This window comes from Mchenga conophoros, linkage group LG8, assembly GCF_057382185.1.
Source record: "Mchenga conophoros isolate Kocher_MC1m ecotype Shallow Benthic linkage group LG8, M_conophoros_male_GT1.1, whole genome shotgun sequence".
Classification (NCBI taxonomy): domain Eukaryota; kingdom Metazoa; phylum Chordata; class Actinopteri; order Cichliformes; family Cichlidae; genus Mchenga; species Mchenga conophoros.
This window is the reverse complement of record NC_140533.1, coordinates 14249800-14318190: the sequence shown is the minus strand read 5'-3', so window position 1 is coordinate 14318190 and position 68391 is coordinate 14249800. Positions and strand designations below refer to the sequence as shown.

At 40.5% G+C, this 68391-nt stretch overlaps 5 protein-coding genes and 1 pseudogene across 5 annotated transcripts in view; 3 read left to right on the top strand and 3 right to left on the bottom strand.

The window, feature by feature from the left end:
- Positions 1-37, top strand: part of mapk7 (mitogen-activated protein kinase 7) — an 8899-nt gene extending 8862 nt beyond the window's left edge. Inside the window, exon 7 of the mRNA XM_085284386.1 lies at positions 1-37. This exon is cut by the window's left edge and continues 274 nt beyond it. The gene's annotated coding sequence lies outside the window, so the exon portion shown is untranslated.
- Positions 38-2237: 2200 nt separating this feature from the next.
- On the bottom strand, positions 2238-4855 carry LOC146568386 (serine protease 27-like). Its single transcript, XM_085284420.1, has 6 exons — positions 4512-4855; positions 4193-4305; positions 4013-4092; positions 3301-3572; positions 2905-3065; positions 2238-2707 (listed from the first exon to the last, which is right to left on the bottom strand). Exons 1-6 carry the CDS (start codon positions 4555-4557, stop codon positions 2450-2452), a joined length of 930 nt encoding a protein of 309 aa, XP_085140546.1. The 5' UTR covers positions 4558-4855; the 3' UTR covers positions 2238-2449.
- A 3008-nt stretch (positions 4856-7863) lies between these two features.
- pax10 (paired box 10) lies at positions 7864-20274 on the top strand. The gene is made up of 9 exons (XM_085284424.1): positions 7864-7993; positions 11818-11916; positions 12741-12968; positions 13154-13351; positions 14841-14923; positions 15059-15215; positions 15511-15584; positions 17045-17177; positions 17276-20274. The coding sequence occupies exons 3-9, from the start codon at positions 12863-12865 to the stop codon at positions 17374-17376; spliced, it is 852 nt and encodes a 283-aa protein (XP_085140550.1). The 5' UTR covers positions 7864-7993; positions 11818-11916; positions 12741-12862; the 3' UTR covers positions 17377-20274.
- Positions 20275-22858: 2584 nt separating this feature from the next.
- mmp25b (matrix metallopeptidase 25b) lies at positions 22859-36000 on the top strand. Its single transcript, XM_085284402.1, has 11 exons — positions 22859-22895; positions 23026-23117; positions 24361-24493; positions 28219-28363; positions 30032-30336; positions 30468-30647; positions 31928-32012; positions 32552-32634; positions 32764-32916; positions 33672-33965; positions 34820-36000. Exons 2-11 carry the CDS (start codon positions 23034-23036, stop codon positions 35083-35085), a joined length of 1728 nt encoding a protein of 575 aa, XP_085140528.1. The 5' UTR covers positions 22859-22895; positions 23026-23033; the 3' UTR covers positions 35086-36000.
- Positions 36001-36613: 613 nt separating this feature from the next.
- On the bottom strand, positions 36614-40382 carry LOC146568383 (carbonic anhydrase 4-like). The gene is made up of 9 exons (XM_085284412.1): positions 40266-40382; positions 39865-39940; positions 39723-39749; positions 39464-39634; positions 38353-38501; positions 38138-38233; positions 37898-37976; positions 37640-37803; positions 36614-37536 (listed from the first exon to the last, which is right to left on the bottom strand). The coding sequence occupies exons 1-9, from the start codon at positions 40380-40382 to the stop codon at positions 37351-37353; spliced, it is 1065 nt and encodes a 354-aa protein (XP_085140538.1). The 3' UTR covers positions 36614-37350.
- An 18910-nt stretch (positions 40383-59292) lies between these two features.
- Positions 59293-66605, bottom strand: LOC146568382 (putative carbonic anhydrase 5; annotated as a pseudogene).
- Between the last annotated feature and the right edge of the window lie 1786 nt (positions 66606-68391).

The window sequence follows — 68391 nt, the reverse complement described above, 5'->3', positions numbered from 1 at the left end:
CTGTGCTTTCTTAATAATAAAGAAAACTGTATCATCACCTCCATCTCAGCTCTGTGTGATCTACTATAAATATTGACAAGGCCATTTGAAAATTATTTTAATATCCTTTACAAAAATAATCTAATTAACGTGCCAACAATTTTTTTTCTTGATCAAGTTTAAAGTACTTACCAAAGAACAGTTGTGTATTGGAATTCGATATGGGGCCCTTGAGGTGTTAAAGAACTTTGGAAAGAACACAATTGAAGATTTAATCCATACACGCATCACCGGGCACATTGTTATGTTAAACCACTTGTTCATGTAGATATTTAATCAGCAAATTGCATGGCAGCAACTCAAATGCATTTAGGCATGTATGCGTGATAAAGACAACCTGCAGAAGTTTAAACCGAGAACCAGACTCGGGAAGAAAGGGGATTTAGGTGACTTTGAATGTGGCATGGCCGTCAAAAACTACTGTTCTACTGGGATTTTTCTTCAGTTTAGAGAAAATGGTCGGCAGAAGAGAAAATCCAGTGAGCAGCAGTTCTAAGGGTAGACAATGGCAAAGGAGAATGGCCTGATTGCTTCGAGTGAACAGAAAAGCAACAGGGCCCTATTTCAGGAAGCCGGTTTAGAAAACTCAGAGTAAAAAACAATACTCAGGGTTGAGTAACCCCGAACTGTCCAACTCGGAATATTCGGTTTCAGAAAGGCTGATAACAATTAGTTCAATCAACGCGGAGTTGCTTTAACCCCAAATTAACACACTTGGTGCACTTTAGTACTGAACTGCTGGTTGCTGTTGTTCCCTTCATGACCACAACATACCGTCTTCTGGTGGTTGCTTCCAGCAGAACAATCTGCCAAGTCACAAAGCTCAAATCCTACTGGTTTGTTGACCATGAGTTCACTGTACTCAAATTGCCTCAACAGTCATCAGATCATAATCCAAAAGAGCACCATTGTGCTGGAACAGAAGTTTCTCATTGCTGTGCAGCCGACAAATCTGAAGCAACTGTGATGCCATTCTGTCAGCATGGACCAAACTGAAGAATGTTTCCAAGACCTTGTTGAATCTGTGACCTGAAAAATGAAGGCAGTGCTGATGGAAAGATGAGGTCCAACCTTGTAACTTGTAACTAATAAACTGGCCAGTGATGAGGTTGGGCGATTGGACAAATATATCGACTATCGTCGATTGTTTTTACAAGACCAATTTATTTATTTATTTGCCCATGAGTAAGTTTGTTAATAATGTTGGTTGAAGCTAATAGAAGCAGTCAACAGAAAAAATAAAAATAAATAAATAATAGCGCTGTTTTAACAACACCCTCTTTTAGCTGCGAGCAAATGCACCCTCCTCAGAGTGCGCCCAAATGCAGCAGCGATTCATTTACTCAGACTCATAACAGAAAGAAAGAACGGCAGTAGTCTATGTTCAGAAAAAAAAAAACATTTAAATATAAAAAACAAAACAAAGGTGGGGAGGGAAACAAAGCGAAACTACCTTCTTTTTTGCACTACAACTGTGTTTACAGACTGTTCCAGTGTTTATCGGTCTTACACATTCGACCAAACAACAAATACAAAATTAAAAAGTTAAAAATCAAAATGTTTCTTCCAGCGAACATAAAAAGAAAATCTCTGTTGTTAAGTCCTTTGTGCGATCTGGCAAATTTCAAATAAATAATCCAAAAAGTAGCTATATTAACACTGAAACAAACAAGAAAAGAAGCTCAAACATTCCCTTCAAACAAAACTTAGAAATTCTTTGACAGGAAAACCATCATGTTTACCTTATCAGGTTTTAGCAGTGTGCACAGATGGTTTACAATATTACCAGCGGTGCTGAAGACACGTTCTGAAGGTGTACTTGTGGCTGGTATACACAGATATTTCCATGCCATGTGTGACATCAATGGATGAAATGTTTTTCATGCATTTTCTACCAAGTCAGTAGATCGTTTTCTCCATCTACAACGTCCTCGCTGAGGTAACAGTCCATTTCTATCTGTGCCTTCTCCTCCAGTCTGCAATTTGGCAAGTAGTTCATCCGTAATTCTGTTCTAAATGCGCATATCAGTCCATGATTACATTGCTCCACCCATCAAAAAGTATGGACATATACCACATCAGTCGTTGGTTATTGGACTGACGATTGTCAGTTGGAATATTTTTACATGTCGCCCAACCTTAGCCAGTGACTGTATAAACTGATGCAAACACAAAGATGAAGAGAGCACCAAGTTGGCTTCAGGTATCAAATCCACAATTTATTTCAAGTACAAAAGATAATGTTTACTCACTTGATTTAAAATACAACCTCAGCATATAGAAGAAATCAGTTTGTCATCATTTGCATGTCAGATACAAAGTAAAATATTGTGATTGTGAATAATCTGAACCACCTATACTCGTTACAATCAGTTTTGCGAATTCCGATTGCTTTACATCTTTCAGAGTCTTATTTCTGAAGTACCATCACTAGAGCGATCACACAGCTGAACAACACAACAAGAGCCCCTGCACACTTGTTTTGATTAGCATGGCCATAGAGTTGAATTTCTGGTATTGTGCTTCTAATGAAATCTGAGTAGCTGGTCAGCTTGGTATACACACCTGGCCTGTTTGCGTTAGCACAGCCAGTTCCAAAACTCACCACCCCAGCCTGAACCCAGGACCCGTTTACCATCTGACAAACAAGAGGTCCTCCTGAATCACCCTGAGAAGAGAGAGAGAGAGAGAGAGGGGGGGGGGATCCAAAAGATTAATTCAGTAGTGCTTAAACAGAAGATTGCTCAAATCAGAGATTAGCTGACTACAGGAAAAAAAAGAAAAAGGGGGTAATCCAAAATATTTTTAATGCCACTTGTTGTTTTGTTAATGTAAACACAGCACAAACAGCTGATCCAACAGTACCTGGCAGGAGTCCTTGCCGCCCTCCTGGTATCCTGCACAGATCATGTCATACAAGATGTCCACCTGCTCCTTCGGGTCTGTTTGGTACATCTCCTGACATGAACTCTGGGAGATGATTGGCACCTGCACTTTCTGCAGAGTCCCGACTCCTGGCAGAGGGACTGAGGGGAATACGAGGACAGAGGATGAAGAACAAAAAGGATGGCGAGTGTTTGTGTCCAGTATAAATATAAAGCCTCGATCACAAAAATGAGCAAGTGTATGCACGATGCACTAAGGCCATAGGGATGAAATGTTATACATTTCTAAAATAATAGGTATCTGGTGATAAAAATGCTGTCCAAAAGTCATATGTATGCATGCAACGAATAAAGTCATGAATTTAGAAAGCCTTACTATTATCCCTGATGTTCCCCCAGCCAGTGACAGTGCACATCATGCCACTTGGGAACAGGGTGTCAGAGGTGGGTAAGCATACAGGACTGACATAATCTGACCAAGTAACAGGGCTGGCCAGTTCCACCAGCGCCACATCCTTTCCATTGTAAGGGTCAGTATAACCATATGGCACCACGATCTGTTTCACTTTATGTGAGGACTCGTATGGATTGAAGCTATTCTGCTGGTAGCGACCAACATAGAGAGTGTAAGAACTAACATCAGATGGACTGGGGGGAAAAAAGACAAAGAGACAATGAATTAAAGGCTAAACATTTACTTTACAAGCAGGTGTTCCCTGAAATGAGGACTGGTGAAAACAGAAACTTTAAAAAGTAGCAGTTCTGGGTTTAGGTTTCACAATTTTTGTCTATAAGATGGTTTTTGTATGCAAGAATGCTACATGTGGGTGAAAAACAACAACAACAACAAATCAAGCATAATCTGTTTTTAACTCATTCACTGCCATTGACGTCTATAGCCGTCAATTGCAGTGAATGAGTCAATGGGTTTAACTCATTCACTGCCAATGGCTGGCAGTGAATGAGTTAATGTCATTCTTTTTCAACAAATGAGAGGACACAAGAAAGACTTCCAAAAAGAAGAAGAAGAAGAAGAAGAAGAAGAAAAAACAGAAACAGGCCCATTTCTAAGAGGAAAGTGTTCTTACTTGGGGAAACAATGTGCTGCAGATAGAACCCAGTTTTCCGTGATCAGAGAGCCTCCACAGATATGACCATCAGGGTGTTTCTGTAACCAATGAGGATTTAGTGAGTAGAGTAATTCAAATCTACACTTTACAATTTAATACATGAAAATCTACTAAAAATCTAAGTTCCCAAGGCTTCACCTGTACATCCACCTGCCACGGCCACTCGCCTACTAACGAATCCAGCCCGCCCACAATCCTGTCCTGCATTAATGGTGGTCGTCCACATTCTTGGGCGTTAGAAGCCAAAATACCTAGAGGAGGGAAAGTATAGGTACACCACGGTAGCTGGACTTTTTTTTTTACTTATTATTATTTTTTAAATTAATGTTACTTAAAAAAAAATAAGAAGAAGAAAGAAAGAAAATGAAAGACTTCCTCAGCCAAGAACAGACAGCAGATATTTTTCAGGTGGGGAAGAAAAAAAAATGGCGAGGGAAGCTAACGGGAACCTACTCACCTGTTACGAACCAGAAAACAGCAGAAAATCTCGGTATCACTAACATGATTCGATGTTTTCTATCACAAATGTAGTTCAACTACTACCGAGGCGGTTATCTCTCAATTATAAAACACTGTAAATATGTCCCAGCGTCCTCTATCATTAATCAAAGTCTCCAGCTGTGCAGTTAAGTCTTTAAAAAAAATTACATTTCTAATCGTCTAAGTCGCCCTCCCTGCTTAACGGCGTCAAAAAAAAACAATCATAGGTTTCGGGTTTGACCAGTATCGTTGAGATTCCGAGTATTCGCTTTGCGCCTAATCGTCTGTCTACCTGTGTGCTCACCTACAGCCAACCGAAAGTCTTGCTCCCCCCCCCCCCGAATCCGCCGGAACCAATAACGTTTACCGAATGGAAAACCCAACCAATCAGATTGTCCTCCCCTTATTTAGTTACAGGTATCAGGTTTTTTTTCTTCCGCTTATTAAAGGTGTTCTTTGCATACCAAGAAATTTTAGTTGTTTACATTTTGCCTGTTGATGAAAGCCTGTTTTTGATTTGAATGCACTTTTGTTTCACTTCTGTATTTACTGGTAAAGAGGAGCAAGACTACTCCACTACTTGGTAACTGTTTTATTTGAGTTAATGTCATGTGAGCTGTGCTTTAATGTTCTTGCTATATATCCAGCTGCATTAGTATGAGTTGATTGTGTACTGTTTAGTGAAAATAACCGGTTTAATCTCATTATAACGTTATAATATAATATTCTTTTTATTCATATAAATTTACAGTTTCATATTAATACCTCAAAACTTTTCAAGAACTCCGAACATCACCATTGAGGCACATTCTAAAACGTTATTAGACCACCTCTCAATAAAACATAAAAACACAAATATTGAAGAAATCTGTCAAAATCTAGTTTAAAACTATAAATTATATTGTTATTTATTAGGCTACTCATTCAAATTTGTAAATTTGTAAATTCATGGCTAAAAACAATAATCATAGTTTAGCACTAAAAATATAATTTTATTTAAAGAGCCTGTCGACACTGGTGCTCTTTTTCCATTAGAAAAAAATAGAAAAAATATTTTGGTAATGACCAGGGGCCCGTTCTTCGTACCTCGCTAAGTAAGTTAGCTGGATTAGATTGTTGACGATTTCGCGTGATCCTGGATCGTTCGGTTCCCCGAAGCTCATCCGGGACTTGCTGTCATAGCAACAGAGCCGTAAGCGTAAACCTGCTCGGGAGCAGGTTTACTTTATGTAAACAGGATTAGATCGCGGGCACGCAGGTATGTCCGCTTCATTTATACGAAAGCAACAGCGATATTCCACCACTGTTTCACCATAAATAAATAATATCAATGTAACTGAAGATAATGCAGCACTTGATCCTTTTATTGATTTCACACAGATACATACAGGTCATTTCCTAAAAAAGGGAAATCTACTATTAACATTCTATTACATGTATGTGATTATTACAGATGTAATTCATATTTCAGAGTAGTAATTGTAAATTACTTCGTGTAATCAAGATGAGAGACCACGGCTATAAAAGCGAAGGTGGATTTGGGAAGCCTGTCGCAGCCATGTCCTGTCCGTATACGCGAGCAGCCCATTGCGGAAGGTGCAAGATTGATAAGGAGAGTTTTCAGAATTCAGCGTATATTGCGGGACAGACAGGATCCTTTAGCTCAGCGCGACAGTGTGCTCATAGAGAGATATCGATTTTCCCGTGAGGGTATTATTTAGGCCTACTTAACCAACTTGTTGACGAGGGGGTGCAGGACCACCACCTGTCTTTGTTTGCTCTGCCCTTTTCTTGGTTGCTGTTATAAACAAACAAACAGATTATTCCAGGGTCTCTTTCCAAGAGACGAAAAGCAATATAAGTGATAAATATTACCATTCTGTAGAATATTCTTATATTTCACTTTTACTTGTTCCCATGTTCTAGTGGGTCCTGTTGTGGCTCTAATGTTAAAGGGGATGTAATATAACATATTATAATATAATATAATGTAATATAATATTGGATAATATAGTGTGATATGATAAATCTACCCTACCGCCTACTGGTGTTGGCCAGAGGGGCCGATGGCGCAATATGGCAGCCTGGCTTCTGTCAGTCTGCCCCAGGGCAGCTGTGGCTACAACCGTAGCTGCCTCCACCAGTGTGTGAATGTGAGAGTGACTGAATAGTGGCATTGTCATGCGCTTTGGGTGCCTTGAAAAGCGCTATATAAATCCACTCCATTATTATTGTTTTTATTAAATTACTTCCGAGTTTAATTTGTCAGCAACTTTCTGCCAGCCCTCTCTCCTTGCTTTTGCAGCCTTTGCAGTGTTCCCTTGCGTTCTGATTAAACTCTGAAACTCCTGAAATCCCTCACTCAAGAGTTCTTGCTCTGCTGCCGAAAAATACTGAGCGCGCTCCTTCGACATTTTCGCCGACCAATCAGAGGGTTGCCGATCAATGTTTCCACTATCGATGCGTAGCCCCTTTTACGACACCCAGTGATCTCACATTACTTCATCCAGCTGTACTGATCGTCAACAGCAGGTGTGTTCGGAGAACCGGATTAGCGAGCTCACGGTTAGCGCGATGATTTGGTCTTGGATGTGTCATTTGATCTTGGATGTAGTAAGCCACGTACGAAGAACGGGCCCCAGTACTATTAATTTAGGGCAGCAGTGGTATAAAAGTTGTGTTGGGCAGTGGTCTAATCTGCCTCTGCATTAACATTGCGCGTAGTAATTAATAAGCCTTTCATTTGAACCCAGTATTGTTATGCCTATAAACACTCCATGCGACTGTTAGCAAAGTTAACCATAAAATATTTTATTGACTAATTTTATAAAACTGACAATACTGCACACATTCTAAAAAGCCCCTGTGTGATTCAGCTGCACCTATATTGCCCTCATGCTTATATTATGTGTTTATAGATCAAAAGGATCATAGTCCATATCTGCTTAACAGGTGTGCAAGGGACACACAACCAGGGTCAAGCATGCACTAAATTGGACAAATAGTCTTTCTGTTGTTTCCCCCATAACATTATTAGAGGATTACATCTTATTGTCAAACTTGTAAACATCACCTCAGCTGATTTTGTTTTTACATGTTGGCCACACATGTGGTCTGTGGTAATCCTATTTTTCTTTACATGACACCAAATGTTTATTCCTTCTGTCTGTCTATAAAGCTGTCTGTCTTTCTCTCTTTTTTGCCTTTCTCTTTTTCCTCTCTTCCCTGCCTGTGTCTCTCCCTCCCTCCCTCCCTGCCCCAGGCAGTGTGTCTAGTTTCACAGAGCAATTGAAGGTGACAGGGACAGAGAGAGAGGGAGAGGGAGGGAGGGACAGAGGGAGGACACATCACAGTATCGCCCGAGGCTACACAACAGTAGAGGAAGAGCGAGAGATGGAGGGACAAAGAGAAAAGAGAGGGGAGACTCACGAAAGTACTCATAGGGAATTCCATACGCAGGTAATGGGAAAATGAAGTTACACACACACAAAAAGAAAAGAGTTGAAATGAGTGCGTGTGAGTGTGTGCCTCACTTGTGTTTGCCTCCAGGACACCCGATATCCCCTTTTTACCACTAACAGGCTCTTTTTTCTGTCTTTCCTTTTTTTTTGAGCACGAGCGATTCCTCTCTGCTCCTCTCACTCATAATATATGAACACATTATTGGATCCAGTCAGTAAGAGCAATTATAATGCACTCCCGTTTGTTTTTATTTTAACAACTTGATGAATATTTGTCGTGGCATTGTAACCATGGTGACTGCCTCCACCTCCACTGCCCCCACCCCTTCCCTCCCCTCCCGGCCCAGTCCACCTCCCCTTCCCCATCCCCCCTTCAGCGCTGAAAAAGCAAGGGATGGCGAGAGAGAGAGGGAGAGAGAGAGCGGGAGAGAGAGGTGACAGGAATGAACTAACAAGATGCACTAAAAAAATGCATGTCCCGGAGCTACATGAATCTTTGCAGTGAAGCACGCGCCGTCACACACACGCACAGAGACTCAAACACACACACACACACACACACACACACACACACACACACACACACACACACACACACACACACACACACACATATTACTCCAGTCGGCACATAGGGATCACATAGGTTAAGCCACATTCCAACAACTGGAACACAATAAGATGCAACAATGATTTCAGAATACAGGAAAAAAACAAAAGGTTAACAAGCTAAAAAAAAGACAAGAGGGTGGGGCAAATGTGTGTGTGTGTGTGTAATGTGTTAATGCTATATTTTTGGGTCCAGTTTTAAATCAGCTGAGCAGTTTTTGTTACTCAACACTCTTTCACTTATTCCCTGATTTCTGTATTCACTATTAGTATTTTTTGTTACTACATTTTTAGGAACTTCTTTTTCGATTTTGTTTTTTTTTTGCACAAGCTCTACAGTTTGGTTCCCCTTGTTCTCCTATTACAGTAAAATGACTTCCTCTGAAAATTATTATTTTACATGAAACGTGATAAACATACTTGTTCTGTATAAGATTGCCCGAAAGCTTAACCATGCACTGATTTAACTTCTTAAAAGCACATAAAGTAGCTTAAACCAACTAAAGATTCAAAGTACTTATTGTCATGTGTGCAAAGAAAAGCATTTCTCTGTACAATGAAATTATTTCTCTGCTGTCCACACACAGATGCCGGTTAATATGTACTAATAGATGTATAAATAAATAAATGGAGACAAAAAATGAAGTATTAAATAGATTTATGAAATAGCATGAAATAGATAAAGTCTCATTTGAATCAACTGTAAAAAGCTTTTTTTAAAACAATGTAATCACACAATATGCATTATGTATGAGTAGTTGTGAAATTTATCTATTCTGTATTATAAAAACTAATATCCGTGCTTAAAGTACGTCATGCTGTTATTCCTGTCAGGGTGAGGGTTTCTTTTAAGAAGTATTCAATATTTTTTTCTTAATTAAAGTGTCTAAACATTTCTTCCACCACTGTTCTTCCTTGTTTTTTTACCTTTGAACTTGTCAAGTCTTTTTCTTTTCTCCGAGGCACGTCTTGGAGGAAAGTAACAGAGAAAGAGGGAGGTGCAGGGAGGGGGGCTTGGATGAAGCAATGGGGGCAGCGGCGAAAGAATAGCAGAGTATGAAAGAGAGAGGGAGCGACAGAGAGAAAGGGAGCGCAAAGTCTTGTCAACCGGAAATAAAACAAGCTGGCACCCTCCCCATCCCCAAGCCCCTACACCCACCCCAAAGTCACATACTTCTTCTTCACTCTCTCCATCTCTCTCCTCTGCCTCTCTGCTCCCATCTTTCATCGCTCTCTTCTCCTTTCTTCCGTTGCAAAGAGATATATTTAAACCCTGATTCTTCTCTGTTCTCGGGCTTCGACTCTACCGTGTACCGTCATACCTGCGTCATTACTTACACCTAAACTCAGACCTTGTGTGTCTATCGCCAAGGGTTTCAGTATGGTGCTCCTTTAACCCACTGTGGGGCCACACGCTGCCTTTGTTCATTGTCCCATAGCTGTAAGCTCTGCGTGTTATAGCAGAGGAACAATACCTCTGTGGTCAGGGAACAATACCTGGGTGTTCTCCCAAAAGCTGGAATTCAAACCACCTGGCCACCTGCAGCATCTAAACAGGCCCGAAACACCAGTGTAAAGATTTAAAAACTTTGGTTGCCTGATATCAAATAGCTGCTTTTGAAAGCTTTTGACTGTATAGCTGGACTCAGTTAGTTATTTAGATCACAGGCAGGTAAAACAAACCAGAAGTTATTTGATACCTGAGTCATCATTTAAGATGAGAAATGAGAATATTTAAACCTGATACACGAAGGGATCCTGAATTGTAAAATCTATTTCTTCTGAAATTATAACTAAAAATGAAAACTAAAGAAAGTTATGTAAACATGTTTCCTAATTATTTTCTTTCTTTGAAAATCCTACAAATGATAATGCAGGCGAGTCGCCGCTGTAGGCCAAAGTAAAAGATAATTAACTGAATAAATTAGTGAATGGTTTTGTTAAACAGCATTTTAACTTGCTTTATAGCGTGACATGTTTATGTTCTAAAAATACATTATCATAAAACTATGACATTTTTGTCTTAAAAGGGAAATTTCATAGTTTTATAAAATGATAAAATGACGAATGAATATACAGATCATTTAAAACAGACTATCTGTTGTTTTAATTTAGATTTCCAGAAAAACAAATGTACATTTATCCCAAAGGTTTAAATATCAGTGAATAAATAAATAATAATGAGCTTAATAATAATAGCTAAAATAGCGTATTTATAGGTTGCAAATGAACTTTTTTCCTTAATTATATCTGGTCATAAAGAATATTTTTGTATCTAATGAGATTTGTAGTAAAATGATTGCTCATCCTTCCTCAATCCAGCTTCTTAGACAAGCTGGAAGAAAATAAAATGTAATGTTAACCTTAATATTACACAATAGACAGAAACATTTTGCTTGCTTACTTGTTATATTTATGTTTTTTTTTTAATTAAGTAACATGCTTGACATATTTTCAGCAGTTCAAATTGATGACTCTGTATTAAAATATGTATTATTAAGCCTATGGCCCTAACACCTGTCCCTAAGTAATTTCATTGCATACATTAATTCACATCATTTTCACGATGATGTAAAGTCTTATTTCCCAACAATCATCATGATTCCCAATTATCTTGTAGTCACTGAATCTTCTCATGCCTACAAGACTCTGCAGTAGCAGCAGGACAGCAGGTACATATAGATATGTCAAAGCTTTATCAAAGTTTTGTCAATCACATCATTTAAACATCTATAAACAAGAATCAGTACAAATTAGGCCCCGCTAGTTAGGACAGCAAGTTTAATTATGTTACGTGTCTGATTGCTAGACACTTGACAGCTGGTTGTACTTAATATTTATGTGTAATTTATGGCTAAAATTGAATTCCATCATCTATTCATCAGCCACTATCGTTCCATTATCTGTGCTTTATGCTCTAGTCTCTCGGCCTCCCCTCCTCCTCTTGCTGGCATTAAGTTCAAACTTGACACTGATGTTGACTCACTTTGTCACCCCTCGGTGGCTCTCTCTCTCTCTCTCTCTCTCTCGCTTTCTCTCTCTCTCTCCCCATCGCTCGGAGGACAAGAGTGCCCGCAGACGCATTTCTCTCCAGAGCCCCCCCTTTCACTCTTTCACTTGCTCTCACCCTGTCTAACTCTCTCCATCTCTCTCCTACTCTCCTCTTTCCACACACACACGCACATCTACACACACACGGTATTGTCAACAAAGCTGGAGAACAAGGGACGTTGGGGGACCAGGGGAATAGAGGTCCACGGAGGAGGCGAGTAACACACACAGGACCCCCTCATCATTTCATCTGGACGCTTGGTAAGTTTGAAGAAATTGTGCTGTGTGTTTCGTTTGGTTGCTTCTTTAATTGCCGGTTTATCGCGGGCTATGGGGTCAGCATCGTCACCACTGATATTTATTTAAAAGATTTCTGGACTTGATATTTAAATTGTCATCCCTGTGCACCCTGATCTAACGGAATCACATTTGACCTTTGACATTTTATTATGGCTGTAGTTTGTAAGATGTGGCTCCGTAATGACATACCTTTACCCTTCTTGTATAACTCTCCAATGAGGAAATCTTCCCACCTCAAACATAAACCAACAGGAAAAGAGAGCAGGGTTTTTTTTGTGTTTCTTTTGTTTTAACTCTGAGCTGGGTAAATATTTATTTAAGCTGATAACACTGATAAATGAAATACGTTTGCACTTTATCTTTCACAGTGACCATTAACCATGAGTTTGTTTTGGATGCTTTATGGCTGATCTTGCTCGCAAAGCCGCTGTACAGTATGTGATTGCCTGTTTTTTGGCTGCACAGACTTGCGAACATGTTTTGGTTTACTGGGGGGGGGGGAAAGGAGCTGAAAGCAAGTAACACCACAAATGTACTGCCTTTCAGAGTGGTTTCTAATGTACTTCATCTCCCTCTGGTATACTAGCCTAGCAATGTATAACACACACTCGTTACGACAGCGAGCATGTAACTAACTCCATTTCTGCCTGTCATCATGAGGCTAATTCACTACAATGCCAACCATGTGTGAATTCATGCGATATGAACCCCTCCTCCTTCTTCTTCTTCCTCTTCTTCTCCTCTTTTCCCCTACCCCTAAACCTTGCCTCCCCACCCCACCTTAGGAGGTACGATTTGGAGGATTGAAGAAGGGAGAGAGGAGCCAAGGTGCCAGTAAACAGGGTCAAACACGCACGCAGGACGGGACTCTTTTATTTCTCTTCATGGTGGTTTGGACACTCGTATTATGTATGAGAAGTTAACCATGCTGAACCTACAGAGCAGCTCTAACTGGAGTGGGCCTAACAACTGGTACCATGATCCCACCGCCATCCAGACGCAACATAGCACAGGTGAGAGGACATTTTCTGTCTCACTAGATCATAACACAGCCCTCACAGATCACAAGGAATATGTCTTTGATTTTAAACCACTTTCAAAGTCGTTTCGTGGCTACATCACCAGCCTTTACGATCTTAAAATATGAGACACACACCCATGTAACACACATCTCTTTTGTCACCTTCATTGCTGCCAGTGTCTGAGGGATGTCTGCTGGACACGGAGGGCAGCATGGGAGCCGAGGCAGGGGGGGGTGGAGCGGGCAGGGTAGGAGGAGGAGTCCCCGTGGAGCGGGATGAGGGCGAGGAGTCTCAGCTGAGGCTGCAGCTCAAGAGGAAGCTGCAGAGGAACAGGACCAGCTTTACGCAGGAGCAGATCGAGGCTCTGGAGAAAGGTCAGGCCATGCAAGCACGCACAGCACTCTCCTTGCAGCCAATCGCTGCTCTCCACTGGTGCGAGCCAGACCAGAGCGTGTCATGACACAGCTTGTCTTGCTGCTTTCCCCCCCCCTGACAACACCTTTTCTATTGGATTATATTTGTTACACCTTGTTTGCAGGAGTTTCTTAAATGGCTGTGGGGAGGGGGGGGATGCAAATGAGAAAAATCAAAAATCATCCCGTGTATATTTTGGAAGGACATCATCTTTATCAGAGCCTGCAGATGAGAATAAACATTACCAGATGCAAATTATCCACAATCCTCACTCCACAAATATTCCCGATCTGGTCCAGAATAGCCTCCAGGGACATGTAAAGCAGAGGTTTGATAATGCGTGTTTGCCGCGTTTGTATTATGCAGCGAGATCTGGCCCTCGTAGCCCCGATACCCTCTGAGAGGGATCAGAAAGCCACCCTTGACTGGATATGGCTGCAAAGGGCCCTTGAGCTAAATAAGGACGCAATGTCCACTGTGCAGCCGAGTGGAAATGTATCACTGTGGTCACTCTGTGCAAATGACATTAATGAGGTACACTGACCTCACTGCACAGCCAAGGCACAATAACAATCATGTGTTGACACGGACGCCAATTATAACCAAGCCAATTATAACAATTTGCAAGACTCAATTTGCAAATGTATCATTATTTTTGCTAAATAAGTATTCATTAAGTATTTCAGATCATTTACTGACTTTTCGGGTTTCGGTTTCTCTCTTGACATTTTACTAAAACATTTGAACGGAAACAGTTCAGACTATAAAGACAACTAGATCTGAAACTTCAGAGTTCATCAGGATGAATCAGACTGCCGCTTACAGGGTGAGGCACATTCGCGTTTCGACTTGTCAACAACAAAAATGTCAGCAGTTTGTCACCTAGAAATGAACTCCTTTGATGCTCTGAAAGTGAAACTCTCACTAATACGAAGTGTCTGGTTTCAAGCCACACCATTTGTTAGACACCTTGTAGTAAGTCACTTTATATGCAAATAAGTGACAAACAATGCAATTTTCCAATACTAATTAAGAAAAACAATAACCTGCAAGGATTTTTCTTCAGTTTACTTTTACTCAGCCTTCTGTGAAATAAAGTGCTTAGACAGCTTCTCAACTTGAATCCTTTCATATGAACTTTCTGCGTGTTCCATAATCATAAATATTTTATACAAAGTGCAACAGATAAATATTTCAAAAATGGTTGTAAGGCTACAGCTCAGCATCCTGGATTTATATGTTCCAAAGAAGGATAATTAGTAATGCTGATATTAAGCAGTAATTACCCAATATGTAGTTGGTTGATTTCTGCTAAAATGACTCTATAAAAGTCAATTTTTGCTTAATTCTAATTCAGACTAAATTATATGATGGTTCCAAAATAGGTGAAGAGCATGCCAGGCTTAGGACTCACTTTGTGTGTTTGATGATGCTTTATATCTTCCGCAGAGTTTGAAAGGACGCATTACCCAGATGTTTTTGCAAGGGAGAGATTAGCGAACAAGATCGATTTACCTGAGGCCAGGATACAGGTGAGAAAGCTCTCAGTCCTCCTCTACAGTCCCATTTATTTGTTAGGCCTAACCTGTAACAGAATCCAAATATATAGACCAATGTAGCTGTTAACAACAAGACAAACGGGTGCAACGGGACTCTTTGATTGGCAGGTGTGGTTTTCAAACCGAAGAGCCAAGTGGAGGAGAGAGGAGAAGCTGCGCAATCAGCGGAGGTCAGGCGGTGTGACTTCTTGCTCGCAGAGCCAAGCCCCCCTGAGCACTTCCTTCAACACGTCTGTCTATCATCAGCAGCACAGCAGCAGTTCAGGTGTGTTTGTTGACTTAACTCATACAGCACACGAGGAGCCTGAAAGCAAGACTTTACCTATTCTCTCAATAATTTATGTATTTGGTGACAGGAATATTTTAGTAGTTTATAATTACCAGCCTCAGAGCTCCCTCTGCTTGACATTTGCAGGCTGGCAAACCATTAGAGGTTCTCCATTAGAGCGCATCTATATTAAAACATTTCCACTGCGAGATGCTTGTGCGTAAATTTGTGCGCACATGCTCACTGTGCGTGCACCCTGTGTGTCTCGCTCTCTTCCTCTCTCTCTCTCCAGGGTCCATGTTGAGTCAGGCTGAGTCGTCCCTGCCCAGCTACAGCTCCCTGTCAGTTTTCTCATCTGGAGTCCAGGTTGGAAATTCATCATTCGTCATTCATCATTTATCATCAGCACCTTCCAAACTACATCACATTCATCATAACAGATCAGAACCTGTTTATTATCACTTCTAGGCTCTGAAATTCATATTAATCAAAGTTAATAAATGATGCTGCAGCTGATAATAAAACGTGGTCACAGCAGTATTCTTTAATATTAGAGACATATGGTTTGAAAGACCTTTAAATTGATTGATTTTTTTAAACTGATGAACGATTGTGACATCGTGTGAATGAATATGAATTACATTAGGGTTGTTTTTTGCTTCTCTCAAATTTTGACTGACATAATGCCATAATTTGGACATTTTTACAGTCAAATAGATCCAGTCAGTTCTTAATAAGGTTCTTATAGATGTGGCTTCAAGCAAAGCACCCAATACACGAAACTGGAGATGTACACTTGTTTTTCTGACAACTTATAGCTCCTTCTTATCAGCCAAACTTTATTAATCATATTTTTCAACCACTGAATTCCAAATTCATTTTGCATTGAACATTTCTCCTGTGGAAAATGCAAAGGGTGTGTCAGGTTGAAGGCCTTGGCAGACTTTGGCATTGTTCTGAAAGCTGGAAGGTTTGCAATATTGTATAAAAGCCTTTGAACAAAAGGTTTGTTATAGAATATGAAATGGTTTTTTAACGAAAATGCAGTTTGCTTTCACATTCTTTGTCAGGAGCCTGCAGCTAATCCCCACTTTGAGGGATGTAGGATGCGCAGCTCTGTGGGTTTCCAGTGGATTGTAATTCATGTGTGCCAGAGCCTCAACAATAATGCATTAGAAATGTCTTCCCGGTCTGATTTCTGAAAATATTATCATCGCAACGTTTAAATCTTTAAAAAGATTTGAAAGAAAACCTTGACTCTTTTTGCATCTGCAGTATTAAACAAAAGCGTGACGCTGCTGTTGCCGCCGCGCTGAACCACAATCCGACCATACCACAAGCCTCTAGCACCTCCGTGTGGTTAAACCCAAACCATGTTGCTGTAACTGTTTTAGTGCTACATGGTCTAGTACAGCGGTCCCCAATCGCCGGGCCTCGGACCGGTACCGGTCCGTGAGTCTTTTGGTACCGGGCCGCGAGAGTTGAGGTTCAGGTGTCAAATGTATAGTTTTCAGGGATTTTATCGGTTTTCAGCATTATTTTGTTATCGTTTTTATCGTTTACTCTGTTTTCCTGGGTCTTTTCACGTGTGTTATGAATAAATCTTCTTTTTTTCGGTACCGGTACTAGTTTTATTTTGTTGTATTTATCCGCGACACCTTAAAGGCCGGTCCATGAAAATATTGTCGGGCATAAACCGGTCTGTGGCGCAAAAAAGGTTGGAGACCGCTGGTCTAGTAGACAGCAATGATTCTGCTCTTAAAAGTAGACTTGTATGTAATGCGTACCAACATCTTTCTCTCCTCCACTCCTGTGTCCGGTGTCAGTCAATTCCTCCCCAGTCGGCCTCCTCCTACTCCTGCATGTTACCTCCATCTCCTTCTGCACCACGCAGCTTTGACTCATCAGCGTACTCCTCCCCTCATCTGCAGTCTCCACCCTCGGCCAACTCCAACACGGGTGAGCGTTTATTAGCATCACTTTGTTATTTGCTTTATTTCTATCTGTGATTTCTGTCTGACTCTTTACGCTTCTGACTGTTTTTCTCCTCTATTCAGGGCTCATATCGCCTGGGGTGTCAGTGCCAGTCCAGGTCCCAGGAACTGAGCCGCAGAGCATGAGTCAGAGCCTGGGTCAGTACTGGGCCAGATTACAGTGAACAACAGACAATCGTTGCCAATCAGCACGACGAGAGAAGAAGAAGGAAAAAAAGGGCATGTAAAATAAAACGAGTGCGAAGAAAAGAATATAAGCAAGCACAGGGCTGAGCTATAGAGGGGCCTCGAAGGGGTTGCAGACCCCAAAAATGCATTAAATGTTTACAAATTCAGCCAAGAGCAGCTTTGGTTGCACTTAACAGTACTCCGGCTGTACTGGTGTTATCTTAGTATTATCAGGTTGCACTTTTGGATAGTATGTGTACATAGCGCTGAAGTCAGGGTTGGGTATAGGATCAGTCTGAGGTGTGTTTAGGATTAGAGTCAGGATTAAATCAGGGTTTAATGTAGCATTTGATATTTAAGACTTAGCTTTGAAACCTTCCAAAATTCCATTACACAGTCTGGTTTTTTCTTTTATAAGTATATATGATCCAAGCCAAAGCACTAAAAAGAACAAAGAGGAAAATACTGGTCTTCCTAAAGCTCAATACACATTTCCGAAAAAAAAAAGTGTTTGCATTTTAGAATTATGTTGCAAAAATGTTGTTTATTCTGTTCAGTTTAATTAAATAGTGCCAGTTGACAGCAGAAGCCATCTCAAGGGGTTTTATGTTGTAAGGTGATGACCCTACAATATTCGCAAGAGGACTATCGATTTAACAGCAAAACTTGCTTTTAACCTCCAGCGAAACCATCCTCCCAGAGGTCAACCATCCACCACAAGCACTCGGATCGTTTATCAAAAAAGGGTGCAGGAGATTGCTTTGAGTTTTAAATTATACCTGACTTTACTTCTACCCTTCAGCTTTAAGATCAATCCTTAAGGCCAGCGTATGTCAGGTGTATTGTGAAGTGTAACCACAGTTTCTTGTTACTTGAGCAGCTCAAAGATATTGTGATAGCTAGCTTGTTCGCTAAGCATAAGCTGTGTGAGGCTACTGTGAAGATTTTAGACTTGCTTACAGCAATCACTTGTACTGAAACTAAAAACAAAAAAACAAAAAAACAAAACATACCATAACAAGTGTAAATCCTGCCTCTCCTGCCAGCAACATTACACTGAGACCACATATTTTTGTACAGACATCTGTGTATGATGAAGATAAGTGTGAAATATTGTCGGATGTTATTGGAGGGAAGAATGTAGCATGCTGTAGGCTCATTCACTCTCAAAGCACAAGTTTGATTAGTAATGCTGATGTCAGTACTGGCTGATCATAAAATCAGTCTACACAATAATAAAAATGGCATTTTTTGGGGGGCAAACTGTAAATCAGCTACATTTTGTCTCTATTCTATATGCTGTGGATGTAATCTTTTTATTCAATCAATCAAGAAATCAGAAGCAATTCCATAACAAAGTTTGCAGTGATATATACACGATACACCACATCATAAATATTTATTAGCCTATGACAATCAGTACAAAAACATAGTGCAAACACTCAAAAGACAATCAAAGCTGGAAGTAGAGGTAAATAACTGTGAAGTTAATGCAACACTGTCAATACAACAGCAATGGCTTTAACAAATGTGCATGACCAAAACAAGCTGCTACAGACAATCAGCTCCTATCAGAAATGAAATCAAGTATTGTACAAAAAGCTGTTGCTGTAATCTGCAGAGTTTGAACCTCTGCTCACTTTCCTCTGACTATTGGTTTTATTGATGCATCTCATACGAAATGTCTTTCGGCCCTTATTTATTTGTGTTTTCACTCGTTCACACAAGTCCTTTGTGTTGTTTTTGTTGTTGTGTGTTGTGTTAGTACTGTATAGCTACCAAGAGTCAACCCTTTTGTGAAGGCCTTGGATCCCTTTAATGAAAATTAAACTGTGTGTAATGAATCATTAAAGGTCTGCGTTTGTGACATTGTTTTGCACTTGCATGGTTTCACAAGTTTTAAAAGAAAAGGATAATAGTGATGTGTATGTAGATTGGTAACAGGCTAGTAACTGGTCAGCTATTTACGTAGCAACATTATTCATTCCAAAATACAGTCAAATTGGACCATTGGCTAGTAAATCAAAGGTTATTTGCAGTTAACCTCGGCATGCTTGGTGTGCAGTGTGTGCTTAAAAAATTGTGCTGGACAAAAGAAGTAGTAGGCCTAAAAAATGACTATGTAGAGAAGATGAACAGCTAAAAGTCATGTGCATGAAATGTGAAAAATAAATTCAGCAAAGACCTGACACAGGACCTGGGAGATAGGTCAGATCCTAAATACGCATCTGACCCTTCAGCTGATCTCTGAAGCCCCGTCTGAGGAGCTAAAACCCAGACATCAACATTACTGAAGCAGGAATAACAACAACAGAAAGGCAGCCAACATTCAAAGATTAGGGTTGAAAGTCCTACAAGAAGCCTAGAGAACTTTTACTGGAGACTAATTAAAGAAATGAGAAGAAGGCTTTGCTAAAAGAGTTCAGGCTGTGTAGAAGAATAAAGGGGGTCATACTCCCTAGATTTGTACATACGTTGTTTCTGGCTTTTATCATGCATTTCCATGTGTGTATGTGTTGATACATTTTTGCATTTATTTCCCATTTATCTATCAAAATATAAAGAAATGATGGGTTACTCAAGACTTTTGCATGGTGCCGTAGAGTACAGGCCAACAGTATTAGGCTGTTTCTTGAACAAACAGGAAAACTGGAAAACATCATCTGTCCATTCCAGCAAGATTGTTTAAACTCAATTTCCCAGAGTTCACCATTCAGAATCTTTTGTTCAACAGCATGAATGGAACATATGCTGTCAACCACTACTACTAAATATTGAGCAGCTAAAAGACTGATCATTTCCCACAGGGCAGCGACATGAAGTGGGCATGATGGAAACTGGCCTGCCATTAGCGGGGCTGCATTTATGCGCTAATGGCTCCACTCACTTGGGCCCTGGAGGATGAACAGAAATTAAATACGGGAGGAGAGGAAGACGGGGGGGAGGGGGCAGGGAAAGATAACACCAGTTATGCTTTGCAGAGCGAATGGAAATGTAGACCCACAAACATAATGTGCTATGAGATGCCAGAGCACTCAAGCCAAATGCAGCATCATCCGTTCTCCAGAAATGTAGACGTAGACTGATGAGTAAAGGTAGACAGAACTTCCAGAAATTCCATGAGCAGTTTCCATGTGCTGTTAAAAAAGGCTAAAATGTCTTTAAAAGTTTCAATTTAATTTCTATCACCCTGTTTGCAAATAACTTTGTATTTGCAAAGTTTGTATATTTTTTTGTATATTTTGTCATACTCATTTTTTTGGCATTTGTCATCCTCTGAGGTTTCTCCTAGCTGCTCTAATGTGTTTCCTTTCCTGACAAATAATAAGTTTCACTTCCCTTTGGCAGTTCACTCAGCCCTCTGGACAAAGAGACTGAATAAGTGAAGTTGTGTTTTGTTAAGTGTTAAAATTACTGTACATTTCCGACATTCTACTAAATTGAAGAAACAATTGGATTTTTCAAAATAGATACAATCAATACAGATGAACCATTGTTGCTATGGAACATGGAAGCTGCAGTGCCTCTCATTTTTGAAAAGAATTTACATGTTGTCTGTAAATCAAACCCTACAAATGTGGCATCACTGCAAAAGCACAACATGTCTCTTGATAGGACATTAGGACTCATATATATTGCATAAACTATGCTTGAGGTCTCAGACTCATATCCTACACAGAGAACAAGAATGAATTCCTGGATCTTAGAAGGATATACAATCACACAAAGTATGTTTACTACACATTAGGATGATGTTTGTGGTTGCTCTAACCCAATAATTTGATGTGACCCAGATAATAATTAAAGAAAAATTAAAGAAATGACTCCCTAAGTCTCTTCTATTTTATTACCTGTACCAGAACAAAGACAGGTCAAAGCATCAGGTAAAAAATGGTGATACTGACTCGGACCTGAAAAATCTTGTCTAGTGTGAGAGCCCACAAAGCCACAGGTTCTTTCTATTTCTACTGAATTGTACATGAGTCCTCTGTCTCATTTGGTCTGTATTTTCAGGTTTGAAAATGTTTAAATTAATAAACAAATGAATAAGTAAATAAACAGGTTTGTGAACCTAAATGTAAACAGCCTGTGCTGCTTGGCTTGAATGCGTGATAAGAAGGCAACTGGACTTGTTTAGGTATGTGAAGATGTTTTGACCCACTAATCATGTGAGGCTTCACATAAGCCACAGAGTGCATAGACTAGTGTACAGTGAATAGTCCTCTGACTTTTACGTAGGAAAAAACAGAAAACCATTGCAAAACACATGGCAAAGCATAGGAGAGCCACGGCAACAGGACAAGACTCAGCTGTGCGTTTGTACTCTTTCAGAAATGCCAGTGGTCACATTGTGGACCAAAATGATGGAAGACAGAGATAAGTAAAGGAGGCCATGCACCTCTACTCCGCCATTGCTGAACAGATGTGGTGGCTAACAACACCAGGTACCAGCCACATGCAATGCAGGCTTGAGAGTCCTTCCAAGAGATTTCAACCCCTACTCACGCCTTAACAGCTCATGTGGTGGTGGGGTGGGGCAATGTCTTATAGTGTGTTCCAGTTCAAGTCAGAATTTCTAACTGGAAACTCAGATTTCCAACTTGGAAAATCTGACCAGCTCCACCAACCCCAACTTCACAATCCAAAATGTCAGCAGTATATGTAAATATAAGTAAAACCGTAAGCCCCTATATGTGTTTTTTGTGGGCAGGCCAATTGTGGGTATTCCTGGTGTTCATGTAAGCTGACCCATCCAGGGCCCATAGCAGATTTGTCCCTTTGGACCTTGAATTCATACCATGTAATTGTGTAGCAATCCAAAATAGGCTTTTCAACTGAAAACCATTAACCCCCCCCCCCCCCCCCCCCCCCTCCCGACTTGGGGGTTACCATATGGTTCTCTGTGGGTAATAGAAAACCCATTTAGGGACCCTAAAACTACTGTTGGGCCTGATTGGGCACACCTAACAGGGGCCCATGTGGGGTCCATCATCCCCACACAGCTCCAGAGTGCTTAAGTTTTACCACTGTTTTGAACACTTAGCCATCTTCGACTGTGAGGCAGCTTCATGAGGCGTTTGAGGTTCCAACTGGAACTCTGAAACTTCTAACTTCAAATTGAACACGTCAAATTAAACGTGTAATGTGTACTGCGACTGATTTATACTTATGACTCGTTAAATAGCCATAAGCAGATCATTGTCCAGGCTCTATTCCTGGATATACTGCAGCTGGTTTTTAGTTTAAAAAAGAACTATTGGTAGTGATGTAAAAAACAAAGCAACAAAAAACAAGAAATATTTCCAGTGATCCAAAAACACGTATTTGTAGTATTGCATGAATCTCTCTACCTTGCCAGAGAAAATCAAATCCTGTTTTTTCTTGCTAATGCGACTTCACTATTGAAAGCCCTCAACTCTCATTTCCGAGGTAACTGGAACGCCTCAACAGTTCCCCGATCGATCCACCAAGCCTAGTCCCAAGAGAGACTGAAGCAGCTGAAGAAGAACAAGCGGTGAGCATCGTCTCTGTTCCCCTGAATATGTGCTGATTTAGAGAAAGCTGCGGAATTATAAACAAGAATCCTCCAAATATTAAACATCCTGTTAATGATGTGGAGCACTTTTCCTCCTCTTTTCTTGCAGTGACTGGGATGGAGTTTTGCCTTCTGCTGTTAATGATATGGACCTTTACGGGAAGCACATTAGCAGAGCCTGACCAATACAGCAGAGCCGTGGTGAGTACAAAATATTCACGACACACAAAAATTCCTCTATGAGTTGTAAACGTTTATCGGCAGCTGTGTGGATTCCTTTGATGTATCTGAAAGTGGGGAGGAAAGTGTAGGGTATGTGTTACTTTTGCATCAGTTTGTTTTTGTATCCTTTTGAATCCTATATATCATATACATATAATTTTAATCTGACATTTAATGTGTACTTTATCGGAAATTGTATTTCCACGTGTTTTTCATTTCAGATGGTAAAATTAACTACCCACGGCAAGGGGTGTGTGTGTGTGTGTTGGGGGGGGGGGGGGGGGGGGGGGGGGGAGAGATAGAGGTATTTAATATGAGATTCTTGAGGTTTATAAGAATATATCAAACATATGAAACGCTTTGGGGACTTTCTTTTGACCATTCTGAGAGATTAGTCCTTCATCAGAAAAACCACTAGTTGTATAAATAGAATAGACATTACGTTACACACTTCACATGAAATGTGACGTGCAAGCACGATAAGCTTCCCACTTCCAGTTCCTCAAATATGAATTAATATCGCTATATTTCGTGGTATGTGTATATCATGTGTGGCTTGGTTATGAGAAAGAAAAATGTTTTACTTCTTTGATTGAAAAAAGAGCATAAATCCCGGATGACACTGCTGCAAATCTCACTGGGGGTAAATTATTTTATATATATGTATATATGTATAGATAGATAGATATAGATATATGTGTGTATATGTGTGCATGTGTGTGTGTGTGTGTGTGTGTGTGTGTAAGGGAGTAAGGGAGTTTGAAGGCAGAGATCAAAGAGGACGGTTGATGGAATAAGCCACCACCTTTTTCCTGTCAAAGTGCAGCTTGCAGGGTGGAGGACATGTAAGAGTACCGCAGGTTTCAAAATCACGTTCAAGAAAGAGATTTCATTGTTTCAGTGTATGTGTGTAAAGTGTGTATTTTGTGTGCTTGTGTGTTTTGTGGTACACACTGCTCTACAGCATTTATGCTATCAATCAACTTGCTTAACATAGAGAGGATCATGCAATGTTAATGAAAAAAAAGGGCTGCGCTTGTTCAGATTGATCCGTTGTCATAAGTGGAGCAGGATACAGTGCGTATCAAATACTCCTATGACATCAAAGTAGACCCTTGCTAGATATGACTGACTCACTGTGGTGAGGATGCATTTACATTTTCTAGCCTCATTAGTAATCAAGTTTGGGAAATCAACCAATTTCTTCTTGTTTTGTGTCCAGGACTGGCTCGGTAGGTATGGGTACCTTCCTCGTCCTGACCCACATACAAGTCAGCTGCTGACGAAAGAAGGGATTGAAGAAGCTGTTCGTACCATGCAGAGATTCGGAGGGCTCCGGGAAACTGGGAAGCTTGGTAAGTTATTCTTAACTCACATCTGTTAGGAGAATGTATTACTGTATTTATACACAATTCTTTGTGCAAAGCTCTCGAGTTACCCCTCATTTCTTTGCAATTTGCTTCTAAGGAGCCAGAGTGTTTTATAACTTTTTTAATCAATCAATAATTTTTTAAGTGGTCTTGAGCAATAGTTCTCCAAACTTTCTAGGGATAGTTCAGTGTTTTTCTTGGCTTTTCACTCATGTTTGTTAAGCCACTTATCTACATCTGCAATGATTCATTGAGTATCTCGAATAGGGATGGGTACCGGTGTCCGGTGCCATGATGGTTCTGACATAAACGGTAGTAACCAGACCGAAAAGCAGCGCACATTTCGGTGCTTTATTTCGGTGCTTTTTTTCCCTGAGCTGTGACACACTTCTAGCCAATCATTTTACGTTTCCGAGGATAGTAGGCGGGCCCAGGTACGTACCTTCAGTTAGAGCAGAGCTACAGATTAAAAATGCCCAAGGCTAAGCGGTCAAAAGTCTGGCTGTACTTCACAGCAAAATATGCAAACTCAGCAGCCTGCAACAAGTGCTTTAAGCTGATACTGTGATACTGTCAAAGGAGGTAACACCTCGAATCCGATGAAACACCTGGCGACGCATAGCGTTTTTTTTTTAAAGCCGAGAAATGCGCCGTATTTGATGGCAGCAGCAGCCGTTCTTCTCTGCGTGAGTAGCTTAATGTTGTTCGTGTGTAATTTACGTTGAGTAGGCTAACCACGTTATTACATTAATGCATGTAAGGTGAACTAGCAAACATCATCATAGCTACATGCGGCTGTCTTCTTGTTTGATGGCAGATACTCCCTTCACCCTGGCCAAAAAGGCTAAAATGACCAAAGAAAAAGAGGGAAACAGCTAAACATGAGAGGTTTTTGGACAAAGTTTGTATTTTTTCCATTGTTTAAGCACTGCTTCCAGCTAAGAGTGATACCATATATGCCCCATAGCTGCAGAAAAGGCTAACATTGTTATCTTTTTACAAAAAACCAGCTGACCATGAGAGGTTTTTGGACCAATTTTGTGTTCTCCATTCTTTAAGCACCGGTTTGAGCACCGTTTGAGCACCGGCACCGTTTCAAAAGTACCGATTTGGCACCGGTATCGGATAAAACCTAAACGATACCCATCCCTAATCTCGAATAACTTGATTATAAAATATCATAAATGCAAATTTTTTTGCTTCGATACTTTTTTAAATTCATGCTCAGTTGTTGCCATATAAGACATAGAGGTCCAGGTGTAGATGAGATAGATGGAGAATTCATGTGGATTGCAAAATACCTGAATTTACCATGTCAATTTTTAACTGACATTAAAAACTTTTACTGGGAAAAAGCTGCCAGGAGTCCTTCATCCAACCACCTGTTCATAAAACGGTTCATTCAGAGACTGAGGGACTTATTCTCCGACAATGTAGTTATGCCATTTGACCAAATGGTTGAGAAATATTCTCTCCCCAAACATGACTTTTTCCGTTACTTACAGATAAGGCATTATATTTTACAAAGTACTAACTTTAGTGAGAGTCATGAAGTCTCCCCTGTTGAAAAATTATTATTTTTAACAGACAAAGAGGTACCTGTGAATATATTTTACAATGCTTTATATTCTGTACTTTCAGTGATGTCACAGAGGCTTAAAGGCACATGGGAAAAGGAGTTAGGTATAGCAATTGATGATGAAGAATATAAAGATGTCTGGAGTTATGCCAAATCAATCTCAGTTTGTAATCGTACCAAAGCAATACAGTTAAAAATCATACACAGAATGCATATATCCATATCTCGCAGACATCATCAATATAATCCTACCCTTTCACCCATGTGCCTCAAATGTAAGACAGAAATTGGTACCCTAACTCACAGCTTCTGGTCATGTTTGAAATTGCAAGAATATTGGTGTAATGTGTTATCTGATATGGAGACGATTTTCGGTTGTGAATTGGACCCTCTGTCTCTCATACTTGGCCTCCCCAGCCGGCGATTAATATCCAAGAATAATAGGAGATTGTACTGTGTTCTCACCTATGCGGCAAGGAAGAATATACTACTCCAATGGATTTATGAAAAAGCACCAACTATTAAAGGTTGGCAAAGAGTAGTGTTGGATCTAGTGCCATTGGAATATCTTACATGTATACTGCACTCAAAAACAGATCAATTCTTTAAGGTGTGGGAACCATACTTGAATTATGTGGAACCTGATGTTTCTAATATTATGTTACAAGGATTCTCTTGAGTGTTCAAACTGCAAAGTACTACTGGGACCACAGGTATTGTATTGTATTGTATTTTCTCTTTATTTATTTATTTATTTTTTAGATGGAACTGAGCTGGTGTTCTGTGCTTAGTTATCTGTTTTTGTTTATTTATTTATTTATTTTTGGTTCTGAATTGTACACTTAATTATGTTATGTAATTATGTACTATTTGTGAAAACAGAAAAACTAATAAAAAAAATATAAATAATAAAATAACTAAATAAATAAATAAAGCTGTTCATAAATGTTAAGGAAAGCAAACATTGTAGCTGCTCCCATCCATCAAGCAGAAAAAAAGGCACCAAATCCAACAAATGAATCAGTTTGAACCCTTTTTATACACTTTATTACCTGCAGGTCATTGCAAAAACACATTGTCATTGACATTCACAGGCATTAGGTAGTTTTTTGCACCAAGGTTATTCCCAAAAAGGTATTAGCTGAAAGCTTGACATATCAAGAAATAACAACTGCAAATGACAAGAAAACGTCCCTAAAAAAAGAGTTCGGGCTATGTTGATGACATTGTATTTCCATATACACTACCAGTCAAAACTTTGGACATGCCTTCTCATTTAATGGCTTTTCTTTATTTTTACTACTTTCTACATCGTAGATACATACTGAAGACATCAAATATACAAAGCAAGATATGTGGAACTATGTAGCAAGGAAAAAATTGATAAAGTATGTCTCATGTTTTAGATTCCAGAAAGTAGCCACACTTTGCTTTGTTAACAGCGCTGCAAACCCTTGGCCTTCCCTCAGTGAGCTTCATGATGTAGTCACCTGAAATGGTTTTCACTTCACAGGTGTGACTTGTCATTTGTGGAAATTCTTGCCTTCTTAATGGGGTTGGGGCCATCAGTGGTGTTGTGCAGAAGTCAGGTTGGTACACAGCTAACAGCCCTATTTTTACAACTGTTAATTCATATTCTGGCAAGAACCAATCAGCTAAGTAAAGAGAAATCCATTTCAGCTGACAACCTCATGAAGCTCATCAAGAGAATAGCAAGAGTGTGCAAAGCAGTAATTAAATCAAAGGGTGGCTATTTTGAAGAATGTAAACTATAAAGCATGTTTTTAATTATTTCACATTTTTTGGTTTACTACATAATTCCAAATGTGTTCATTCATAGTTTTGATGCCTTCAGTGAGAATATACAATGTAAATAGTCATCAATATAAAGAAAAAAACATTAAACGAGAAAATGTTTCCAAAACATTTTACTGGTAGTGTATATTTGCACATTTCAGCAATTTCCTTCTTCCCATTTTCACAGGAAAAATGCAATATAATTAGTGATGGCTCAAGACTTTTGCACAACACTGTACATTTTTTTTCTAGACAGGGGTCACATGAGGCCTTGCAGTTCTTGCAACACCTTCTTTCATTTCAACACATGATATTTAATCATCTTCTCTTCCAGACCCGGAAACGCTCAAACTAATGTCTAAACCACGATGCTCTCTTCCTGATATTGTCGGAAGAGACGACATACTGAGGAGGCGAAGGAGGAGGAAAAGATATGCACTATCAGGCCTAAAGTGGGATAAGACAGATCTCACATGGAGGTTGGTTTCGTGTGATGATTGTGACATTGTGGTTTTATCATATGTGTATGAATCATGGGAATATCCCAGGAACACTTGACATGTTTTTTACCCCATAAGTTGTCATGGCCAACAAGCTAGTCATGTTACATCAAATATAGGAACTAAGTCAGGATTAAAGAGGCATTTTATTGAGGAAGCTATCTGATAGTGTGTGGTGCTAACAGAATGATGTGTGAGTGGATGTGGCTCAAGTGGTAGAGCAAGTCTTCCACCAGTGCTCAGTTTGAATATAAGTACAACTATATAGCACCTTTCTATTATAGAAAATTTACCCACATGCTGAAAAAGAGGAGAACCTGTTACCATTTGAAGGTTAAAGGTTGAAGTAAGTGCTAGCATGCAGGATTTAAAAATTCTAAAGCTTTCCACTATGATAACTTGTGTTCTTGTGTTGTTGCACAAATATGAGAACAACAAGCCTATATTACAGCCTATAAATGCAGTGTTGCTTGGTTTCTCAATTATACAGAAGAAAATAGAAGATTAGGGCCACCAGAAAAAAAGAGAGCACATCTTTTTTTCTTCTTTTCCAGAATTCTGAGAAAAGAGTGGCCATAATCCTCTTCTGTACAATCAGATCCACCTATGACTTGAAATGTCGTATCTTAATAAGTCTACCTCAGCCAAATTTGAGGACTTTGCAAACCAGCATGTGGCATCAAAGTGACACCTTGGAATTTGATGTTTAAATTGTTTTTTGTTTTGTTAAATTTGACCTGTAACTTGTAATGAAGGAGAAAAAAATTGAGAAAAAGGGAAGGCTCCACTTTTAGATAACATAAGCCTTCTGCAAGGCTGAATTTTAATGACATTTTAATATGCTGTATGTATACAGCTGTGTATGTATAGGGCTGTGGATTCGGGGCCAATCGGTCCAGGGTCCATAATGCCGTTGGTGGAGGTGGCTGAATGGACCGAGGAGTGAGACAACGAGATCTTTGAGTAGTGGCATTTTTTGAAAACATTTATTAAACATGTAGTTTTAATTATATTATTACACATACTGCAAATGTGCGCATAAAAGAGTTGGCATTCTGTTTTTGAGGGTTACAAGCTTCATCTGACTGTCTAGATGACATATTGTGAAAGGTGACACAGTGCAGAAAGGTCAAAGCAAGCACGCTTACAGACACAGACATTACGTAGATTTATTTTTTAGGGTAGAGGTGAGACTTGCTTGTAACTGCAATTTGTACCTGCATAAGCAACAGATTTTGCAGAATGTGTGATGTTCCAGAGATAAGCGAGAAGGAGAACATCCACAGGAAACATCTGGCTCGGAGACGGTGAAAATGTCTCTTTAGGTGTGTTAAAGGTGACTTTCATTAACTGTAATTTATGCATGACATGTATCTGCCTGACACAAGAGGAGGCGTGAACCCTGATATATAAAAACCATTTGAAGTGTGCTTTCTAGCGGAGATTTATGCTGAGAATTGTGATGGTGTATTTCTTTCCACGCGTGTGTTTAATAAAATCATTGTTTTGACACATCTGGACCAGTGGTTGTTTGTCTCACACCTCAATCAAAAGAATTCGGGACAGTATTAAAACATCATGTGTGATTAAAAAAAAGAGGAATGTGAAAAATACACAAGTCACAGCATTTAAGTTTTCTGTCTCCAGTATCCACAGCTACCCAAATCCCTCCACCTCCCCCGGCTTGGCTAACAATGACGTGGAAAGCCTCCTGACTCATGCCTTCAAAGCCTGGAGTGACGTGGCCCCTTTGAATTTCCGTCAGCTGAGGAGAGACAACAATGGGGCCACAGCTAACGGGGACATCAGAGTGTCTTTTGACCACATGTTTCATGACGATGGGTACCCTTTTGATGGGCAAGGTGGCACTCTGGCCCATGCCTTTTTCCCAGGAACACTTGACATATCTGGTGATACACACTTTGATGACGATGAGATCTGGAGCTCCGCAGGTATATAAAAGGATATGAAGAATACAAAAAACCTCATCATTCACTTACCCAGAATGTCCACTATCTAATTTTAAGTGGGTTTTCTTTGCTTTCTTGTGAAACGGTAACACTTTTCCGTCACACTTCCACAGGTGATAGCAGAGGTACTGACTTGTTCACAGTTGCAGTGCATGAGTTTGGCCATGCACTGGGCCTTTCTCATTCCTCCTCTGATCCATCCATCATGAGGCCGTACTATCAGGGTCCCGTGGAAGACATTGCCCACTTTAAACTGGCCATGGATGACAGGCTCGCCATCCAGCAGCTTTACGGTCAGTCTGACTAGTCGTACACTCGTCAAATCAGTATCTGGCACTTGATGATGTAAAAATAGTGGTGGAGTATTACACTCATATTGCCATATCATACCACTATTGTAGCAATAAATCTTTCTTCATATCCATTTGCCCTTTCAAACTGATTGTGAATTTGTGAATTATATTACTTGATTTTTTTTATGTAAGTTATATCAACCACAAGAGTTCAGCAATATAGCCTCAAAAATGTATCACATATTCCATGATATTTCAACATAGTTTTTGATAAGAATATTAATGATGATATTGAAAAAAATAATAAATATTTTTATATTGATGCTTACATTTAGCAACCTACATTATGTAGGTTAATGAACATCGTCTTCAATCCCTCTTTTTTAATGAGCAACAGTCACTGATTACCTACTAGCAAGCGCAGCTAGCCAGTGCTCTGAGCAGCACACCATGTAGACATTTAAGGTCATTGTTTCCACTTTCAGCGGAAACAGTTTTCTTGCATATTTTGCAGGGTTCTCGCGCTCCCTTAAAGGCATGGCATATCAATATCGGTCATGGCTGATGGCTGTCCCTCACTGAGCCTTGTTCCTGTTAAAAAAGAGTTTTCCCTTCCTACTGCTGCCAAGTGCTTTCTCATCAGCGGTCATCTGATTGTTGGGGTTTTCTCTCTATTGTTATAGCCTTCTTGCCTTACAGTAAAGCACCTTGAGATGAGTGCTTTATGGTTTGGTGCTAAATAAATAAAACTGAAATGAACTAAATATGATATTTTTATATCACATAAAAAATGATACTGGGCTTATCACAGATGATATATGGCACAGTCCTAATGACCACTCTTGATTTGGGCAAATGTACATGGAGGACATGTGGTCCTGCAAATATAAGCTGTCTCTGCTATTTGTTTCTAGTTTATAAAATTGCACTTTACACTTAGGTTTTATAAAACTCTTACACAGTTGTTCTCAGATATTCATTACTGATATATTTCTGTTATAGCTTAATACGCTATAAAACGTAAAACGTCTACAAAAGATAAAAATAATACAGTAATGCAATAACACTGTTTTAATCTGGTTTTGTGTGCAATACTGCATTCATGCAGTGATGTAACTGAATATCTTCCTCATGTCTTAAAAAAGAAAAAGCCTTGCATCCTGTGTGACAAACACCTCTGCACACTGAGAAGAATGTGGGTTGCCTGCTGAGTTTTTCTTATACTGTCGTCAGCTTTCGTTTCCTCTTCCACAGTGTCTTCTGTCACTCTTCTGTTGCAGGTGTGAAAGATGCTGACCGACCAGGTGGTGATGATCCCCACTTCCCACGCCTGCCCAGTCCACCTCCACCGAGGCCAACACAGCAGTGAGCTGAACCATGGGAGGGATTGGGGGTGGGGGGATTATCTGGATTGCACTTTAATCCAGATAATCATCACATAATATTTGACTTTACAAGCTATGAATATACTATTAATGCATTCAGACAGAGTCACATAAAAAAAAAAAAGAAGAATGACTAATTAGGGAAGGCTGTGGCCCCTATCAGTCAAAAGGCTGATAGTTTGATACCCTGCTGCTGCAGTTTGCATGTCAACGTAAAGGGAACGATACTAAAACCTCACGGCTCCATTGGTGTCTGAGCGTGTGTTAACAAATGTTAGACATTGTACTTAAGTATAGAAAAAACGTACTTGTATGAATGTGTGTGTTCCTGGATGAATGAAGCTTGGGGTAAAAATCTCTGTGAATATAATCGTAAGGTAGTAGTCTATTTAATTTAAGTGGTAGCTTAAAGACTCTCACTGTGGCATTCTTGGCCACACAGCACCCTCTAGTGTATTTATCAAACAAATGCAGTAAAAGCAAAGTTTAACTTGATTTTGATTCAATTTTCTCTCCTAGTTCTGATCCATCATTCCAAGAGCGGTGTCAGGGAGGCTTTGATGCTATAGGAAACATTAGGGGAGAGGTCTTCTTCTTTAAAGGTATGAAAAAGTGGATCTGTGCTGAACAGAATAAAAAATACATCTCAATTAATTTTCCACATTCGTCAAAAAAATGTATTTTTATTTTATTTATCCGTGTTGTTTCTTTTGTGTCTTCTCTTCAAAAAGGTGCACAGTTCTGGAGAACCCAGCAAGATGGATCTTTGGTGTCCTTAAATCCGGCTCAGATCAAAAACTTCTGGATTGGCCTTCCAGAAGGAATAAACAAGATCGATGCTGTGTATGAGAGGAAGAGTGACAGCCGCATCATCTTCTTCATCGGTGAGAAGCTAAATCTTGTGGTTATGTATGGCCTCAGGTGATCTAATTTTGGCCGTTCAGAGACGTGAGAAGTGGGTGACTTCTCACGTCTGTTATATTTTAAACATGGTGGTTTTTTTGAGTGGGGGGTGAAATGTTAAATCATATATAAATATTTTCATATACGTCATTTAGGTCAAGAAGTGTTTAGACAGTGATGCATTTTTTTTATTATTTTGGCTCAACACGCTGCCACAATAGATGTGAAGACGAAACAATTGAGATGCAACTGGAGTGCAGATTGTAAGTTTTTAATTAAACAAAAAAGGGTGTTAAAACAATGAGGATTTATTTTTAATATGTACAAATTAATATAATAATAATAATAAATAAAATACTTATTTTTAAACTTTTAAAGTCAGCCAATATGGTCCAGTTTGTCCTGGTGTTTTCTTTCTGTTCCAGGCTTTTAATGCTGCTGTTTTCTGCTGTTTTTGTATTTGGTCTTTCCTGCCTTCAGTTTTGTCCTCGCTAAGTGAAATGCAGCTGAAGACAATGTCCTGAACAGATCTGCCCCAGACAAATATTTTCACTTCTTTACATTCAAACCTTCTGCTGTATCTTTTGGGTCATTGCCTGTATCACTGGGTCTGTATTATCGGTACTTTCCAGTTTGGTTTTCTGCTGATAAACCGAAGAATTCACCACGATATGGTTCCGACTCACATTAAGTGATTTTCTGTTGAAATATTCTGTTTTGCTTTCGCCATGTCCAGGAGCTCAGTACTGGGTCTTCAAGGACACAGTGGCTATGGCCGGTTACCCTCGGCCTCTCTCTGACTGGGGCATGAAGAAGAAGTCGGGTGAGACAGTGAACAGGGTGGACGCTGCTTTCAACTGGGCTCATAATGGCAAAACATACCTGTTCAGCGGAGGGGAGTTTTGGAGGTTTAACGAAAACATTGAGAATGGACAGAGGACCATCCAACCAGAGCAAGGATATCCACGGGAAAACACCCTATGGGAAGGAATGCCTGCCCATATCGATGGCATCATTAGCTGGCGAGAAGGTAACATTGTGTTAAAATGGAGACATATGTGATGATCTTCTATTACAAACTTGAGATCAGAGTTGAGCAATTCATTTCCCCAAGGGGCCACATGAGAAACTGGGCACCAATAAGGATTAAGCTTATTGGTACAGTTTCTCACTTGGCCCTTTGGGAAAATGAATTGTCCACCTTTGCTCTAGATAAATACACAACAATGATAGAGAAGTTATTTTGGGAGATAGCTTTTGTCAGCTGTCACACCCAAGACGCTCAAGGGAATGACGCACAGAAAGGAGTGGAAGAGCGCTGATTAAGATAAGAAGTTCTAAATAACATCTTACACTGAGATGCAACATGATTCAAGTAGATAAATGAATAAAGGAAAGATTCCTGCACAAAAAAATGCCATGTCATAGCCTATTTCATTACTTCATGTAGTATGAAAAGTAGTAGTATCACATCAAAGCATACTTTATATTAGAATGACAATCCAAATATGACTAATTTAACAGGTGGGTGATTTGTTGAAAATCAGTGGATGCCTCCCAGCTGACCCAGAAAGGGCTAATTTTTAATTTTTGTATTTATTTAGTACAGTAATTTTAGTATTTTTAATAAAGCTGTTGAAAACTTTGGCTTCAGGGTAAGAGAGCTTTTGAAATGACAGGATTTAGAAGTACACTTTCTGAGCCCTCATAAGTGCAGGAGCTAACCACATAACTACTTTGTAGTTACAAAAACTACAATGTGCTGCTGTCTTCCACTCCTTTTAATCAGCATCCAGTTTGTGTGGGTTGGTTTATTCATAATTTGATGAAACAAAATAACAGCTGCATTGCTTTTCGTGTTCTTTTTTTCTTTTTGTTGTTAAGGAAATACCTATTTCTTCAAGGATAATTCCTACTGGATGCTCACAAATGGAGACCTGAACCAAGATGATGTCACACCAAAATCCATCGCTGTAGACTGGCTTAGATGTCCAGCTCCTCCTTCAACTTCCACTCCAACAAATCCTCGATTCCCAAAAGAATGCACCTGCATCTTCTTGGGATCGCATTCATCGCTGAGAAGCAGCTCTCTCCTCTTGATTTTTATTTTGCTGCTAACCAATGAGATTATAAGAAACATGAGTTTGTAATTTTCTTGAGTCAGTGTTTACTTCTCCCTTTTTTCCACTGGCGGGTTATTAATAGAATGACTTTATGTCATCTTACTTGCATAAAGTTACACAATAGTTTCAAATTGAGTCCCAGTGGCAAAAAAAAGCCTCTCTTAAACCCCCTGGGTTTTTATAAATACAGTTTCTCATCTGAAACATATTGTGACATTTTTGTATTGAATTACAATGAGCTTTACAGAAGAAAGAAACGTCATTTAACACCACACGCAAGCACACAGGTTACTTCTTCATAACAAGGTCTTATGTAACCGCCTTGTGCTTGGGGTGATAAAAAGGTAAATCAAACATACTTAACAGCAAAAGTCATTTTCATCTTTAAATATATCTATTTATAATTAGATTTTGGTGCTTTTGCTAAAATATCAAAATATATAGTGCACAAGCAGATCTGGATTATGGTAAATTGAAGATTTTGTTTTTTTATATTTGTGTAGTTTTTACAAATGTACAATGTTTTGGTTGTTTTACATTGACATTAATAGCTGTCATTGTAGAATATTCTTAAGGCTGGGCTGTGTTAAGCTGAGATGCTTAACTTTGCAGATGAAACATACCAAATCCTTCAGTGGTTTTCACAGCTCGAGTCAGATAGACTTACTGTAAAGTGACAATATACATTTTGTAAAATCTCTGTGAAAGAAATCTTAAACAAAACCATTTATAAGTTATCAGAAACTATTAAAATGTCCTAATGTTGAATTTTATACTTTTGGTTTTGGTTTGTAGCTTTGTCTTTTGCTTTTAACACATATTTCTTTGGCGTCACTGCCCTTGCCACAAGTGTGAAGGCATGTTACCTCATGTTGTCTTATCTGGTTCAGATTCAAGATGTTTCATTTTCAATGATTAAATACTTGTCATTCTCCAGTGACAGTTCTGTTTGTGTGTTCAGTTACAGATTGATGATAGCATTATTAGGAACACCTCTCCCTGTTTGCAGGGACCTATTTATCTCAAGGACATCAAATACCGCCATTACAAAAAGAAGAGCAATGTGATAAGAATGCTCGTCTTGTGGCCTGAAAAATATGTTATAAAAATATGTTTCACTTAGTTAAAATCAAATTAACTGCAACCCCAACCTTTCATTGATAATACGGCTAGTTAACCATTACACACACACAGCCAAATCCTTCAAAGCGGTTTGAGTTTAAACAGGTCTGTTTGCCCTGCTTTGTTAGTAAATGGCATGGGTCATGCAAGGTTAAAACCAGTGTGGACAAATAATTGGCAGCTTCACAGGTTGGGAATAAAACTAGGGATCTTTGTTCTAAAATACATTGTTGAAGCACATTTTGTAAACTAGAATAGACACCTCTCAAAAGCTCAGACAGCTTGGCCTAGTTAGGTGTAACAAATGCACCTATGAAGCACTCCAGCCAGCTATGTATCATTTCAAAATTTCCAGAAACTTCCAAGAATTTATAAAAAGAGAGTAAAGCGGCACAAACATTCACAAAAATTTTTTAAATGCCATTTAAGAAGATCAGGAAAGTCAGTTTTCTTCATGTTGAAGCAATACAGTACAGTGTTAAGGACATAAGCAATGTGCATCACTGATAAACAATTTTTTTCATCTGAGAAAGTAACACACAAAACCTTCAAAACACGAACTTCATAAAGGAATCGGCATGTTTTCTTTTTTCATTTTGTGGTTTTAGCACAGTGCACCTCAAATGCAGCAGTAGCTGCACTAATGGAGGCAAGAAAGGTTACAATAGTTTAAAATAAATACAAATAACAAAGAAATAAAATCACCATATCCTTCAATCATCAGCTGGTAAACTAAACTAGTTGCATGTGCCAACATCAAGGTATATCATGCATCCCTTTCTCACCCACGCCTAGCTCTGGCAGCTCAACAGAGATGTGGAACATGCCTTAATTGTTCACACCATGTTGGCCTCGCAAAATGAAAACTTGTGCATGTCATTGCATAAAGTAAACTTTGCATGCATGAGGTGCGTGCATGCATTCAGACTCAAATCTGATAACAGGTAAGTGCTTTGTCACAGGTAGCCATAATCAAGAGATATTGTTGAGAGATAACATTGGTGCAGAGGTAGCCTTCACCTTTAAAAATTGTTCTTCACACTTTTCGTGATTATGTCAAACACAGAGAGCTACACTAAAAATCAGCAAAGGTCAGTTTTAGTTAAATGGGGGAAAGAGCGAATGTTCTGAAGTGAGGCAACGGGTTGACGATGACGTTCTCTTTCTATTTTAGCTCCAAATCCAGCCCAGTGCAAGACTGAGAAGTAGCAGGCCAAGGGAGAAGCAGGTTGAGGAGGCAGAGGCCCTGACGCTCTGAGTTGACACTGGCTGTGCAGGCTGCAGGCTTCTGTAGACATTTGTCATGAGTTGTGACGTGCTGTTTTCGACACGCACTGTGGTGCTGAAGAGGTCAATCTGGTGATGATATTCCAATTAGCTTCATGAACCACTTATAGACCATCTGTGCTCACAGCAATGACAATTAAGAGACAGAAGAAAGAAATGAAATAACACCTACCAGATCTTTGCTGACTTTAATTGGTTCCTTAAAAACGGTCCAGACCACCGCCTCATTACAAGTGGGGGTCGTCAAAGATCCAAGGTAGCGGTAATACTTAGTGCGATTCACACCAACGAGCAGGTCGTCCAGGGAAAACCCGGCTGCAATTGAAACTTTCTGGCCTGAAGACAGAAACAAGACCTATATGAAGGAACTACGGGTGACACAATTTAGAGTCAGAAAGAGGAGAGGAGGTTTTCCACAAAAAAAAATCACCTTTTTGTGTGATGTTGGCCAAGTAAGAGGTCAAATTGCGCCAGCTTTCTGGCTGGCCAGTTGAATTGCCTGACATTACCTGGAAAAAAAAGTATATATATATTTTATTATTATTATTGTTTTCCACAGCTCAGAAGAGGAAATGACCAACAAGGGACAACACCTCACCAAAATGCAGTGAGGTTGGAATACTGAATAACACAACAGGCATTACATCATCTCGTGCGCTGCTTCTCTTACCTCGATGAAGAAACCAAGAGCTGCGAGTCCGGTGGAGTCTTTGACGGCTAGACTTGTATTCCCATTGTAGGATGACTTGCTGTTCACAATATGCAGCTGGGAAAATACATAAATTCATAAAGATCATACAGATGTTTGCTTGCTTATTTTATTTTATTTACAATTTTAATATGAATTTATCGAAGAAACACAGCAGCATCAAAATAAATCTGTACCTCCATAGGATAGCGCTTTCCATCCACTGTGTGCTCGGAGCCGGGCACAGAGGAGCCGTTGCCCCAGTGCAAGTGGAACTGTAGGCTGTCGTATTGCTCGGACAGGTCCCCTCCTGAAATCTTAACTCCGCTCTTAAGGGTCACTTTGACTGGAAGAAGGAGGAAAAACAAAAACAGAATAAGGTTACATCTAACCAGTGAGGAGTAAGAGGGAATGTTGAGGTGCAAAGGGGGTGCGTTTAGTTGTAGAAAAGAGAAGGGCGCTAAAAATTCCAGTAAGACAAGTTATCTTTATGATGATGATGATGATGATTATTATTTTTGTTAAACTAGGTCGAAATATATGTTTTGAAACACAAAGATAAAAAAAAAAAAAAAACACCAACCTGTTAGGTATTTTAGTACCATGGTAGCATTTACTGGATATTGTTTTATAGTGACATTATGCAGGAAAACTCTGTCATTCAATAAGGCCCCTTTGTTTTAGTTATTTTTCTCTTTGACCCAAGAATTGATGTGTGAGAATCACAGGCTGGTACAAGGTTGAAATACCACAGAGATCACTCCCTCAGCTACATTAGTTTCTTAATCTTTTAGACGCCTGTTGAAGGCCAAATGGTTTGTTTCAGATTTCACTAATGAAAGAACTCTTTGTTTTGTGCCTTGAAAATATGTCGCTGAGATAATCACAATTGTAGCTGAACTAATAAACTACACAAAGGATGCTTCTTCACCCAAGGGCAGGAAGACGCTCCCTTATCTTGGTCTGTACTGGTTTAAACTGATAATCTGCTGTCTCATGAATTTTACCCTCTATATAAACTGTTGTACTTGTGAATAAAGTTGAGTCACTTTGGGAAGACAATCTAAAGCAGTCTCTGTTTTCTTGTTCTCCCAAGCTGCTCCCGAGCTCGTACTAACACGCTGAATGGCATGCTTGAATATTACTTGAGAATATATTTGACTGTGTTACAGACTAAGGGACATTCTCTGCTGATAGACGTCCACGCCTCGAAGGAAGTCGATCCACGGATTAGGCCCCGGAAACCGTTTCCTTCACAACCCACAACAACAAACTTTTGTAAGCACTAAGCCATAAACTCGGGCTCACTTGTGTCGCCAGTATTTGTCATTGACGTCATTGCGGAGGTGTCGTCATACTTTACAAAAGTGAATTCAGTCAGATTGGCGTTTTGTGTGGCTGATGCTGAGACGATGTTAATGGGTGACTGTCGGGTGCCGTTGCAATATTCCGGGGAAATTGTTGACCAGGTTGTGTCATCTATGAGCAGAAAGAACACGTAACGTCACCGAGGAGGGGTCACTCAGTGGGCAACATATAATAGATAATGGAGATATTGGGTACTCACTGCAGGATGGGAGGTGATAACACCAGGCTGGATGAAAAAAGGGGTGAAAAAACAGGACATTCAGATTCCCATAAGTACAAATTCAGTGTAACAGTGAATTCAAAATATTTCATGAAAAAAAAGGCCTTTAGCTAATACACACCTATCGATCCGGATGCGCAGTGAGCGGCGGGTACGAGGACGCACACAGCAAGCGCAGCGACTACAAACAACTTCATCTGAAACGAGCATAAAAGCCACATTGTTTATATATATATATATATATATATATATATATATATATATATATATATATATATATATATATATATTAAAATCATCAAAACGAAAATGTAGCTCTTGCAACACAAACATGAATCAATCAATCACAGGCTACTATATGGAATGACAAATTTACCTATATATAAACTTTGAAAGTTAAATTGCTAAAATTTAAAATGCTACAGTCTGATGTTAGTAGAGAAAAGAATGCAATACATGCATTTTTCAGACTGTAGCCTAATTCTTCCTTCTGTCCAGCTCACCTAAGCTGCAGTGTCTTACCTTTGATGCACCTGTGCGTCCTTTCAGCCTGTTGTCAGATGCAGCTAGCCTCAGCCTCCCTCTTTTTATTCCCTCAGTGCATCCTGCAGCTGGCCGGACACCGCCTCCATGTGACATGTGAGTTGGTCGTTATCCAAAAATTTCCGGAAGTACGATGGAGTATTAGGGCCACATTAAGAAAAAAAATATAGTGTCGATCATTTTGAGAATAAAGTCGATATTTCGAGATTAATAATTCAATTTTGCAGGAAAAAATGTCGAAAAATTCATTCAAATTCATGATTAATAAGAGGACGTAAAGAGACTGATTGCTAACACAACTTATCAGTGTTTCCCTGGAAACCCAGTAGCCAATTCCCGACAGTATGCATTTTAACATTCATGAGTATTTACGCTTGCCTATTTTGGTCTGCAAGAAATTATTATTTTTTTCTTGTGTTTTTTTGTTGAAAGGTGTGAATGCAGCTTTGAATTTTGGAACTCGATCTATCAATAGTGTAGTTCGTTTTCGATGGCCGTATTTTAATTTTAATTAAATGACATACATTGCAACTAACAAGAATGCTATGCGGGTAATTACACTAACCAGTAATCTGAGATGCGTGTTCTACAGTTTCATCTTCTTGAATGATCCTGCGAGGCTGGTTGAACAATCAAAGCTTTGATTGTTATAGACATATTGGACACAGTAGCCTGCAGGTAATAGCTTCATTCTTCTGTCAAGCCTAATTATTAAAGCCATTCAGTTCATACGTTCATAATTTCATAATTGCTCAGAACTTCTCCGTAAAAAATACTCTTCTTCTTAAACTGGATGAGTTTAAGAGGTTTTTTGTGTTTTATTTGGACACAGCTAATGATGCTGAAGAGAACAGGATCTCCTCTGTTAATTTAGGTGAAATTAAAAATGAAAGGTCTATGAAGCATCTGACGTAGTATATTTAACGGTGGGACATGCCCTGAACACCTCACCCAGGAGCAGTGGCGGTCCTAGCCTGTTTGGCACCTCGGGCTAACACTCCCACTGGCGCGCCCCCACCCCACCCCCACACACACACACATAAAACATATTAACGATTGTACATTAACATAAAACTGCTGTCGAAATTCACCAGAGAAACACACACACACACACACACACATGAAGAGAGAGAGAGAGTATGCACCGTATGCAAACAGCTACCAAACAGCCATCATAATTCATCATACAATGAGAACAGGACAAATCAACAATTGACAATGACTAATTAATATTAAAATCTGTAACATAATATATTGTTTGGAGTTTAGTCTGTTACTGTTACTATTTTTACCATTTCTTTTTGGAGCAACTGTAACCCACATAATTTCCTTAGGGATTAATAAAGTATTCTGATTCTGATTGTTTCAGGATACATGACCTGCCATTATCCAATGACATATTTGCTTACCTCTATCTTTTGCTCGTTTCTCCTCTTCTTTTCTCTTTTTTCTAAACTGAGCACCTGATGGCTTTGAACTTTTCTTGTCCATCTTCCATTGGTTTTAATTTTGAACTCCATTATGAACACCCATTCCCCAACCCGAGGATCACCACAACATAACCTAATAGACCTACACCTTAGTTCACATATTCACTTTGTCTAGGGTTTATTTCTAGGATTTCACACAACCCAGGATTCAAATCATGAATACATAATTTACAACATTATGAATGAAATGTGCTCTATTTGGAAGCAGCAGCCCCCCTCCCCTTTCGACGGGTTGTGTATGAGACTTTAAATCATCAAACTGTAAATTATAAATTTTAAATTGTTATTGATCCCTTTACCCCGAGTCCTAAAGCGTATATTTATTTTCTTACTGTTCTTATATTTATTGTTTGTTTACTTGCACTGCTGTAACTGGAGCCTCGTCGTCTCGTCTCTCTATATACTGGACTGTATGTAGCGGAGATGACAATAAAGTTTACTTTGACTTCAGCAGCAAGCAGGCGCACCGAGGGCTCTCGCGCACACTTTCGCGTATAATAATTTCAAAAAAACATCGGTGCAAATTATAAGTCTGTATCATAATGTCTGGTGTTTTCGTGTTTGTTGTTTTGTTTTTATTTTGTTTTATTTTGCGAGTTGGTTATTAGATGCTGCTCCAGCCAGCCAGAGAATCCCCCGCCGCCCCGCCCTCTCCTCCCTGTGCCGCAAGCAGCAGGTGCAGCTCGCAAACGGAGGGCGCCCCAGCAAACGTATGATAGAAAACTGATCGGTGCCTGTACCATTCCCAATATGCGCTGGTTGATGTCGGGGCAGCATGAGTACGAGCAATTTTTATTTTTTTTTTGTTTTGCTGATGCCCGTGATGCCGCCCCCCACCACGATGCCACCCCGGGCAACCGCCCGTGTCTCCCGTATCAAAAACCGCTACTGCCCAGGAGGCATCCTTGTCAGATGCCGCCTCAACTGGCTCCTTTCGACGTGGAGGAGCAGCGGCTCTACTCTGAGCCCCTCCCGAATGGCCGAACTTCTCACCCTATCTTTAAGGGAAAGGCCAGCCACCCTTCGGACGAAGCCCATTTCCGCCGCTTGTGTCCGCGATCTCGTTCTTTCAGGCACTACCCACATCTTTTGATCATAGGGGAGGGTAGGGACGTAGCTCGACCGGTAATTTGAGAGCTTCGCTTTTACACTCAGCTCTCTCTTCACCACAACAGACCGGTACAAAGTCCGCATCACTGCGGCTGCCACACCAATCCGTCTATCAATCTCCCGCTCCCTTCTCCCGTCACTCATGAACAAGACCCCGAGATACTTAAACCCCTCCACTTGGGGCAGGAACTCATCCCTGACCTCGAGTGGGCCAGGGATGTCAAAGCATCAAACAAAACATCACATTGCCTTCAGCAGTTTGTCTTCTTCCTCTTGTGCATCTTGCTGACATATGTTCCTAGGAGTGTATTGACCCACCCGACCTTAGGCATGATACAAAGGAAAACCTGATTCATCAGATCAAGCCACCTTCTTCCATTGTTCAGTTCTCCAGTGCAGACACTCCCATCAGCAATGTAGGTTCTTTTGGTGGTCTTACATATTTTTGTGTATCCAACCAGCTTTTCATGGTGGTATGAAGTCAGCATATATTGAGTCCAAATTGTTACTGCACAAATCAAGTAATGTAAATGGGTTAGCAACTCTGATATCAACTATGATAGGTATTCTAATAAATCCTGAAGCTTATTGGGTTTTTTTTCAGGTGGTGGGGGTGTATCCAGTTTCTGGGCGAGTTGTGAGATTATGACATTTTGAATGCTCACTGCCCATTTTAATGACATACAGTATGATGATGTGGCTTCTTTTAGCTTTTGTTGGACTAAACATGCTTCAACCTGTGCTGGAAATTCTGGTTTGTTCTATTCATGTCACAGCGAGTGAGATGAGCCGTGTGGTAAAATAAAGGAGGATCCAATTGCAGGCACGTGTAAGGGTGAGAAGGTGGTTTATTAAGCACAAAACTAAAAATGGACAAATTGCAAACGGAGGAAGGACTAAACTATACTGGGAACAAACTAAATACAGAACACAAACCTGAACAAGAATGAGAACGAGCAGAGGAGAATGATGATGGACAGCAGGGAGAACACACGGGTGAGACATGGTGGATACACAGGTGGACCAGCAACTACAATGACAGAAGACACGACTTAAATGCACACAGAGAAACACAGCGAGACAAAAAACAAGGAGCACAAGAGTCCAAATCAGTCCAAAAACGTAAGAAAACAGTCCAACACAAAACAAGACCATTCATGAGTCCAAGAACACAGGAAAACAGAATCAAAACCAAAAACCAAACCAGAGCTCAACAAAAGTCCGTGAAAAGTTCAGGGGGTCGACCCGGGGGTCGACAACACAAGGACCAAGACAGTTCTGGATACCGGCCGTGCGGACAGCAACTGTGACGACGGGCAAACAGTTCTGTGGGCCAACAGTGCACAAGGCAACGGCGGCGGTGCAGACAAAACCAATCAGGAGGCCGGCCACTTGGAAGGCAGTGGCGGCCACTGAGCAGGTCCGGAGGCTGGCCGCGAAGCCAGTGGTGGCGACAAACTCTCTCCGGAGGCCGGCCTTGATGGCCATAACGCCCAACTAGAGGCCTGGAACAGGACGAGCCGGGTCCAATGACGGTGTGGCAACCGCGGGACCAGACGAGGCGGGACCAGGTGTGTTCACTTACATCTTCAACGAGTCCCTGGCGAAGTCTGTGGTCCCCACATGCTTCAAAAGATCCACCATCATCCCTGTGCCCAAGAACAGCAAACCCTCATCCCTGAACGATTACCGGCCAGTTGCACTGACCTCGGTAGTAATGAAGGTGTTTGAGAGGCTGCTGAAGAACATCATCTCCTCCTCCATCCCAGACACCACAGATCCGCTGCAGTTCGCCTACAGATCCAACAGATCCACAGAGGATGCCATCGCCCACGTCCTACACACCACTCTCAGCCATGTGGACAAGAAACAGGGTAACTATGTGCGAATGCTGTTTGTTGATTACAGTTCAGCGTTTAACACAATAGTGCCCTGCAGACTGTTCACAAAGCTGGTTTGATCTGGGACTTAACAGCCGTCTGTGTGCATGGGTGTTGGACTTCCTCACTGGCAGAACTCAGGTGGTGAGGGTGGGCAGGTGCTTCTCCAACAGCATCACCATCAGCACAGGAGCACCTCAGGGATGTGTCCTCTCGCCACTGCTCTACTCCCTCTACACTTCAGACTGTGTGGCCACCCATGGCTCCAACACCATTGTGAAGTTTGCTGACGACACAGTGGTGTTGGGTGCCATCTCCAACAACGATGAGGCGGCCTACATGGATGAAGTGAAGAATCTGGCATCGTGGTGCCAGGACAACCACCTCCAGCTGAACGTCAGCAAGACCAAGGAGCTGGTGGTGGACTTCAGAAGGAGTCAGCACAGGGACTACAAGCCCATTATCATCAATGGAGCTCCAGTGGAGAGGGTGCAGTCCTTCAAGTATCTTGGTGTCCACATCTCCTCAGACCTGACATGGGCTGCCCACATTCAGGTCCAGACCAAAAAGGCTAGGCAGCGCCTGTATCACCTACGACAACTGAGGAAGTTCAGGGTCTCTCCAAAGATCCTCAGGATTTTTTATACAGGCGCTGTGGAGAGCATCCTCACACAGAACATGACATCGTGGTTTGGGAACAGCTGTGTGAAGGACCAAAAAGCTCTCCAGAGAGTGATCCGCACAGCAGAATGCTGCTGCAGGATTGCTCTCCCCCCGCTTCAGGACACCTACACCAGGAGATGCCGGACTAGAGCAGCGCAGATACTGAAGGACCCGTCCCATCCTGGCAACAAACTGTTCCAACTTCTGCAATCTGGTAGAAGGTTCCGCATCTTCCGGGCAAGGACAGAGAGACTCAAGAGGAGCTTCTATCCCCAAGCCATCCGTGCCCTAAACACACACACACACCCGCTCACATCATCTATAATTGACTGAGACAGGACTCTTCCAGACACTAAACCAAGGCACAATGTACATTTCAATTCCTTTAATTTTAAATATGTTTATATTGTCTATCCTGCAAAATAGTCAGATGTCTATTCATATTAATGTACAGAATTCACCTGCTTGCTGCTACTACTGCACATTCACCCAATGTATATACTACATATATATATATATATATATATATATATATATATATATATAATGTTCATCCTCTACACCCCCCCCCCCCCCCCCCCCAATTTTTTTGCACATGTCGAGGAGCGTGTCAGGCTACATTTCACTGTGTGTTATACTTGTACAACTATGCATGTGACAAATAAAGAACCTTGAACCTTGAACCAGACGAGGCTGGAGCAGACGAGGCTGGAGCAGATGAGGCTGAAGCAGACAAGGCAAAAGCAGACGAGGCAGGACCAGACGAGGCAGGACCAGACGAGGCTGAAGCAGACGCTGAAGCTGGACCAGGCAAAGGCGAGGCTGAAGCTGGGCCAGGCAAAGGCGAGGCTGAAGCTGGACCAGGCGAAGATGAAGTCACGGAGGCTGGACCAGACGTGGATGAAGACACGGAGACTGGATCAGGTGTGGATGAAGACATGGAGGCTGGACCAGGCGTGGATGAAGACACGGAGGCTGGACCAGCCTTGGATGAAGACACAGAGGCAGGACCAGGCGTGGATGAGGCTGACACTGCAGGCGTGGATGAGGCTGACACTGCAGGCGTGGATGAGGCTGACGCTGCAGGCATGGATGAGGCTGACACTGCAGGCGTGGATGAAGACACTGTGGAACCTGACGGCAGGGTGGCGGCTGCGGAACCTGACAGTGGCGATGCTGCAGGCGATGATGCTGCAGGCGATGATGCTGCAGGCGATGATGCTGCAGGCGATGATGCAGCAGGCGGTGATGTGGATGCAGCAGGCGGTGATGTGGATGCAGCAGGCGGTGATGTGGATGCAGCAGGCGGTGAGGCTGCAGGCAGTGATGTGAATGCTGCAGGTGACGGTGTAGAAGTCGCAGGGGATGGTTCAGCAGGTGACGGCTGAACAGACTTCCCCGGACCATCAGCTGACATGAGGATGTGCTGGCTGGGTCGTCCAGGACCCCCACAAGACGAGGCGTGGTGCTGGGTGGGCTCCTCGGACCCACCAGCTAACTTGGCTTGAAGCTGGATGAGCGACTCGGGCCCTCCAGCAGACAAGGCATGATGCTGGCTGGGTTCACCTGAACCCCCAGCTGACGAGACCAGGGGCTGGCTGGGTTCTCCCAAACCCCCAGCTGACGTGGCTTGAGGCTGGACGGGCTCCTCGGGCCCTCCAGCTAACTTGGCCTGAGGCTGGACGGGTGGCTTGGGCCCTCCAGCTGACAAAACTTGAGGCTGGCTGGGTTCTCCCAAACCCCCAGCTGACGTGGCTTGAGGCTGGACGGGCTCCTCCGGCCCTCCAGCTGAGATATAGACGGCTGAACGGGTCCTTCTGACCTTCCAGCAGAGGACGGAGGCAGAAGGGCGAACTCACTGGAGCTCTCAGCAGGGGATGACAGCTGAGACTGCTCAGTAAAGTTCCCCAGTGAAGCTGCTTGTGTTGGTGTCTTGACCTCTAGAGGTCCAGAGTTGGCTGGTGACTGACACCCAGCCTCTGGGGAGGCCCTAGAGGAAGCAACTGTCTCTGAGATGGCCAGCTTAAATGAACCAGCAGATGTAATGATGAAGTGTGTCCCCTGCTTGTAATTATGATGGTGACTGAATGAATGAGTGGGTAGGCTGCTGAGCTCGGGGCAGCTGAGCTATAGGCAGCGGAGACTGTTGTAGTGGAGGCGTGATAGGTGGTGGAGTGGCTGACTGAACTGCGGGCAACTTTACAGACTTGATGTTTGACTGGGGTGAAAGTGAGGATGGGACAATATGGTCAGAAAACCCTGTTTCAGAAAGGTTTATTGCTTTCCCTGAAGGAGCTGACGGAGACAAAAAAGCTTCCCTAACACTTAAATTAGGGGGCGATCGTGGCTCAAGAGTTGGGAGTTCGCCTCGTAATCGGAAGGTTGCCGGTTCGAGCCCCGGCTTGGACAGTCTCGGTCGTTGTGTCCTTGGGCAAGACACTTCACCCGTTGCCTACTGGTGGTGGTCAGAGGGCCCGGTGGCGCCAGTGTCCGGCAGCCTCGCCTCTGTCAGTGCGCCCCAGGGTGGCTGTGGCTACAATGTAGCTGCCATCACCAGTGTGTGTGAATGTGTGTGTGAATGGGTGGATGACTGGATATGTAAAGCGCTTTGGGGTCCTTAGGGACTAGTAAAGCGCTATATAAATACAGGCCATTTACCATTTACCATTTAAATTCCCTATGTTCATAGTGCAAGGCTCAGCTACTCCGGGCATGGAAACAACAGCGTGATCACAGTCATTAACACGACACGTTGGCTCAACAAAGGCAGTCTTAGGAGCAATGACCATGGGTGAGACAGAGAAATCCTTGTTATTTTCCGAGGAGACACAAAAAATAGCTCCTGAAAAAATAAACCTAGCACCTGAGTCAGAAGGAACAGAAAGAGTGTCCATTTCACTCACCACAGTCGGTGACCCAGAACCGTGACAATTCATTGAAGGAAACAATGTAAGTTTGTAGTTTTGATACATCAAAATATCTGATGTAAACTTCCGTATTTTGTTTCCAGAGAGTTTTGAGATTAAATGTGTGTTGCTTACTAGTGAATGTTTGAATGCATCCTTTTAAAGCTGCAACACTCAGCTACCTCAGTCACTTCCCGTGTGTTTTTTGTGTGTATATCACTCATATATGGAAGTGTTGTGGTGTACATATGCCATTCAGATTTGTTTTTGATCTGTTGGACTAAAAAAATCCACAGGATGTTGATGTGTCTTTAAGTGGTAAACCTTTTCCATTTAGTTTCCTAACAAGAAATTAGGAGGAAGCAAGCAACAGGGGAATGCTAGAAATTTAGACTCTTTGGTGAAAGAAAGTTTGCAAGTAAAAGTTGCAATACTAAGATGATCAGGTTTACATTTTGATGAGATACAAAAATCTTATGAAAATTCAATACTGCTATAATTTGATCCTGAGATTTACCATAAAGGAAGTCCTGTGTTTAAAAAACAACAACAAAAAACAAAACAAAACAAATGGGCTTTTTAAAAAAAAAAGAATTAAAAAAGACTATCGTTATTAATCCCCCAAATAAAGAAACAATGCAAAAGAGATACAGTCAGAACATTCCTTCCTTGTACTGTTGAGTATATTCTGTATTAAAAGATTATAAGGACATTCTCTCACGTCATCTTGGTGGCTGTTTATGTTCCTCCCTCTGCTAACCCCACAGCTGCATGTGACACTATCCACTCTGCCATAGCCTGGTTACAGACTCAGCACCCGAGTGCCTTTATTGTAATCTCGGGTGACTTCAACCATGTATCACTGGACAATACACTACCAACATTCAGACAATATGTGGACTGTCCGACCAGGGGAGAAAAAATTCTAGACCTACTGTATGCTAATGTCAAGGATGCATACAGCTCCTTCTCCCTCCCCCCACTTGGTAGGTCAGATCATAACCTGATTCACCTCACCCCCCGCTATGTGCCAATTGTGAGGAGGGAACCTGATCAATCGTGTCTACACCCATCTGGACCAGCCGGCGAGCACTGTGAGGGTCATGTCTTTCGACTTTTCCAGTGCTTTCAATACCATCAGGCCGACCCTCCTGGGTGATAAGTTAGCAGCGATGCAGGTGGATGCTTCTCTGGTGTCCTGGATTGTTGATCACCTGACAGGAAGACCACAATATGTACGTCTCGCAAAGTGTGTGTCTGACAAGGTAATCAGCAACACAGGGGCACCACAGGGGACTGTCCTCTCCCCCTTCCTCTTCACCCTCTACACCACAGACTTCAGCCACTGCACAGAGACCTGCCATCTTCAGAAGTTTTCTGATGACTGCGCGGTGGTTGGATGCATCAGCAGGGATGATGAGACAGAGTACCGGGCTGTGGTCGACTCCTTTGTCACGTGGTGTGAGCAGAATCATCTGCAGCTCAACGTGGCAAAGACCAAGGCACTGATCGTAGACTTCAGGAAGACCAGGAAACACTTGACCCCTGTTTCAATCCAGGGGGTCAGTGTTGACATTGTAGAGGACTATAAATACCTTGGAGTAAACATTGACAATAAACTGGACTGGGCTAAAAACACCACAGCACTTTACAGAAAGGGCCAGAGTCGTCTCTATTTTTTGAGGCGACTGAGGTCCTTCAACATTTGACAGAAAGTGCTCAGGATTTTCTATGAGTCTGTTGTGGCCAGTGCGATCCTCTATGCTGTTGCATGCTGGGGGAGCAGGCTGAGGGTAGCAGATGCCAACAGACTCGATAAACTGATCCCTTAGGCCAGTAATGTTGTGGGGATGGAGCTGGGCTCCCTCAAGGTGGTGTCGGAGAGGCGGATGTTGTCCAAGATAAAGACAATGTTGGATAACACCTCCCACCCACTCCATGATATGCTGGTCAGTCAAAGGAGCACGTTCAATGAGAGACTGAGAGTACCGAAAAGCACCACTGAACGACACAGGAAATCTTTCCTGCCTGTGGCCATCTCCCTGTACAACGCATCCACTTAACACACTGTTTACTGCTATAGCTACACATGTTTCTTTTTCAGCTATTTATTAATAAGTGACTTTATGTACATATATATATATACAGTGGGGCAAAAAAGTATTTTGTCAGCCACCGATTGTGCAAGTTCCCCCACTTAAAATGATGACAGAGGTCAGTAACTTGAACCAGAGGTACACTTCAACTGTGAGAGACAGAATGTGAAAAAAAAATCCATGAATTCACATGGTAGAATTTGTAAAGAATTTATTCGTAAATTAGGGTGGAAAATAAGTATTTGGTCACCTCAAACAAGGAAAATCTCTGGCTCTCACAGACCTGTAACGTCTTCTGTAAGAAGCATTTCTGTCCCCCACTCGTACCTGTATGAATGGCACCTGTTTGAACTCATCATCTGTATAAAAGACACCTGTCCACAGCCTCAAACAGTCAGACTCCAAACTCCGCCATGGTCAAGACCAAAGAGCTTTCGAAGGACACCAGGAAAAGTATTGTAGACCTGCACCAGACTGGGAAGAGTGAATCTACAATAGGCAAGCAGCTTGGTGTGAAAAAATCAACTGTGGGAGCAATCATCAGAAAATGGAAGACATACAAGACCACTGATAATCTCCCTCGATCTGGGGCTCCACGCAAGATCTCATCCCGTGGGGTCAAAATGATCATGAGAACGGTGAGCAAAGATCCCAGAACCACACGGGGGGACCTGGTGAATGACCTGCAGAGAGCTGGGACCAAAGTAACAAAGGTCACCATCAGTAACACACTACAACGGCAGGGAATCAAATCCCGCAGTGCCAGACGTGTTCCGCTGCTGAAGCCAGTGCATGTCCAGGCCCGTCTGAAGTTTGCCAGAGAGCACATGGATGATACAGCAGAGGATTGGGAGAATGTCATGTGGTCAGATGAAACCAAAGTAGAACTTTTTGGTATAAACTCAACTCGTCGTGTTTGGAGGAAGAAGAATACTGAGTTGCATCCCAAGAACACCATACCTACTGTGAAGCATGGGGGTGGAAACATCATGCTATGGGGCTGTTTTTCTGCCAAGGGGACAGGACGACTGATCCGTGTTAAGGACAGAATGAATGGGGCCATGTATCGTGAGATTTTGAGCCAAAACCTCCTTCCATCAGTGAGAACTTTGAAGATGAAACGAGGCTGGGTCTTCCAACATGACAATGATCCAAAACACACCGCCCGGGCAACAAAGGAGTGGCTCCGTAAGAAGCATTTGAAAGTCCTGGAGTGGCCTAGCCAGTCTCCAGACCTCAACCCCATAGAAAATCTGTGGCGGGAGTTGAAAGTCCATGTTGCTCGGCGACAGCCCCAAAACATCACTGCTCTCGAGAAGATCTGCATGGAGGAATGGGCCAAAATACCAGCTACTGTGTGTGCAAACCTGGTAAAGACCTATAGTAAACGTTTGAACTCTGTTATTGCCAACAAAGGTTATGTTACAAAGTATTGAGTTGTATTTTTGTTATTGACCAAATACTTATTTTCCACCTTGATTTACGAATAAATTCTTTACAAATCCTACCATGTGGATTCATGGATTTCTTTTTCACATTCTGTCTCTCACAGTTGAAGTGTACCTCTGGTGCAAATTACTGACCTCTGTCATCATTTTAGGTGGGGGAACTTGCACAATCGGTGGCTGACAAAATACTTTTTTGCTCCACTGTATAATTATATGTATATATTGTACTATTCTTAGTTAGAGTATTGTCTGTCTTGTTAATGTTTGTTTATAATGGAGCACTGTAAAAAAAAATAATTTCCCCCAGGGATCAATAAAGTATTCTGATTCTGATGACACTATGACACCTTCCATTTGGCCAAGTAAGCTTGGCACAGACAAGAGCCAAGTCTGAACATTTTCCAGTCCTGCCTTTCGATTATTCATAGATTACGCAAGTACATCACATCTACAAATATTGCACAAACAACAAGATGGAATAGGCACTGACAGTGTATAGCAACTGTTATGAGAAACAAAACAGACACACAACATACATTTTAAACTGAAGCATCTGATTCTTCGTCATCCTCTAGATAATAAATTGGAATCCAGTCAGGTGAGAAGTACAAGTCAGATACCTTTTCCACCCATTATGTGTTTATACACCTCTCTGCATAATGGTTATTATCCTATCTTCATCCACTCATCCCAATCAGTTGCGTCAGATGGCTGCCCCTCCCTGAGCCTGATTCTGCTGGATGTTTCTTCCTATTAAAATGGACTTTTTTCCTTTCCACTGTCGAAAAAAAGCACTTGCTCATAGGGGTCATTTGACTTTTGGGGTTTCTCTGTTTTATCTGTATTATTGTAGGGTCTTCACCTTACAATATAAAGCACCTTGATGCAAACTGTTGTTGTGATTTGGCACTATGTAAATAAAATTTAATTGACATGAACTGTCACTCAGATTTAGGTGTACACTGATCCAGCCATACCAATATTTGTCTAAGAGACAGTACTACACAACAGAAAAAAACATAATAAACACTGGACATAATGAGACTGGTGACATATACAGGGTGGGCCATTTATATGGATACACCATAATAAAATGGGAATGGTTGGTTATAGTAAAGTCCTTTTTGTGGTACATTAGTATATGTGAGGGGGCAAACTCCACCAGATGGGTGGTGACCATGGTGGCCATTTAGAAGTCGGCCATCTTGGATACAACTTTTGTTTTTTCAGTAGGAAGAGGGCCATGTGACACATCAAACTTATTGGTAATGTCACAAGAAAAACAATGGTGTGCTTGGTTTCAACGTAATTTTATTCTTTCATGAGTTATTTACAAGTTTCTGACCACTTATAAAATGTGTTCAATGTGCTGCCCATTGTGTTGGATTGTCAATGCAACCCTCTTCTCCCACTCTTCACACACTGATAGCAACACCGCAGGAGAAATGCCAGCACAGGCATCCAGTATCCGTAGTTTCAGGTGCTGCACATCTCGTATCTTCACACCATAGACAATTACCTTCAGATGACCCCAAAGATAAAAGTCTAAGGGGGTCAGATCGGGAGACCTTGGGGCCCATTCAACTGGCCAACGACGACCAATCCACTTTCCAGGAAACTGTTCATCTAGGAATGCTCGGACCTGGCACCCATAATGTGGTGGTGCACCATCTTGCTGGAAAAACTCAGGGAACGTGCCAGCTTCAGTGCATAAAGAGGGAAACACATCATCATGTAGTAATTTCAAATATCCAGTGGCCTTGAGGTTTCCATTGATGAAGAATGGACCCACTATCGTTGTACCCCATATACCACACCAAACCATCACTTTTGTTGTGCCAACAGTCTTGGAGGGATCCATCCAATGTGGGGTTAGTGTCAAACCAATAGCGGTGGTTTTGTTTGTTAACGTCACCATTCACATAAAAGTTTGCCTCATCACTGAACAAAATCTTCTGCGTGAACTGAGGGTCCTGCAAATTCTGTGCGCCGATCTGGGTCATCCTCATTGAGATGCTGCAGCAGCTGGAGTTTGTAAGGGTGCCATTTGTGAGTAGCTAATATCTGCCAAAGGGATGTTCGACTAATGCCACTCTCCAGTGACATGCGGCGAGTGCTACGCTGTGGGCTCTTGCTGAATGAAGCTAGGACAGCCAATGATGTTTCTTCATTAGTGGCAGTTTTCTTGCGTCCACATTTTGGCAAATCCAACACTGAACCAGTTTCACAAAACTTAGCAAACAGTTTGCTAACTGTAGCATGGGAGATGGGTGGTCTCGTAGAGTGTCTTGCATTGAAATCTGCTGCAATGACCCAGTTACTGCGTTCCCCAGATATCAACACAATTTTGATCCGCTCCTCACGTGCTAACCTCTTTGACATGTCAACGGCTGTGAACAAAGAGAAACTTGTAAATAACTCATGAAAGAATAACGTTACCAAGTTTGATGTGTCACATGACCCTCTTCCTATTGGAAAAACAAAAGTTGTATCCAAGATGTCCGACTTCTAAATGGCCACCATGGTCACCACCCATCTTGTGGAGTTTGCCCCCACACATATACTAATGTGCCACAAACAGGACTTTAATATCACCAACCATTCCCATTTTATTATGGTGTATCCATATAAATGGCCTACCCTGTATAGTTCATAATGGAAGTGCTGGATAAGAATTCTTTTCTCTAATTTGTTTTTCAGTCCTGGTGGAGTTATGCATTTGCCACATTTTGCATTTTCTCTGGACAGATAAGACATATCAGAGCACTTCCTAGCACTTATTTCTTCTATGGTGCAAAAGGGAAACTTAGATAGATAGCACTTTACTGTTTTATTTCCCTGAACTGACCGATGGCTAGAGCAAGTAGAGCTCAATCAGCATTCCTCCCTCACCACTGAATTACCAAAGTTAAGGTGAGAGTCTTATGCCTAACCCGATGCTTTGGTGGAGCAGAGTGCTTTACTTCTTCCAATTGGTCTTGTTGGTTGTCAGATTAAAGCGATGTTCAGTCGCGTCCTTCACCTGTCCAAGAATTGAGATTTGGGATAGTACAAAATTCCCGAACAGTATTTCAAAATGTAATATTTGCGCATGCAAGCCAAATTCTGGTATGCTAAAGTGATCTGCTCTGACACACTGACGCTCTAAGGAAGGATACAAACAAACAACAATTTCTCTGAGAAGATTAATCTGTCTTGTCCTTGTCCTTTTTTCCTTTTTCTCTTGAGCATTTTTCCTAGTTTTTCTTCTTCTGTCCCTTCCACACATTTAATGCTTTCAGGGGATTTTTCATTTCAGCAAAATCTTCTCTTTTTAAAATTATTTTCTTTACTTTTATCTCTTTTATTATCTAGTTTTTTCTTCTGGCTCCATTTGAGGTCTCAGACTGAAATTTCCTCCTTGTGGGAACCCAAAATGTGTCACTTAAACAAGTTGTAATTTGACCAACCAATCATGCCTCTTAAAAGAATGTGTCACATGTTATTATTCCAGCTCAGACTTCTGAGAGCTCTGGGAACTTTCCACAGCCACTTTCTTTCCTTTTTCAAATACAAAAAAATGTGTATCTGTGAAAACTAACCAATTTAAATGAACTCCACTAACTCTACCCAGAATAGTGGTCAAATATCCAGCCAGAATTATGCCAGAAGCTTTTTGGTGAACGAAAAGTCTCATTTTACCTAATATTAGTGGGGCTGTTATGTACATATATCACCCTGTATGTATACTTTCAACCTTGTCTGAAAAGAGAAAAATGAATTAAAACTTGTGCATCCAATTCTTGTTTTTTAAAGTCATTAAAGATGTATGCTGTACAATCATTCCACCGTGGAAAAATAACAGCTCAAAGGAATCAATAAAAACCCCAAATGACCATGATACTCATGCCCATGATGAGTGCAAGTAAACTTTTTACTACAACAGTACATGCCACTACTGCATGACATTAAATGTTGTCTTCGCTCTCCCATAGTTTGTTTTCTTGTCTTTGACTTTCTAGTCTCTCTTTCCATTCAGCCCAAGTAGTCATGGTATATTGCTGCCCCTCCCTGTGTCTGGCTCTACTGGTGTATTTTTCCATTTAAAGGCTTTTAAGAAGTGATTACATAAGCACACATTGCACACATGCACAGTGTGTGACTCTGTTTGTTTTCATTTTGGCACAGGCAGCTTTTCTATTTTTTGGTTATTTTTTGTTTTTGTTTTGTTTCATCAACCAGTCAAACCTCTTGGAAGAATGTATTGTACCATAGGTTACTACTTTCACCTTTCCCCTCTGTCAGTGCACCCCAGGGCAGCTGTGGCTACAATGTAGCTTGCCATCACCAGTGTGTGAATGTGTGCGTGAATGACTGAATGTAGTGTAAAGCACTTTGGGGTCCTTAGAGACTAAGTAAAGCGCTATACAAATGCAGGCCATTTCAGTCCATTGCTTGCTTAGAGTTGCTCTTGTAATTTTCCCCTGGAAGTCCCTGCTAATGTTTTCTCATTTCTTCCCATTTTTTCTCATGCCCAGAACATCCTTTTTCTAGGTTTGTGAATATAGTTGAAAATGCTAACTCAGACTACTTTCTAAGAAGATTTTTGAGCAGAATACTCATCCTGGTTTTTAGAAACAAATCCTGTGTAATTATGAAGTTAAAACAGAAGTCGAGAAAATGTTTATTTTGGGGAAAAAGAGGATTTGTTCTTCTAGTTGCGTTTTGTGCTTGTATGCATGTATCTGATGTGATATGTTGCTGTTGTTCCTGCATCACCATAATAATGCTGGTCCAGGATTATCATTTCAACTGACCAACCACGGGGGAAAGAAAAAAAATCATTTTGCTTGCATAAAACCCCAGAACAAAGAGTTAGGTTTGCTGTTACCCAAGTTCAAGTTGCTCGTGCTGGTTTGCTATTGATTGTATTTAAAAGCATTCGCTGTCTTCTTGGGTAATGCTAACTGAATGCTCAGACTTTGTCATTTGTCAGTTGCAATGTTTATCCTGGTTCAGCAGTTATGATGACATAAAACACAACACCAACACAAAGATATCAGATCATAATACATACCAGTCATTACATATGGAAGCAATCGATGCACTTTTAGCACATACAGAGATTGTGATGAATGATGTTTAAATAGAAGAAGTGTGTAAAACTATATTTCTGGAAATGGTAATGTTGGAACGGCCCATACAAGCAATGTAAAAATATTAAATATTAAATCAAAAATCATTAATCATCATTGCTATATTGCTCCCCCAATACTCAAATGTATGACCTACTCTGAGAGGGCTTGGGGAAACATAAAACTAATACTAATCCAATTTATATTTAAAAGAAAGCTATAATAAATGGATCAGATCGTCATGAACAAAGCAGCTGAATATTCATGAAATTGCATGCCTTAAAGTTTTGCGATTTTGTTTAACTCAGCACTACACTGATATTGTACAAAGGACAAAATGATCTCCTTCCAAACTATATCCAGAGATTGTTTGAAATTAGAGGAGAAAAATATATCATATGTAAATATGTGATTATTGCTCAAATGAAAAATCAGTGGGGTGAACTTCTAGAGTGATTGTGATGAGGAATTAAGATTGCATTGTTCATCATGTAAATTTTTAAAAATGTTTCAAAATCAGGTGGTAAAGAAATCTAAAAACGAGATGCAATATGAATTCCATTGTATATGAAACTTTTGTTTTTCTCCCAGTTCAATATCAGTTGTTCAGTGAAATATTTGTTTGGTGAAATCTAGTTAACCATTGAAATTATGTTGTAAGTATGTAGGTATATGAGGCTTCAGTTGGTAATTCATTTGTGTTCTTCCCATTTAATTTAATCCCCGACTGTCAGTATTTACTTATTTATTTATACAACCTCACATTTTGTTGTTTTCAAAAAGAAAGGACTGAAGTTTACACACACACACACACACACACACACACACACACACACACACACACACACACACACACACACACACACCTCAAGTCCAGAGGGGTCAGCTGAATGGGAAGGAGAAGATCTGGTCAGTTATCACCTACGCCCTGCCGGTGATCATATATCCCCTGCTGGGATAATAACCTAGCCAAAGGAGAATATAGAAACCACTGAAATCAAGACAAGGAAGCTCCTTATGGAGGCTTTCACACTAAATCAAGCACCCCGAGCGCTGTCTAAGATGGGACAATGAACATCGCCCTTATGAAGTCAGTCACTGTACAAAAAAGGTTATGCTCAATGTTAAAAGTAATGCAATTGAATAGAGGTTTAACAGATTATCTATTATCTATGTCTATGTAACATACTCCACCTAGACTGGTTCCTGATCAACTGTAATTTTTGCTGACAGTAAAATCAAACTGACAAAAGATACCACTCCCACATTGCTCTCTTTTGGCTGACATACTAATCCTGCTGTCACTATCTAGTATCTACAGAGGTCATTTTAGTCATGCAAGTAGATGCTTCCTATTAACAGAATGAGCATTAGTCATAATCATTGTTAACAGGTACCTCTATTAGAGCACCTTCCATCAAAGCACTTCTTACTCTGTTGACTTATCTTGAAAAAGTAACTTAAGGTCAGTCAGATTTACAGTATGCTTAGCATGCTCCAGGAAGTACTGTGCCTTCTACCATAGCTGGTGAACAATGTACTGCTGTAATGACCTAATGCAAGAAAACAACAAAGCAGCTTAATTGGAGTAAGTTACCTGTACCTCAATGTCATAGCTTAATTGTTTAACTTACATTTGATATACTGTGCATGTGTTTTTATCCAGAGTGACATAAAACCGTGTGATTAAAATGATTAAAAATGATTAAAATGATTAAAAAAATAGATAAATGTATCAGATTCACATTAACATAGCAATATGGATCCATCCTGCCTTGTTTTAATTGTTCAGGCTGATGTTGGTGGTGTAATATTGCAAGGAGATTACAGGATGATGGTATCATGAAAAACTAAGGCCTGTAGCTTTACACAAGAATCACACATTACAATTTCAGACAAGTGTTGTTTTAATTTAAACTGGCTACAAGAAAACATTTTCCACTGCTAAAGCACAAGATCATTTAATTAAAAAATATATTTTTCTTTGCTTTTTGTATAGCAAACACACAAGATGACCACCTATACTCAAAACATACTCATGTTTTTAATTAGTGATTGACTTTTTTATTTTTCTTATAAGATATGTTTTGCTGAAGCAAAGCAAACAGCTATTTTATAGCAAGCGCAGAATTATTTTTGTTTGGCAACCTAGTTTCAAGGTTTAATATCATGCCAGCTTGACATTAATCCCCTCAAAGTTTAATAAGCAGCATTTCTGGTCAACCATTATAATGATATACATATAGTACATATAAAGTACATATTCAAATCTCATCAATGAAAAACCACTTTCCAAGCTAACATATAAAGAAATTAATAAGTGCAGTACAATATATATTTTTCACAGCAGTTCATCACAGGTCCAAATTATATAAAATAGACACAGAGGCATGCCAGCAGCAGAAGACATAAGAGAGGTCGAGAAGCACTGGATGCAGATTCACTGGTCCCGTGGCCACTGGCAGGGGCTGTGTGGGCCGATACACATTGAAATATCCTGTTTGCTTGGGGAACATCTTGATCTAGTGGATAAGAATGAAAGAAATCCTTTGGGACACATTTAAATATTCACTTGAAAAAAGTCATATCATTATTTGATGTATATGTTCCTGCACTGGAATGCACGCTCTGGTTTATTGTTGCAGAAGTGTAGCCTGTAATCTGCTAGCTGTTGAAGCCTGTCATGGATGTCTCATAAGAGTTGATGAAGAGGTGAAATCACGTGATACATGTACAGATTGCCAAAGATTATGTTGAACTGTTGAAGACAGTCACATGTTTTTCCTCTTCCTGCCCAACACTGATTAGTGATATACTGAGAGCAGCTGATTTCACAGATAACGGAAAGTGTCATTCACACCAGAGGAAACTGAGCAGGTGAATTGCTTACATTTGAGTGTACTCTGTCATAGATTATTGTGCTGTGATGTAGTTTTACCATTACTCTAGCATTAATAAAAATTATTGCATCTTTTTTTACAATAGTGCAATGACAAAAGTGTTATTTTTACATTTTTCATGCTGGTATTGAGAGGTGCTTTGCTTTTAACTGTGTGTCGTTAAGGTTGACTATCACAATAATACTTGATCTTGGTCATTGAATTTGTCTTTTGTGGAGACTTGATATGCATTTACTTGATAACTGTGCATTACAGTTATCATCACTCTCTCAGTGATGCTACAGTGATGTTTGCTTCAGTGAGTTTGGGTACCAAGGAAGAGTTTGGACCCGGATTACTAATGACAACAGACTTAAGTGCCTGACCAGAATATCAAATGAAATGCACATTGCTGACTCTCTGTGATCAGTATTATTACTCATTATTTCAAGTTTATTCATTATTTCAAGCTGTTGGCTCAAATGTTTAAAATGTCTGTGTCACAATTCATGTTCTGAGCCTTCAATACCAAGGGAATACAGTCATTTTAATCACTGTACATAGGTATGTCAGCCATGTATATTATCATTCCCATTTTGCTTCATCTGTATGGCATACCATACAAAGGTCTCAAGGCTAGCAAATTACCTTTTTAAAATGGATGATGGGTAAAACTTACCAGGTTTAAGTCCACATTGACTGGCTCTTTAAAGACTGTCCAGACAACTGCTTGGTTGCATAAAGGTGTGGTTAGGGAGCCACTGTAGCGGTAGTAGTCATGCCGGTTCACATTGCCAAGCAAGTCATCAATGGAGATCTCATATGTGACCATCACTGTTGTGCCTACAATGAAGCAAAGATGCACAACATGTGGTGATCTGCTTGGGCCCTGATTCAGAAGTTTGCTTTCCTGTTCAACAAAGCACATGTGTGCTCACTGATATTGTGTATCTTTGAGAGATAGCTGGTCAGGTTTTCCAGAAGTCTGTGTTAGATGTTGGTGCTGATGTAGGATGTGTCTATCGAGACAGTTATATTGGATAATTAGAAAGAAACTCAAATATATGGGTTGTAGTTTAACAAAGCTAAAATAAAAACTAACAAAAAAACAGAAACTTACTGTTCCTGATCCAGTACTCCCATGAGAGCTGCTCAAAGTGCTCCCATGAGAGGTGCTCTTGGTAGTAGGGATAGACTGGAAAATCGACATTAAGAGAAACTTTTAACCCACAACTCACAAAATGATATTGGAAATAACAGCAAGCTTTCTTTATAGACCTAACAATCGCTTCAGGCTTTTTTGAAAGCCTTGATTGAGTTTAAAAATCAATCAAGTGATTGATTTAAAAAAAATAACATATCATACAGAAGTATATTATTTTTTACGTGACTTTTTAAAATCACAAAGATGCTCATCACTTCTGTAGCTTAAAGCATCTCAGATAATGACTGCATAATTATGACCACAGTTTTTGTCTGACATTGATAATGCAAAGTATTTAGGAAAATGATTAATCATCTTTATTTTCACAAGTATTTCCCCATGAAAAGACAGTTGAAGTGTTTATTAAAAATATGACTTCAAAGCGAGCCATATGTTAATATTGCTAATGCCAGAGATTTGTATATTTTGTGTATTTGAGAGATGTTATTTCACTTATCTCAGATTTGTGTGGAATTCTAATGATCAAATATAGAGTGCAAAAAAGTTTTTTCTCCTTTAACTATTAGGAATGGATTCCCATCTGTGATATTACAACTGTCATCAGCCGCCAGCATGAACTGCACTGTTAATCAGATAACTCTAAGACGATGACACTGAGTGTCTGAGACAGTGATCACATAACTTGGTGCGTAGGACAGGTAGAAATAGAAACTATTTTGTCTTACTTATTTTCTTCTGCCCTGTTCACATTGTAGATCCCTTCAGAAATTCGAGTGTAGTGCAGATTTAGCTTTCTTTGAAATACATGGAATGTGTATCATAAGCCAAGTGTTTGACAACCAATATAGCATATATACTACTGTTAACAGCTTAACTTCCCCAGGTTTTACCTCAATAAAGACTCCCAACATTGCCAAGCCATCCGGTGCCTGTAGTGCCTCATCCAGGGTTAAATCCTTTCTCTTGCTTACAATGTGCATCTGGACAAAAGACCAACTTAATGGCATGGAATATAAACAGGCTAGGTGTTTGGGGAAAATGCTTCAGATGCTTAATCTTTGTCACTACCTCCATTGGGTATCTTTTTGAGTCCACAGTATGCTCTGAGCCTTCAGACGTATCTGATGTGTCACCCCAGTGGAAGTGGAACTGTAGGATGGTATAGTCATGGCCCAAACCTCCTCCTGACTCCTCCACCAAATTTTCCACCAGTACACACTTCACTGGCAGTTGTTTGACAACACAAGAAAAGAATACTACAAACATACTCTTTTGATTTAGTTGAAGAAGATTGGCATAATAATAATGTAAGATGCTGTAATAATGTAAATAAGAACCTTTATATTAACCATGTCCAAAACAATTGCGAATGATTAAAAAAAACCCTTCAAACTTGAAAGGCCTGTGTTGGTGATGTACTTGATAGCGTGGTTGTTATCAAAATGTTTAAATACAAAGGCATCAAGATGGCTGTCCGGCACAGCATTGTTTTTGTCAATGTTGATGGGTGACTGGTGTGTACTGCTACAGTGGGAGCCAGGCAGAAGCTGCCAAGAAGGTGGAGTGTCAGCTATTTGCAGAAAACATTTTCAGTCAAAATCCTGATCTCAGAGTATTTTCAGTATAAAACTCTCCTGATAAATGTGCTGATACATACCACAGTGATGTGGATGATAACACCATTCATCTGAAGAATGGAAAAAGAGTCATATATGTAATGTGCCAAATCAAAGTCATAAAAATGTATCAATCATTTATGTTTTTTTCCAATTTACAGGAAGGTAGAGGAGTTCCAGGGGAGGCATACACATTACGTTCGTGCAGAGGTTGTGTAGGTCGGTAGATATTATTCAGGTGTGTTTCCATGGGAAACTTCTTAATCTAAGAACAGATTACCAAAGGCTAGGTTAAGGTTAACATCAGCTAGCGCCCTGGCAGCACAGACATACACTCCCTAAAGCAGTGACTGTGACTGAAAAAGCCTTGCTCATTCAGAAAGCCTGTACTTTTTTGTAAGAACAAGGAAACATACCATTAAAAAAAAATCACAATAGCACATAGAAAATGTATCAAATGTTTTACATAGAAAATATACAATTTTAAGGGGAAAAAAAAGTTCATTTTAAATTTGATGACAGCAACAAATCAAAATCTAGACTCAAGGCAGACCACAGCACCCAGACTCTTTTTTAAGACTCCAAGCTGCTGTAATAGATTCAGTATATAGTTCTATATAGTATATGGAAATATGCAAGGCCTTCACTGGAAAAGATGTTGTCCAGATGGGAAAATATGTCACTTTTTTAAACATGTGTGATTTCTCCAGATTATCCAGATCTTTTGATGACATTATGCACTGTAGATGACGAGATATTTAAATATCTCCCAGTGTTATGGAGAAGAACATTACTGAGATATTAAACTGGTTTTTGGTGAGCATCTGCCAATATTTGCTTCTGAGCAACTCTGTCTGTCAAAGATATTCTTTTTATATATATTCTAATCACCTGTTTCTATTTAACCTAGCAGCAAAATCCTTTTCCAGCTGTTTTCTTGTAGTACCATGTACTTTTTGCCTTTTGATGATGATGAGATGAGATAGCCTTTATTTGTCAGTTGCAGGTCATTTGCCCACAACCAAGATGACAGACCTTGCCGACCGTACATACAATACAAACATCACAATGGGGAGACAGGTCAGGCTAGGTAGCGAGGAAAAAAAACATCAAAATGTGCAACACAGAAGGATAATACAGGAATGCACAGGTATCAACACACCATAACACAATAAACACAGACAAGCAACATGGGAAAGTGTTCCAGTGTGTACATCTGATCTGGGACCGCTGCAATCTTTTGACTGCGCCTCCAGCTGACCCGATGTCCACATCAGAGGGGAGGTAAGCGTTGGAGGTGGCGTTGGATAGGGAGGGTGATGTGTCAGTGAGTGATCAGTATAGTGCGTGTCCATAGTTCAGCTGAGACAGTGTCCTTCGCCCCGCCAGGCTAAGTAAACAGTCTTCCAGCCAACCCAGGTGGCCTTTCATGGAATGGGAAGGAACAGACTCAACACAGTCGTTATCAGGGAGTTTTTGTTTGGCTCCAGCCTTGAGCCCACAGCTGGCGCCGAAGGGGTAGCCGGATTATGATGGTAATTTTTCTTTTGCAAACAACTCATGAGAATTTCAAGCTGTTTTTAATACTCCGACACTGGTCTCTCAGTCTCCCGTTAATAGCTGCGAGTTTCTCCGTGATGTTATTAGCCGTCGATTCTGTGGTCTTGTCACTCTTTTTGCTCACATAGCAGATTCTGAGACCTCACAACTGCAGCCAACTGATCCGAGATGTAGCTTCCGCCCAGAGATGTTGTTCTGAGTTGATTCTTTCCTCATGTAATCCAACATACATACGCTCAAAGGTGTTATTCTGAGCATTCACTGCAGTCGTAAGCGCCTCCAAGCTCTTAACCATGCTGCCTTCAGTGAGCCCTTTCTGAGAAGTCGCATCTGTCGTTTCAATCCCAGCGGGCAGCCTTGTGGGGGTTTGAACAGCCGGTTCTGCTCTCTTAATTCTCCGATAAGCCAGGGCCAAGCCAGCTCCGATCAGCCAGAACCCTGTTATCATGGTTCCGAATAGGTAGATATCTTCAGCGTCCTCGATCGACAGTCCCGCCAGGCACACGATCCTCTGCCACCCGTCCATCGTGTATCCGACAGGGAAAGTCCCTCCAGGGCACTCGGGTTCTCCCGAGCCCAGACTTCTCGTTAAAGGGTGTCAATAGCATTCAGAGACCAGTTGATCAAATCCATAATTCTCTTTTAGGTTTTAGACACAGACTGTGAGAGGGTGTTCCAGGGAAAGTAATACAAAAAAGACACGAGACTAGACAAGGACATAAGAACTAGCAGGGAAGATAAGGGAGAGGAGAAAAAGTGCGTCCGCCTCCTCCGAGAGCCAAAGAAAGATTCAAATTGGGATGTTGCCGTCATCCCAATTTGATTGACTGACGTTGTTGCCATCAAATTAAAAAACTGTACGCACACATGTCCTCTGAGTGTTTTAAGAGATTTTTATACTGGTTGATCCTTTAAGTTAAATTCAAAGAGTCATGCATCTGCTGAGCCACCAGACAAGTCTAGGGCTTACATAGACATATGTGCGCCTCACTATCTGCAGTTGGCTGGTAAATAATCAGGTAGATAAGTTGAAAAGAAAGACTTCACTTGTCATTCTGTTACTTTTGCATGACTCGGAATTATCTGTTTATCCCACACAGTCACGTGCCGTTTGCGCAACATTTTCACTTGTTGACAGAGTCAACAGAAAAAGACATAAATAAAAAGGCATGATTATCAAACACAATAATCAAGCAGACACCAGCATGTACCAGTATGCTCCATCGGTATGTCACCAGTAAGTCTAGAGCTGCATGTCTGCACATTTCAGTGATTGCTTCTGCAACTGTTTGTAAATCCAACACAAACAGAAGGATTCCATTTGCCATGAGTCATTTACTGGTCGAGCTATTCAGTAGGATTAGCAGTAATTAAATAATTAAATAATTTCTAATCCACATTAATTAATATAAGAAGCTTTCTTTTCAGCATTTTCTCATATCATATATATTTGTTTGTTTGTTGTGTTGTGTTAAAAGGAGGAAGAGAACATTCATATTTGCAAATCCCCTTAAATTCACTAAACACAATCTTTGCTCCTCTTATGCTAAAGAGAACTCACCAGTTCACTGTTGGCGTGGATTGGCTCATGAAAGATTGTCCACACGACTGCTTCGTTGCAAGCAGGCGTTGTCAGGGAACCCATGTATTGGTAGAACTTTGAAACCAGTTTTGTTGCTTATTTAAAAATAGCAGCGTGAAGTCTGGGACATACTGACATTTATGAAAAACCCAAGTACAGCATATCCATCTGGATGCTCCCGGGGGGCAGTGAGATGATCCTTCTGAGTGACTATGTGCATCTGGAAGAGATTCCAACCATTTAACCATTTATAAGGCAAAGCAAAACAAGGAAAAGAAGTTTAGATGTCAAGTGATGAAGAAACATTGTACCTCCATTGGATATCTGTGCTCATCGACTGTGTGCTCTGAACCCGGATGATTTCCATCACCCCAGTGAAAGTGAAACTGAAGTCCTGTATATGTTCCACTAAGTCCACCTCCACTCACTTTAACTTCATTTCCTTTCAATGTGCACTCCACTACAAATGGGTGTAACATGGAAAACTTTGATAAACATATTTAATTATGACAGAGATGAAGCCTTTCTTAATTTCTACAACATACTACAAACAGGATATTTGCTATTACACAGTGGTAGAAAATACTTAAATCCTTTTCTCAACCAAATGTATACAATGCATTTTAATATTCAGTATTAGCAGTAAAGTATCTCAAAAATTAAATGAAGTAAAACGTGAGTTTTTGTACCTGTATGTCCATTGTTCATAATTGACGTGAAGACATCCTTAGAGTTGAAACCATTGAGGTTGAAGTTTCCCAGGTTAGGGTCAGTCGTTACATTTTTGGTCACAATATCAATAGGGGACATCTTTGATCCTCCACAAAAACTGTTAGTCAGCTTTTTCCACTTAGTGTGTGAGCTGTAAAATTGAGATGCAGACTAAATACCAAAGTCAACCAAATATGATGAAAATCATTCATTCAGATGTTTATCAGATAATTAGCACAGCCTTGATAACAACAATCACTTGCAGTGGCTGAAATGGAAATACAGCAAATATGAGCCTTGAGTAATGCTCATTCATATCCTGGATAAACTGCTTCTTGTTTGTATAAACATGTAAGAGTGACATGAGGGAGAAAGTGAAGCATGACATGTCTATTTTCAACACAAGTGGAAAAGGATGATGGTAATCATTATAAAAGTAAAACTAACGCATTTTACTCACCACATGCTGCCAAAGGCCAGAAACCCAGGTACAGGGTGAGAGTGGGATAATACATCTTCAGGGTGAAAAGAAAATCAATCATCAATAAAAAAAAAATCCATTTGCTCTAGATTTTATATTTTGAGAAAGAGAAAGCAGCTCTGTTATGCTCTCATTGATAGCTAGTTACTACTTAGTAATGAAGGCCTGCTGTTAATGCTAGTTTGCAGCTTTCTATAGGGCCAGTGAAAATTCTGTGTTTTTTTTATTCAGCTGCTTCAAGCGTGGACTGTGAATCATCCAGTATTTTAGTACATAACAGTCCATCTCGGAACTGAAACCCAATTAAGTGCCTTAAGACAGAATAAAGTGAAGAATGTGCATCACAAAAATCTCAAATGATCACTTGGATAAGATTTGTGATCCTCATTTCTTACAAAACTCCATGAAGAAGCTTTCAAGATCAGACAAGCTGATTATATTACTGTACTCATTGTTGAAATTTTGACAAACCGTTCTATCTTTACTCTCGCAGTCTCAGGTCTCCAAGGTTTGAAAAGTGATGTGTTGGTTTCAGGTGTCACATTAAAAACTTTTTTCCAAGTCCAATAAGTCCATCAGTGAGAAAGGGGTAACAAACTGCTGCAGTACGCTACAAAATGTATGTATATACTATGCTAATCAATGGGAGGATGCCCACTGTGTTTAAACAATGAACATATATAGGGGAGACACACAACATGGTTGCTGGACTTTTTTCAGAAACATGGTATTCAAAATAGAGGCATCAATAAGAGCACACCAGATAGCTGGTAAAATCAGTATGTATAGCTACATTCATTCTACTCTTTGATATATCACTCAGACACCTATAGAGCACAGGCTCAATGCAAAGGTGAAATAATTGAGCCTAATTTAACCTTAACACTTACAGTGCTTAATAGATAGATTAATTAGACCACCGTCCAAAGCACAGCTGCCTTAAATTAACAATACTGGTAATTATAAACAGAATATTTAATGTTTCTGTAATGGTTAATCCACCAGTATCCACAAACGTTTGAATCAAAATGACATTTTTAAAGACAAAATATGATTATTAATTTTTAAATATACTGTTTTACAAAAGAATGGAGAAAAAAGTAAAGGACATAATTATTATTTTTGTTAAATATGCCAAATCTAAGTTATTTATTCACTCCTGAAGAGAAAAATCAGCTTAAGTGGCTCAATGTGATGTTTGATTAATTTCTGATTTCTCCAAGAAGTTTAGTGTGCCAGCTGCAACTTCAAACCTATTTACTTCAAATTACAACTGAAACTACTCAAATAAAACCAGCAAGAAAACAATATGAAATCATATATTTGCTCCCAGAGGATGGAAGAAGTGAAGAAATGGTGTCCAACAATTGCTTTATAATAAGCAAAATCATCAGACATATTACA

Coding starts and splice junctions, on each gene's coding strand:
- mmp25b (XM_085284402.1), top strand. CDS start 23,034: ATGGAGTTTTGCCTTCTGCTGTTAATGATATGGACCTTTACGGGAAGC. Junction 23,118..24,360: donor ACCAATACAGCAGAGCCGTG/GTGAGTACAAAA, acceptor TTTTGTGTCCAG/GACTGGCTCGGTAGGTATGG. Junction 33,966..34,819: donor CATCATTAGCTGGCGAGAAG/GTAACATTGTGT, acceptor TTTGTTGTTAAG/GAAATACCTATTTCTTCAAG.
- pax10 (XM_085284424.1), top strand. CDS start 12,863: ATGTATGAGAAGTTAACCATGCTGAACCTACAGAGCAGCTCTAACTGG. Junction 13,352..14,840: donor GATCGAGGCTCTGGAGAAAG/GTCAGGCCATGC, acceptor TATCTTCCGCAG/AGTTTGAAAGGACGCATTAC. Junction 17,178..17,275: donor CTCGGCCAACTCCAACACGG/GTGAGCGTTTAT, acceptor TCCTCTATTCAG/GGCTCATATCGCCTGGGGTG.
- LOC146568383 (XM_085284412.1), bottom strand. CDS start 40,382: ATGTCACATGGAGGCGGTGTCCGGCCAGCTGCAGGATGCACTGAGGGA. Junction 38,502..39,463: donor GACAAATACTGGCGACACAA/GTGAGCCCGAGT, acceptor TCCTTCTTCCAG/TCAAAGTGACCCTTAAGAGC. Junction 37,804..37,897: donor GGCCAACATCACACAAAAAG/GTGATTTTTTTT, acceptor TTCTGTCTTCAG/GCCAGAAAGTTTCAATTGCA.
- LOC146568386 (XM_085284420.1), bottom strand. CDS start 4,557: ATGTTAGTGATACCGAGATTTTCTGCTGTTTTCTGGTTCGTAACAG. Junction 4,306..4,511: donor TGTTTTCTGGTTCGTAACAG/GTGAGTAGGTTC, acceptor TCCCTCCTCTAG/GTATTTTGGCTTCTAACGCC. Junction 3,066..3,300: donor GGGGAACATCAGGGATAATA/GTAAGGCTTTCT, acceptor TATTCCCCTCAG/TCCCTCTGCCAGGAGTCGGG.